This window comes from Chiloscyllium plagiosum, unplaced genomic scaffold (genome assembly GCF_037043375.1).
Source record: "Chiloscyllium plagiosum isolate Xiang-an unplaced genomic scaffold, Cpla_swu_hap1 HiC_scaffold_41, whole genome shotgun sequence".
Lineage (NCBI taxonomy): Eukaryota > Metazoa > Chordata > Chondrichthyes > Orectolobiformes > Hemiscylliidae > Chiloscyllium > Chiloscyllium plagiosum.
Genome location: NW_028270179.1, coordinates 14,862,091 through 14,934,179, shown reverse-complemented (window position 1 = coordinate 14,934,179; position 72,089 = coordinate 14,862,091). Strand labels below are relative to the sequence as shown.

The 72,089-nt window shown below is 45.8% G+C and overlaps 1 protein-coding gene across 1 annotated transcript; it reads left to right on the top strand.

Annotated features, from left to right (window-relative positions):
* The first annotated feature begins 30,846 nt into the window (after positions 1–30,846).
* Positions 30,847–60,677, top strand: LOC148138159 (uncharacterized). Its single transcript, XM_087981836.1, has 5 exons — positions 30,847–31,094; positions 31,857–31,920; positions 32,755–32,828; positions 34,894–35,741; positions 60,391–60,677. Exons 1-5 carry the CDS (start codon positions 30,847–30,849, stop codon positions 60,675–60,677), a joined length of 1,521 nt encoding a protein of 506 aa, XP_087837962.1.
* Positions 60,678–72,089: the final 11,412 nt, after the last annotated feature.

The window sequence follows — 72,089 nt, the reverse complement described above, 5'->3', positions numbered from 1 at the left end:
AAATTGAATGGAAAATGGTTGAAGGGGAGTTGAGGAGAAAACTTTTCACAGGGAGGATTGTGGGGTTTGGAATTATTTGGCTGGGAGGTTACCTAAGCTGGGAAACCTCACAATCCTTGAAAAGCTCTTGCATGAGCCACATGACGTGTCCAAACATTAAAGTGTATGCGCTAAGTATTGGAATGTGTCAAGTATCTATTTTGAGTAACATTTCACGGTGTGGACTCAATGAGCTGAAGTGCCTCACCTACATTTTCTGATTCTATGATGCTATGCTCGAACACACACAAACCACAACCCGCAGATAAAGTCACTGAATAATTATACACCCTTCCTTTGGGGAAGGGATGGGAGATGTGATGTTTCACTCAGAGGGGAGTGAGTCATCACCCTGTTGCATCACACGGAGATTGATCATTTAGTCGCGTCTGACCGCATAGACTGAAATGGAAATTGGGAGCCAGAGTTGCACGAAGCGAGAGACAAAATCGATCTTGCATGAAGGCCAAACACCAAGAAACCATCAGTTGTATCAATTCTATCTACATTGTGCAAATGGGGAGGGACGTTTCCACCAGGGTTGGCTTGCAATAGGACATGAAGTAACCTTTGAATGGGCAGTACACACAGTAAGAATGTTCATAGTCCATCCGCAGGTATCGGTAGAGAGGCGGGCAGACGATCTCCGTGGAGTCATTCAAACACAGAAAATACGACCAAATGTAGACCACTCAGCCTTTCGAGTCTGCTCAACCCCAAATCAATAACACAACATACAACAGAAATTAATGGAAAAACTCGGCATGTCTGTCAGCAGCTGTGGAGAAATATCAGAGTTCAGCTTTCTGGTTGACTGACACTTCCTCAGAACTGGATACTTGAACCATAGTTCTCAGGAAGGATCTCTCCACGCAAAACTTCAATCATGACTTCTATCCATGGAAGCTACTAAATCTGTTGAGCTTTTCCAGAATTTTGTCTTCGAATCTTTAGGGTGCGTAGTTCTTACAGTTTTTTATTCAGTTAGATCATGGTTGTTCCAATTTTATACCCAACTGTGCATTCCTACATATTCCTGGAGCAGCTTTCACCGCGTTGCTCATCAAGAATCTCTCTGAATACGCCTTCAAAAACTTAAAGTGTTTGCATCATTGCCTTTACAAGAAGGAATTCCAAAGTATTGAAACCCTCCAAGAGGAAAGAAATGCTTCTTTGTCTCAGTTTTAATTAGTTACTTTTAAATAACGAAGCTGTTTTTTATTATTATGGACTGTTTATACAAAAAGTGGATAACAATGTAAAAGGGATAATTATGGGTTTACAAACGACTCGAAATTTGATGATGTTGATGATAGTGAGGAGGATGGTCTCAGGCTACATCCGGATATTGATCAGCTGCTAAATTGGACAGGTGCAATTTAATTCTGATAAGTGTGATAAGCATTGTGCGAAGTCTAAAAAAGGAAGGATATGCTCAATGTATCGTCGGTCCATAGGACGTACTGAGAACAATGGGGTCCCAATGTATAAGTTAATGAATCCTTGAAGATACCAGCACATTTAAAAAGGATGGTGAAGAAGACATACGGAATGCTAGCCATCATTATCCTTTGGAGGATTTGAGCAACAAAGTCTCATTACAATTCTTTAAGACATTGGTTCATCCACATATAGAATAATATGTGCAATACTTGTCACTGCACTATCAGAAGGGCATGAGTGCAGAGGAGAGGGTATCGAGGAGATTGATTATGATGTTGCCTGTGATTAAAACTTGCAGTTATGATGAGTGATTGGACAGGTTGTGTTTGCTTTCCTCTGGGCAGGAGATGCTGAGGGGGACTCTGATTGATGTCGAGAAAATCTTGAGTTATAAACAAAACAGGTTGTGAGTATCTTTCCACATTGCAGGCATGTCTAAGACCAGAGCGTAATAGTTTCTTCTGCCGAATAATTAGCCGAGAAGCGAATTGAGTTTTTGTTTCATTCAGAGGACATCGGAAATATGGAACATCCTACCTGAGAAGCTGGTTAAGGCAGGTACTCTATTCCAATCGATGCCAAGGCCGATATTCTATTCGTAGTTTAGTCGCAACCACCGTATCGTGGGACTGGTGTGACATGTAGGACCAAATCAGGTCAAGAACAAGAACAACGTTGTGGATCTGGGCTTCCATGTTGTGACAAAACAGGCCAGTGGTACCCAGAGTAATTTGACTTTCGAGTCAAATGTAACATTGGGCAGGTCAACATGAACCATCGTCCTCTTTGCATGATATCACATGTTTGGTCTGAATAGGTTGGTGATGCCATTTCCTGTGGTGATGTCATTTCTGTGGTGATGTAATTTCCTGTTGCGAAGTCGCTTCCTGTTCTTTTTCTCGAGGGGTGATAGCTGGGGTCTAAACTCAATGTGTTTTTACTCAGACCCCTTGACATCATGGTAGCCCTCAAACACAACAACACACACAAACAGCAGCTAATGAACTTGAAAGACCCTATACAGACAACAAGCAAAACGAATGTAATTTTAAAAATACCTTGCAAGGATTGTTACAAACACTAAATTGAACAAACAGGCAGAAATATAGCGACCAGGAATACATGAACTCCACCTCGTCGGAAAATGACAGGAACCTCTCTCACTCGTATCTTTACATAAGGATGAGGAAGGCACCATTACGACTGGGACAACACATCTGTCGTCGGACAATCCAAATAACGACACGCACGAGAATTCCTAGAAGCATGACAATCCAACTTAAAGTCTACCAACAAACATTCTATCAATAGTGCTTCACCTGAGGCCCACGGAAGATGTTACCTAGTAGGGTGAGGAAACATCTGGAAACGAAACTTCCAGCTCAGCGAGCAAACCTGCATGAAACTCCATTTCCCACTTCACAGCCCAGCTCTGTAGATTATCAATGTCCCTGTGGAAAATGCAACATCCTTCTGCATGGCCCACTTCTCCACCAACTTTAGTGTCATCCGCAAATTTACTAATCCATCCTTTCCTCTTGGACATATGCATCATCACGCGTTGGATGAACATTTCAATTTTTATCACAATCCATCAAGGCCATGCAAGTCCTGGGCATCCTCAACCACCAAACTCTAGCCACCCAACGCCTAGAGGAAGAATGCTTCCTCTTCCGAAATGAGACCCTCCAGCCGCACAGGATCAATGTAGACTTTACCAGTTTCTTAAATTTCCCTCCCCCCAACTTTATCCCAGGTCCAAACTTGCAATGATGCTCCACTCACTTGAACTGTCCTTCTTGTCCATCTTCCTTCCAACCTATGTACTCCACTCTCATTTCCGATGTATTACCCCATTACCACCCCCACGTCCATCTACCTATCGCATTCCGAGTGATCTTCCCTCAACCCCTCCCCACTCCCAACTGTCTTTCAGCCCCCTGAAGCCACCCCACATTCTTGATGAACAACTTATGTTCAAAATGTCGACGTTCAAGCTTATCGGATGCGGCCTGACCGGCTGTACGTTTCGAGCATCACACCTTTGGACTCTGAACTCCAGCATCTGCAGGACTCACTTTCTCGTGCTCCCTCATCCAGGTCAATTACAAAAATGATGCTCCCACGAGGAAGTTGAACAGTTCATCCACTTCACCAACACCTTCCACCCCGACCTCAAATTCACCTGCACAGTCTCAGATTCCTCCCTCCCCTTCCTTGAGCTTTCTATTTCTATCTCAGGCGACCGAATCAACACGGACATCTACTACAAACCGATCGACTCCCACAGCTACCTGGACTACACCTCCTCCCATCCTGCCCCCTGTAAAAACGCCATCCCATTCTCCCAATTCCTTCGACTCCGCCGCATCTGCTCCCAGGAGGACCAGTTCCAAAAACGCACAACCCAGATGGCCTCCTTCTTCAAGGACCGCAATTTCCCCCCCGACGTGGTCGACGATGCCCTCCACCGCATCTCTTCCACTTCCCGCTCCTCCGCCCTTGAACCCCGCCCCTCCAACCGCCACCAGGACAGAACCCCACTGGTCATCACCTACCACCCCACCAATCTCCATGTACAGTGCATCATCCGCCGTCATTTCCGCTACCTCCAAACGGACCCCACCACCAAGGATATATTTCCCTCCCCTCCCCTATCAGCATTCCGTAAAGACCACTCCCTCCGTGACTCTCTCGTCAGATCCACACCCCCCACCAACCCAACCTCCACTCCCGGCACCTTACCCTGCAACCGCAGGAGGTGCAAGACTTGCGCCCACACCTCCCCCCTCACCTCCCTCCAAGGCCCCAAAGGAAACTTCCATATCCGCCACAGATTCACCTGCGCCTCCACACATATCATCTATTGCATCCTCTGCACACGATGTGGCCTCCTCTAAATTGGGGAGACAGGCCGGCTACTTGCGGAGCGTTTCAGAGAACACCTCTGGGACACCCGGACCAACCAACCCAACCACCCTGTAGCTCAACATTTCAATTCCCCCTCCCACTCCACCAAGGATATGCAGGTGTTTGGACTCCTCCATCGTCAGACCACAACAAAACGACGGTTGGAGGAAGAACGTCTCATCTTCCGGCTAGGAACCCTCCAACCACAAGGGATGAACTCGGATTTCACCAGTTTCCTCATTTCCCCTCCCCCCACCCTGTCTCAGTCAAATCCATCAAATTCAGCACCGCCTTCCTAACTTGAGATCTTCTTCCCGACCTCTCCGCCCCCACCCCAGTCTGACCTATCACCCTCAACTTGACCTCTTTCCACCTACCACATTTCCGACGCCCCTCCCCCAACTCCCTCCTCCCTACCTTTTATCTTAGCCTGCTGGACAATCTTTCCCTATTCCCGAAACGTCGATTCTCCTGTTCCCTGGATGCTGTCTGACCTGCTGCGCTTTTCCAGCAACACATTTCCAGCTCTGATCTCCAGCATCTGCAGACCTCACTTTCTCCTACAAAAATGATAAAGTGATTAGATAAAACTCAGTGACAACCAGAGTGCTTTGGATGTGTAGACCATGCAGACACATAGCAGATTAGTGGTCACCACTATGTTAAAGCCTCGACATTTATGTTTTTCCGGCGGAGGTCAGACGCATCGACAGGGCTGGGGGCCCAGGTTTACATGTCGCGAGCGCAGGTCAGTGGAAATCATAGTGTTGTGGGCCTAAGACCACATGCAGAGAAGTGAATGTGAATGTTGACCTCAGTACTGTGAGTCTGGAGTGACATGCAGAGACAGAAAAACCAGTAATAAGAATAGTGCTATGGATCTGGTAACACGTGGAATGGCACCGCAAGTCGGTGGTCTTCATAATGCCATTTGTCTCGATTTTCATGTCGACCAAGAGTTGGGCATCAGTAATCACAGTGCTTTGGTCTGAAGTTACAAGGAGCGATAGAATAGGTCAGTGATAACTGCATTGTTCCTGGCCAGAAGATTCGCTTAAAGATAGAAAACATCTATGATAAACACAGTGCTGTAGGTCTGGAGTGACGTTCAGAGACAGAGAATGTTAGTGATAAGACAATGTTGTATGCCTTGTGTCACATACAGAGACAGGAAAGAAACGTCATAACAAAAATGTTGTGCACATAGAAACACAAGTAAAAATAGAGAGTTCAGTGATAACCACAGTGCTGTGCATCTGACTTCATATGCAGAAAAAGAGCCGTTCAATGTGGATCGCAGTACCTGAAGTCACATGTAGACTAAAAAAAAAGATCAAGAGCAAATACAATGCTGTGGATCTACTATTACATCTGCTCCAGAGCAGGTCAGTTGGAACAACTGGGCTGTGGCTTTGAAGTTACATGCAGAGATAAAACATGTCAGTGGTAACTACACCATTGTTTTATTTCAGATATGCATCAGGGGTCCAAGCAAGTCAATGGAAACCACAGGGCTGTTCTTGGAGTCATATGCCGACACAGTGCAAGTCAGTGGTAGACATGGAAAAGTCGAGAGTGTGTTGCTGGGAAAGCACAACAGGTCAGGCAGCAATCGAGGAGCAGGAGAATAGACGCTTTGGCATAAGCCCTTCATCAGGAATCATACGTCTGGGCGAGCACGTCGAGACGGAGCAAGTCAATGGAACCTACGGTGGTGTTGGCCTGGAATCGTATGCAATACAATTATATGGTAACCGTGATGCTGTCACATATCGCGTCACATATAGAGACAGTGCAATGAATGGTAAACACACAACTCTTTGGACTAGGAGTCACATGTAGAGACAGAACATGTCAGTAATGAACATAGTGCTTTGATCCTGGAGTTGCGTTTAGGTCCGTAACATGTTAGTGGTTATCACATTGCAGCGGGTAGAGTTAACTGAGAGGTCAGAGCAGGTTAATGATAGGCTAAGTGCTGTGTGTCTGGAGTAATCTATCCTGACAGGACAGATTTCTGATCACCACAAGACTGTACACCAGTGGCTCATGTAGAGTGCGAGGAAGTAAATTTGTACTACTGTGCTGTGGGTGTGGAATCACATGTAGAAACAGAACAGGTAATTGAAGAGCGCAATACGTTGGACCTGAAGTCGCCTGGGGTCATAATTCCACACAGGACACTACATCTGATGTCCTGCTCAGACCTGGACGACTGCAGTGCTGCGGTTCTCGTGTCACATGCAGAGACAGAGCAGGTCATTGATAATCACAGTACTGTTATCCAGGAGTTACATGTAGAGACAGAACACGTCATTGTCAAATACAACGCTGTGGGTGTGGAATCAAGTAACCAGAGACAGTCAGGGCTAACCACAGTGTTATTGTTCTCGTGTCACATGCAGAGACAGAGAGTAAAGTGATAACAAACTGTTGTTAACAAGGAGTCACATTGGAGACAGGGAGCAGTTGATTCATGACTACAATGCTGTGAATCTGGAGTCACTGTCGAGTCAGAGTAGGTCAGTGGTAACTACATTACTACGGTGTTGAGCCACATGTAGTGACAGAAGATATCAGTAGTATCTACAGTAAAATAAAGAAACACAGAAACAAAGAATTTAGGCACAGGAGGAGGCCGTTTTGCCCGTCAAGACTGGTCTGCCATTCATCACGTTCAGGACTGATTGTCCAAATCAATTGTCTAATCCTGCTATCTGCACATGTTCCGATTTGTCAAAATTACTTTATTTAGTCGCCCCTTGCGGAAAATCAATATTTTGGTATCAGTCTTTTCCTGTGGTAATGAATCTCATAGGGTCAACAATCTTTGGGTGAAGAACTAACTTCTCATCACCGTACTAAATAGTCAAGCCGAATCGTCTGACTCTGATCCCTGGTTCTGGATATCCCCACGATCAGGAATGTTCTCTTTGCATCTATCGTGTGTACTTGCGTTAATTTTTTTGTAAGGCTTTATGAGATACCCCCTCATTTTGTCTGAAGTCCTAACCTTACTAATCTCCCTTCATACGTCTGTGGACCGTCCTCTGATCAGCCTGCTAAAGCTTCGCTGCACTCCCTCGAGATCATAAGCATCCTTGCACAGAAAGGGAAACCCCTTCTTGTACTCGAAAAATCACAATGAAGGGCAAGAAACCATTCGCATACTTTATGGCATGCTGCATCTGCATGCTAAACTTCAGCGACTGGAGCTCTCAGAGCAACACACTGTTTTGTGTTTGGAAAAAGCATGTCAGTGGTAATTGCAATGCCATATATCTGGCATCGTACGCCGAAACATACCGATTCGATGGTAACCACAATTGAGTTGTTCTGCTTGCACATTTGGGGACAAAGCAGGATAGTTTCGACAACAGGGTTGAGGGAGTGGAATCACAAACAGAGACAGAGCAGATCAGTGCAGTTGGTTTGGAGTCATCTGTAGAGACAACAAAACAGTCGTCACACCTGAATTGCAATGATGGGATTCCAACCAACATCCCCAATCAGGTTTTAGCCTGCGCTCTGTTTCGAAAACCTTCAGTTTTTTTTCTGTACCACCACATCACAAATGTTTCCAAAATACAAGAAGAATTATCAATCCCTTCCTCACCAGGGACACACATGAGCACACTATGGGTGGGAGAAAGGTTCTGTATAAGTGTGCATGACTGTATGTGTCTTGGTGGAGGGTCAGTGAGGGTGTATGTGAATGCGTGTATTTTTGTCAGTGTGTGAGAGTGTGTGTGGAAGAGGATCTGTACGTGTGTGCATGAGTATGTGCGTGTGCGTGTGTGAGAGACAGCAAGTCCGTGTAAGTGTGGGCGAGTGTGAGTGTATGTGTTGAAGAACGTTCTGTGTCACTGAGCATAAGTGTGTATGTGAGCAAGGGAGGAGGTTCTGTTTATTGTGTGTGTTGGAGAGCGTCTGTATCAGTGTATGTGACTGTATGTGTGGGGAGAGGGTCTATGCAAGTGTGTGTGTGTGTCTGTAGAGGCCGGTGTGAGTAAGTGTGTGTGTACATGTGGGTGTGTGTGAATGTGAATGTGTGGGAAAGGGTTTGTGTAAGTGTGTGAGTGAGTGTGTGGGAGGATTTTCTCTGTTTGCGAATTCGTACGTATATCTGAGCGTGTGTGAGTGTGCAGAAGGTTAAAGTGTGTGGGTTTGAATATGTGTGCGTATGTGAGTGTGACTGTGTAGGAGATGAGCTGTGAACTTGTGGTTTACTGTGTGTGCGGGAGGAGGGTCTGTGTAACTCTGTGTGGGAGAGGTTATTTATGATCGCCCTTGTGTACATGTGAGTGTTTGTGTGAAGGAGGGGATTTGTAAGAGTGGTGAGTGCATGGGTGGGAGAATGGTCGATGTTGGTGTGTGTATGTGTGTGGGAGAGGGTCTGTGTCAATGTTTGTGTGCGAGTGTATGAGTGTAGAAGCAGGGCCTGTGTGAGTTTCTGAGAATTTAAGTGCATGTGAATGTGGCAAAGAGTCTGCCTAAGTGTGTGTGGGGCAGTGTGTTTGAGTGTATGTGTGTCTATGTGCGTGTGTGAGAGAGAGAGTCTGTGTGAGTGTGCGTACAAGGGATGAAGGTATATCTGACAAAGTGTGTGTGAGTGTGTGTGGAGGGTCTGTGCAAGAGGGTATATGAGTCTGCTTGTATGAGTGTGTGCATGTGGATATCTGAGCCTGTGAGAGTGTGTGAATGTGGGAGAGGTTTCTGTGCTAGTGTGTGGTTGAGTAAGTGTGTGTTTGTGGAAAGTCTGAGTCAGTCTGCGTGAGTTTGTGAGTGTTTGTGTCAATGTGTGGCAGAGTGTCTATGTGAGTGTGTGTTTGGGAGAGGATCTGTGTAAGTGTGTGACTGTGATTATGAGTGAGTGTTTGTGAGATTGTGTGAGCGTGTGTAAGTGTGTGGGTAAAGTTCGTTTAAGTAAATATGTGTTTGAGTGTATGTGAGCGAAAGTCTGTATAACTGCGCCTTTGTACATTTGAGTGTCTGTTTGTGTGTGGGGGGGGCGAGGACTGTCTGTGTAGGTGTGTGTGTGAGTGTGGGAGGAAGGTCTGTGTAACTGTGTGTGCATGAGTAAGGAAGGTATATGTGAGTATATACATGAGAGTGTGTGTGTATGGGACGAGGTCGTGCAAGTGTATGTGAGTGTGGTTGAGTGTGGGATGAGAGTCTCTGTCAGTCTACGTGAGTGTGTGTGTATTTGTGAGTGCGTGTGAGTGTCAGCGTCTGTGGGAGAGGTTCTGTGGCAGTGTGTGTGAGTCTGAGTATGTGGGAGAAAGGTCTCTGTAAGTACATGTGAGTGCATCAGAGGAGGGTCTGACTACTTGTTTGTGAGTTTGCGTGGCGGGGAGATGGTCTGCCTATGTGTGTGTGAGTGGGTTGCGAGTGTTTGTGTGTGGAAGGGCGACTGTGTAAGTGTGTGTGAATTTGTGTGTGTGCGCGAATCTATGTAAGTGTGTGAGCGGAGGAGGAGTTTCTGCCTTAATGTGTTTGAATCTCTGTGAGTGTGTGTGTGGGAGAGGGGATGTACAGATATGTGAGTGTGACCGTCTGAGTGTGGATGGAGAACCTTTGTCAGAGTGTGTGTGTGTGAGTGTGCATTTGCATGTGTGAGTGTGTGAGAGTGCGTGTGCGGGTTAGGGATTTGATTCGGTGCAAGGTTATGTGACTGTAAGTGTCAGTGTGTGGGTGGATGGTCTGTGCAACTGTGCGTTAAGGTGTGAATGTTTGTGTGGGAGACAATCTGTGTATGTTTGTGTGTGAGTGTGTGTGTGAGAGGCGGATATGTGTAAGTGATTGCGTGGGTGAGCAAGTGCGGGTAGAGGGGCTGGCTAAGTGTGTGTGAGTGCATGCGAAGGAGAGAGCTGTGTTTATCTGTGTTAGTGTAGGTGAAGAATATGTGTGTGAGTGGGCGGGGGTTACTGTGCATGTGCATACAAATGAGTGTGAGTGTGAGTGAATGGGGGAGGGTATTTGTAAGTTTTCTTGTGTATGAATATGTGTGTGAACAACGGGAGAGAGGCTGTCTAATTTGCATGAGTATGCATTTCTGAGAGACCATGTATATATTTGTAAATGTGAGTGTGTGAGTGTGGGTGCAGATTATGTGTAATTGTGAGTGTGTGTATAAGTGTGTGTCTATGAGTGTGGGTGAGTGAGAAAAGTGAAAGTGTATGTAAGTTTGTGTGAGTGAGGGAGGAAGGTCTGTGTAAGTGTGTGAGAGTTTATATGTGGGAGGAGTGTCAGTGTAGTTGTGTGTAAGCGTGTGGGTCAGAGAGAGCCAGTGAAAGCGTATGTGACTCTGTGTGTAAGGGTGGGAGGAAGGTCTGTCAAAGTGCGTGAGTATGCGGGGTGGGAGGAGGGTCAGTGAACATCTATGTGAAAGTGTGAGTGTTAGAGGTGGGTCATTGTAAGTATGTGTGAGTGCGTGAGTGTGTGTTTGTGTACGTGAGTGTGTGTGTGAGAGAGTAACCGTATAAAAGTGTATGAGCAGGGCCGGTGTAAGTTCGTGTTCGTGGACATGCGTATATGTCTGTGTGTGAGTGAGTGCTTGGAGAGGGTTTGTGTACGTGCCCGTGAATGTTTTTTTGCGTCAGGAGTATATGTGTAGGTGAGTGTAAGTGTGTGTGTGCGAGTGGAATGAATTTCTGTGGAAGTGTGTGCGATTGTGTGATTGCAGGAGAATGTCTGTGTAACTGTGTGTGATTGTGTGAATTTGGGAAGAGCTTCTCTGTACAAATGTTTGATTGTGTGAATGTGTGCGCTCCAGAGATGTGTATGTGCAATTTTGTGTGTATGTATCTGAGTATGTGTGAGAGTGTGAGTGGGTAGAAGAGGGCCTGTGTAAGTGTTTGTGACGTTGTGAATTTGGGAGATGTGTTTGTCCAAGTGTGTGCGGCTGCGTGTGTATTGGAGGAGTCTGTGCCAGTATATATGAGTGCGTTTTTTAGTGTGAATTATTGGAAGAAAGTGTACGTTAGTGTGTCTGAGTGTGTGTGTGAGTGGCAGTGTGTGGGAGAGCATATGTGTAAGGTTCTGTGAGTGTGCTTGTGTGAGTTTGTGGAAGGAAGTTCTGTTTAAGTGAGTGTGATTGTGTGTTTGTGAGTGAGCGTGAGTGAGCATATGTGAGTCTGTGTGATTGTGAATGTGCAGGTGGAGGGTCTGTGTAAGTGTCTGTGTATGTGTGAGTTTGTCTGTGTGCGTAGCAAAAGGTCAGTGCAACAATGCATGAGTGCGTGTGGGAGGAGTGTCTGTCCAAGTGTATTTGTGTGGAAGTGTGAGGGAGAGGGTCTGTGTCAACTGTCTGGACTGTGTGTGTAGTGGGAGGAGTGTCTGTGTACGTGGGTGTAAGCGTGATTGGTTGGAAGAGCGTCTGTACATGAACGCGTGTGTGCATGCAGGTGAGGAAGGAGGTTCTGTTTAAGTGTGTGTGATTGAGTGTTTCAGTGCGTTTAGATGAGGCCCGGTATAGGTGGTTTTGTGTGAGTGTGTGAGTATTGGTGGAGAGTGTGTGCAATTGTGAGTGTGCGTGAATGTGTCTGTGTAGGTTTGTGTGCATGTCAATGTGACACAATATGTGTGTGGGGGGCAGGAAGGTCTGTGCATGTATATGTGAGTGCGTGTGAAAGAGTATGTTTCCATGGAGAGTCTGTCTAAGTGTGTGCAAGAGTCTGTGTGTAGTTAGTGCGTGTGAGTGTCAGTGAGTTGAAAAGTGTGTAAGTGTGTGTGAGTGCGTTGTGAGTGTGAATGTGTCAGAGGAGTGTTTGTGTAAGTGTATGTATTTGTGTATCTGTGTATATGAGTGCGACCGAATGTGAATGTAGGAGAGGGTCAGTTTAAGCGTGTGCGTGAGTGTATGTGTACATGTGAATGTTTGTGACTGTGTGTGTGATTGTAAGTGATTTTGAGTGTGTGTATTTGTGCATATGCGAAGGAATGTGTGAGTGCGTGGGAGATGGTCTTTGTAAATGTGTGCATGAGTATATGTTTGGGTGTGGGATTGTGTGAGAGTGTCTGATTATGGGACAATGTTTGTGTAAGGGAGTGTGTGTGTCTGGGAGAGAATGTGTCAGTGTGTTGGAGAGCGTGTATGAGTGTGAGAGTGCGTCTGCGTATGAGTGTGGTAGGAAGGTTTGTCCAAGTGTATGTGAATGCGAGTGTGTGCCTGTGAGTGTGTGAGAGTGTGAGTGTGTGGTTGGAGGGTCTGTGTAAGTACGTGTGAATGTGCGTGTGTGCATGTGACTGTGTCACTGTGAGAGAGGATTGTTTTTGTAAGTATTTCCGTGCGTGCATGTGCTAGAAATTATGGGAAAGGTTCTGTGGAAGTGGGTATGAGTGCGTGAGAGAGGGAGTACCAGCGTCTGTGTAAGTGTATGTGAATGTATGTGAGAGCATCTTTGTAAGACTGCGTGTGTGTGTAAGTGTTGCAGCAAGGTTTGTGCAGGTTTGTGCTTGTGTGTGTGGGAAAGGTCTGTGTAAGTATTGTCAGTTGTGAATGTCAGAGGAAGGTCTCAGCAAGTGTGTGTGCATGCATATGTGACTGTGAGTGTAACTGTGTAGCAGGAGGGTCCGTGTAAATGCGTGTGTGACTGTGTCGGTGTCTTTTTGTGTATGCGCGCACATATATGAGTGTGTGTCAGTGTTTTGTGTGGGAGATGGTTGGTGCGAGCGTGAGTCAATGGGAGAGACATCTGTGTAAGTCTGTGTCTATGTGTCTCAATAGTTTTGAGTATGTGTAAGTCTGAAGGAGAGGGAATGTGGATGTGTGTGTTAGTATGTGTGAGCGTGTGGCGGCAGTGTCTCTATAAGCGTGTATGACAATGTGTGTTTGAGGTGAATGTTAATCTGTGAGTGGGTTTAAGTGTGTGGTCGGTGTTAAGTGCCTGCGTAAAGGTGTGTAAACATCTGAGTGAGGGAGATTCCGTGTAAATGTGCATGAGAGTGTGTGCATATGTAAGTGTGTGTGAATGTTTGTGTGTGAGGTGCTGTGTGCGTGTGAATGCATTGGAGGAGCATATGTGTAAGTGTGTGTGTGTCCGTGTGTGTGAGTGGTTGTGAGTATATGGAGTGCGTGGGAGAGTGACTGCGAAACTGTGTGTCAGTATGTGTGAGTGTGTGGAAGGAGGGTGTACATGTCTGTGACTGTGTGTGTGAGTGTGTATTTGTGCGTGTTTTGAGATGTGCGGGTGAGACTCAGCAATTCTGTTGGTGGTCATGTGAGTGTGTTTGTGTGCATGGGGAAGAGGTTTCTGTGTAAATGTGAGTGCGTAAGTGTGCTGAGTATGTGTGTGCATATGAGAGTGCAAGTGAGTGTGTGTCAAGAAGGAGGTGCTATGTAAATATACATGAGAGTGTGATTGCTTGGGAGGAAGATCTGTGGAAGTGAATGAGTGTGCCTGAATGTGTGCATGTGGGACAACGGCCATTGCAAGTTGATCGGTGTATATGCGAATGTGCGGGTATAGTGGAGAGAAGTTGTGCATGTGTGATTGAGTGTACGAATGTGGAACGAGGGTTTTGTAAGTGTGAGTCTCTGTGTACGTGAGTGTTAGAACACATTCTGTGCATGTGTGTGTGAGGGTGTGTATGGGAGAAGCATTTGTATAAATGTACGTCTCTATGGGAGATGTGTCTCTGTACGAGTGTGCGAGTGTGTGAGTATGGGAGTAGGGACTCAGTAAATGTGTGTTAGTGTTGGGGAGTGGGTCTGTGTAAGTGTGTATGAGAGTGAGGGAGGAGCGTCTGTGCAGGTTTGTGTGCGTTTCTGTCTCTGTGTGTAGAGGGGAGGGTCTGTGTAAGCGTGCCAATGTTTGTGAGTGTGAGCATAGGAGGAGGGTCTGTGTAAGTGTGTATGGTGCCTTCGAGTGTGTATGGGAAAGGTTCTGAATAAGTGTGTGTGAGCGTGCCTGTGTAAATGTTTGGGTGGACGTTCTATGTAATTTTGTGTGACTGTGGGAGCTTGTATGAGTACATGTGAGTGTGTGCGAGTATATTTGTATGTTCTTGTATGCGAGGGTCTGTGTAAGTGAGTGCGCGTGTGGGAGGACAGTCCGTGCAAATGCGTGTGGACGTGTGTGTATGTGTGTGTGTGTCGTGGAGATCGTCTGTGTCAGCGTATGTGAGTGTGCGAGAGAGGGTGTGTAAAATTGCTTATGAGTGCTTGAGCGTGTCTGACTGTAGGGAAGGAATGTCTGTTTAAGTGTGTGTGAGTGTGTGCAAGTGTGTGGGAGAGAGTCTGCGCAAGTGTGATTGTTTGCATGTGCGTGCATACGTGTGACTATGTGGCATATGTTCTGTGTAAGTGCATGTGCGTATATGTGAGCGTGTGTGTGTGTATCTGTGGGAAGAAGGTCTGTATAATTGAGTAAAATTGTGTGTGCAGACGTCCTGTGTAATCGTGATGGTGTGGGGGGGCGGACAATTCTTGTGTAAGTGTAATGTGTGTATATGTGAGTGAGTGTGAATTCGTGGAAAAAGGTCTGTGAGTGTGTGTATTTATCTGTTCGAATGTGCGTGGGTGATCAGAGGCTGTGAATGTCTATGTATATGGTAGTCTGTGTGACTGCGAGTTTGTGGAAGAGAGTCTGTTGAAGTTTGTGTTTGTCTGCGTAAGTGTCTGTGTGTTTGTGTATGCGAGGGTCTTTGTAAGTGAGTGTGAGTGTGGGAGGGCAGTCCGTGCAAATGCGTGTGGACGTGAGTGCGTGTGTGTGTGTGTGTGTGTGTGGAGGTCGTCTGTGTAAGTGTGTGTGAGTGTGTGAGAGAGGGTGTGTGAAAGTGCTTATGAGTGTTTGAGCGTGTCTGCATGTCGGTGAGGAATGCATGTTTAAGTGTGTGTGAGTGTGTGCAAATGTGTGTGGGAAAGAGTCTGCGCAAGTGTGTTTGTTTGTATGTGCGTGTGTACGTGTGAGTGTGTGGCAGAAGTTCTGTGTAAGTGCAAGTGTGTATATGTGAGCGTGTGTGTATCTCTGTGGGAAGAATGTCTGTATAATTGAGTTAAAGTGTATGGGAGGAGGTCCTGTGTAATTGTGAGTGTGCGAGGGGGACAATTCCTGTGTAAGTGTAATATGTGTGTGTCGGTGAGTGTGTCATGTTTTGGAGCAGGGTTTGCTTAATTGTGTCTGAGAGTGTGACTATGTGAGGAGGGTCTGGGTTGATTTGAGTGTCTGTCTTGGAGGAGTCCCTGTGTAATTGTAAGTGTGCGTGCGGAGAGGATTTGTGTCAGTCCTTGAGTACAGGAGAAGAGACTGTGCAAGTGTGAGTGTGTGTGTGTGAGCACATGTGTGTGGATGGAAGGTCTGTGCATATGAATGCTAGTGTGCAAGAATGTCTGGAAGCTTAGTATGTGTAATTCTGTGCATGTATATGTGAGTGTGATTCGGGGTGTGTGTGAGAGAGAGGGTCAGTAGTAGTCTGCGAGTGCATATGCGAGGGTTAGTATTTGTGTGTGGGAGAAGCATCTGTGTAAGTGTCTGTGACTGTGTGTGAGGTTGAGTGAGCATATAGGAGTGCGTGTGAGTGCGAATGTGCGGGAGAGGGTCGGTGAAAGTGTGTCAGTATGTGTCAGTGCGTGTGAATATGAGTATGTGGGAGGAGGATCTGTGTAAGTGTGCATGTGTATATGTGTGTGTGAGGGTGTGTGTGAGTGGGAGGCACATCAATAAAGTGTATATGAGACAATGATTATGTATGAGAGTCTGCGTTTATATGTGAGTGTGAGTAGGTGTTTGTTTTGTGGAGACAGTGTATGTGAGTGAATGTCAGTGTGTTGGAGAGGTTCTGTTCAAGCATGTGTGCTTTATACAGACATGTCTGTGAGTGTGCAAGGTAGGACGATCTTTGTATGTGCGTGGATGTGTCAGTATTTGAAACCTTCCGTTTAAGAACGTGTGGGTGCATCTGTGAGTTTGACATGAGGGTCTGTGTAAGTGTGTGTGAGTGTGAGTGTATGGTAGAGGTTGTGCAAGGGTGTGCAGGGGAGCAAAGTGTGTGTAAATGTGTGTGAGTGCAGGTATGTGTGAGGAGAGTCTGTATAAGTGTGCGTGAATGTGTGAAAGTGCGTGTGAGAAGGACTTTACAGGTGTGTGAGTGTGTGGATGAAGGGGCTGTGCAGGTATGAGTCTGTGTAACTGTGTGTGTGAGCTTGGAGGCAGCTTTGTGTAAGTTTGTATGATATGTAAGTGTGTGAATGTGCGTGTGTCGGAGGAGGGTTTGTGTATGTGTGTGGCAGTGTGTTAGTGTGTCTGTGTGCGAGAGGAGCACGAGAGCTGCGTGAGCGTCAGAGTGGGCAGAGGGTGTGTGTATGTCTGAGTGACTGTGTGTGCATAAGTTCATATTTTAGTGTGAATATGTGGATGAGGCTCTCTGTTAGTGTATCTGAACGTGAATGCGTGCCACGAGGGTCTGTGCAAGTGTGTGTGGCTGTGTGTTTCAGTGTATTTGAGCATTTGTAAGTGTCTGTGTGCTTGGGAGACAGTCAGCGGAAGTGTGTATTGGTGTGACAGTGTGAGAGGACGGTCTTTGTAAGTGTGTGTAACTGTGTGTGTAAGTATGTGTGAATGATTTTACGTAGATTTGAGCATGTAGGAGAGGGTCTGTTGAAGTGTGTGCCAGTGTGTGAGTGTGAATGCATGGGAAGAGGGGCTGTGCAAACGGGTGTTACAGTGTATGAGTGTGTATATATGAGTGTGTTTGAGTGCGTGCATGCGAAGGTCTGCGTAATTCTACGTTTATACGTCTACATGTGTGTGTGTGGTTGGAGGTTCTGTGTACATGTTTGAGTGCCTGTGTGAATGTCTGGGAAAGGTTCTCTTCAAGTGTGCGTGAGATTAAATATCAGCGGAAGATCTGCATAAATGTGTGAATATGTGAGTAGGGGAACAGTGTCTGTGTTAGTTTGTGTATGGACCGGCTGGAGAACATTCTGTGTAAATGTGAGTGAGTGTGTATGTCTTTGTGTGTGAACATATGTGTATGTGTATGTGGGGGGCCGGAGTGGGTTCATGCAAGTATGATTGTGCGTGGATTGTGTGAGTTTGTGATTGTGGGCGGATGGTCTATGTAAGTGTGCGAAAGTGTGTGTAAGTGTGTGTGAGAGACACGTTATGTGCAAGAGTGTGTGAGAATGTACGTGTGTGAGTGTGTATGAGGGAGGGATGTCAGTGTAAGTGTGCTTAAGCATGTGTGTGAGAGGGTGGAGGATCTGTGTAATTAAGTGTGCATGTGTATATGCGAGTGTGTGTGGGAGAGGTTCTGTGTAACTCTGTGTAACTGTGTGGCAGTGTTGACTGTGACTGCGTGTCTGAGGGAGGAGTGTCTGTCTCAGTGTGAGTGCTCGTGATTGTTTCTATGGGAGAGTGTCTATGGAAGTGTATGAGTCTGGGATACAAGTCTGTGTAATTCTGATCGTGCATGTGTGTGTGGGAAAGTGTCTGCATAACTGTATGTTAGCATGGGGAAGCAGGCAAGGACTGTCTGCGTAATTTTGAGTGTGTGCACATGTGAGAGGACTGTCTGTTTAAGTTTGAGCGTTTGCATATGTGGGACGGTCCGTGCAAGCATTGGAGTGGATGGAAGATCTGTTCAAGTTTGAGTCTGTGGATCGGAGAGGGTCGATTCAAGTATGTGTGAGTTTGTGTGAGTGTGGGTGTGTGGGAGGATGGTCTGGGTAGGTGTGAAGGCGCGTGAGTGTATGCGTGTGAAAGAAGGTCCATATAAGTATGTGTAAGTCAATGTATGCTTGAGGAGGAGTTGTGTCAATATCTGCAATTGTGTGAGTGCGGGAAAGGACATGTCTAAATGTGCCTGAGTGTGTGAGTATGGGAGAACGTCTGCGTAAGTGCATGAGTGTGAGAGTGTGGGAGAGGGTTTGTTTAATTGTGTAGAGTGTGGGAGTGTGGGGAAATGACTGTGTTAGCATGAGTGTGAGAGTGTCGGAGTGGGTCTGTGTAAGTGTGTATGAGTGTGGAAGTGTTGGAGAATGTCCGTGTAAGCGTGAGTGTGTGAGTGTGGGAGAGATTCTGTCTTAGTGCATGATGGTGACAGTCTGGGAATGGTTGTGTGAGCGCCTATGTGTGTGCGAGTTTGTCTGACAGGATCTGTGTTATTGTGTGTGAGTGACATTGTTTGTTGGAGGAGTGTGTGTGCATATGTGCGTGTGTATATGTGAGTGTCTGTGTGGGAAAGAGTCTGTGTAAATGTCTCTGAGTGAGTGAGTGTGTGGATGAGGGTCTGCATAAGTGTGTGCGAGTATGTATCCGTGAGTGTTGGAGGATGGTTTGTGTAAGTATGCACAAGTGTTTGAGTGTTGGTGTGTGTCTGTCAGTTTGTGTTGTTGTATGGGAGAGTGTGTTATTATATTTGAGTTTATGTTTAGAAGGTGTTTTTGGGTAAGTGTGCATGTGTATATGTGAGTGTGTGTGCGAGCGTGTATTAGTGTATGCAAGTGTGTGCGTGCATGTGGGAGAGGTTGTCTGTGAAAGTGCGTATGTGAGTGAGTGCGCATGTGTGGGAATAGGGTTTATACCAGTGTGTGTGTGAGTGTGGATAGAAGGGCTTTTCATTCATTCGTGGGTCTTGGGTGTCAGGGTGGTGATTGAAATGGAGAGGAACTTCCCAAGTGTGGTGTTCCCTAATACCTGCAACCCTTGTACTTCTAGTTGAAGGTGATAGTGCTTTTTAAATGCGCTGTTTCGGCAATTTTGAGGAATTTGTTGTGTTAGTGCGAGTGTTTGTGTGTGTGTTTGAGTGCGTAGATGGAGTTTCTATGTGAGTGTGCATGAGTGGATGTTTGAGTGTGTGAGTATCTGCTTGTGCGTGTCCATGTGTGAGGATGTGCTTGCGTGTGTGAGCGCAAGAGTGAATGTGTGTGTGTCTTTGACACTGTGAGTGTAAGTTTGTGAGTGTGTGTGTGAGGACGTGTGTCTTTGTGTGAGGATAGGAGTGAGTATGCCGAAGAAGGGTCTGTGTAAGTGTGTGTGAGGGTTTGGGAGGAGTGTCTGTCTTAGTGTGTGATGATGAGAGTATGGGAAGGGTACTGTAAGCGCCTGTGCGTGTGTGAGTTTGTCGGAGAGGAGCTGTGTTATTGTGTGAAAGCGTCACTGTGTGTGCATATGTATGTGTGCATATGTGAGTGTCTGTGTGGGAGAGAGTCTGTGTAAGCGTGTGATTGGGTGAGTGTGCGTGATTGGGTGAGTGTGTGTATTTATGTGTGACTGTGGGAGGGCGTCCATGTGAGTGTGTGTGCGACTGTGTGAGTGTGAGTGTATGTATGTGTGCGTGTTTGATTGTTGTAAGAGCGTGTGTGGAGTCTATTTCGTGCTTGTGGGGTTACCTGTAGTGTGACAAGCAACAAAGATCATGGTTGAGGCCATCCTGGCAGTCGGGGAACTGAGATACAGCGTCTGCTGAGTCACATGCGTGATTATTACCCACGGGAGACTGATTCTATCTAAAGAACAGCAGGGTGCTGTGTGTATGAGGGGTGTGTGTGGTGTTTGTGTGAGTACGTGTGGGAAGTGTGTGTATGTGTGTGTCTGTGCGTGTGTGTGTGTCTGTGTTTTCGTGTTTGCGTGAGTGAGGGGTAGCGTGTGTGTGAGTGTGTGTCTGGGTGTGTGTCTGTGTGTGAGGGTGTATGTGTGTGGGGGGTACGTGTCTCGCGGTGCAAGTATCTATGTGTGTGAGGGGTGTGTTTGTGTGTGTAACGTGAGGTATATGTGTACGTGTATGCGTGTGTGTGGGAGTTTGCTTGTGGATGTGTGGGGTTGTGTGGGTAAGGTGTGTGTGTTTGTGTATCCGGGTGAGTGGGTGTCTGTGTGTGTCGCTGGTGTGTGTGAGAGGGTGTGCAGGAGTGTGGGTTTTGTGTGTGTCTCTCGGTGTGTGTCGATGTGTATGTGGTTGAGAGTGAGTGTGTCTTTGTGTTTTGTGGGTCTGTGTGTCTGCGTGTGTGCATCATGTGTGTCCGTTTGTATGTGGTTATAGGGTGTGTGTGTGTCTTGGTGTTTGTGTGTCTGTGTGTCTGCGTGTGTGTGTTACCGTGTGTGTGTGTCTGTACGTGTGTATGTCTGTGCCTGTGTGTGTGTGTGAATATATATTAGTTCATACATATGTGATGATTAACCACAGCAGACTCTTTGAGTCCATATAAACAACAGCAGTGTGCCAGCCTGCTCATTGTAGCTCTGAGCAGCAAGCCTGATGATGTGGACATCTCCAATATTGATTGTTTGTGTCTTGGTGCTGGCGCAGCCCAACACTGCTGACAGGGAACTGCGAAGCGGCATTTATTTGGGAGGTCAGTGCAAGTCGAAGGGAACACTCTGGATGTGGGTGTAGGGGAGAAAACAAGGTTGCCATTCTGCCCGTTCAGCCTGTGCTGCCTTTTATTTGCGTCAGGGCTGCTTTGGCTTGTTTCTGCGGCATCTCAGTCGGTTCTGTTAAGGTGAAAAAGTGTAGCGCAATCAAAAGCTTCCTTCCTGCTCTTTGCTGAGTCACCGTGTGTTCGGTTTCTTAAACAGGATGATATACAACTAGAGGGCTCAGGGCATTGGTAAAGGATGCAGAAATGCAGAGTGAGGAACGAAAACCGCTCTCACTGAGGGGTTTGGGGAGCGAGCGACCTGTCAATGGGGAGCTGGGGAGTGCTAACAGAAGCCTCCAGGACGAAATAATATGGAAAGGAATGACAAGGAAACAACGAAATGGCGCTGGGTGAACTGCCCACTTGCACAGCTGGCATGTACAAGCTTGGCCGAACTGCCTCCTTCTGTGTTGCGGGTGATTCTGTGTCATTGTAATAAAATCTCCATTCAGACATCCTTCACTCCCTCCTCACTCTCCTCCCCCCACCCACTGAGAGGCTGCTGTGAACATTACCTTTCTAAGATAATAAGGTGTAGGGAATACAAATAGGCTGTATGGTCCATCTACTCTGTTCCGCAGTTGAAGAAGATCGTTGCTGAACTGATCATCCGCAATTCCATTCTCAGGACTCTCCGCAACACCTATGATCCCTTCCCTGATTACAGATCTCCCTATCTCAGACCTTTCAACACACTGAAAGACGGTAAGCGTGAGGCACTGGACATTTGGGGAGATCAAATGTAATGTAGACGTGTACAGGGACCTGAACAGCATTGATGTACAAAGGGATCTTGGGATTCAAGTCAATGACTCCCTATAAGTAGATATGCCAGTACATAAGGTCACAAAGAAGGAATATGGCAGGATCGCCATTATTGGTCTGGTAATTGAGCACAAGAGGTACAATATCATGCTGTACCTTTATAAGAGTATGTTTGAACAACACCTGGAAGGTTGCATTCAATGCGGATCACCACAATTACTTGAAAGATGTGAAAGCAATGGAGAGTATGCTCAAGAGGTTTAGCCGAATGTTGCCTGGATTAGAGGACATGAACTATAAAGGATAGGGCAGAAAAATGCAGTTAAATATCACACAGCCACAGGTGAGAGTCCAACAGTTTTATTTGGAAGTACTTAAATGAAATACGAGTCATTCTGAATCCAATGATACTCCCCCACATGTAAACTGACGAAGGAGTAGCGTATCGAAAGCAAGGCTGCGAAATAAACCGTTTGGATTATAACCTGGTGTTGTACACTTTTTAACTTTGTCCACCCCAGTCCAACACTGGCACCTCTAAATCATTATCAAGTGTTTCCCCTCGAGCGGCGGAGGCTGAGGGCAGACTTGGTCAATGTCTATAAAACCATGAGATGCATGGGTAGAATGTTTTTTCCCGGAGTTGAAATGTCTGATACTAGAGGCTATGCACTTAAGTTGAGAGGGGGCGAGTACAATAAAAACTTCATCCTCAAATCTCCTTGAAACTGTCCCCTTCAACTCTGTCTCTCTCGCACTCGTTTTTTCCTCTCTCTATCTCCGTCTTTCTCTGTCTTTCTATCTCCATTTGTCTCTTCATTTCTATCTCTACCCCTGTCTCTGTCTCTACTAAACTTTATGATCTCTCTTTCCCTCCATCACTATCCTTAGCTCTGTCTCTGCGTATCTGCATTTTCTCTGTCTCTTTCTGTCTATCTCAATCCCTATCATTCTGCTGTCACTATCTCTGTCTCTGCTTCTCGATCTGCCTGCCTCTCTCCTCCTATCTCTCCATCCCTCTCTCTCTTTTTCTCGCTGTCTATTTCTCGGTCTCTATCTCTCTCCCTTTAAGCCTTTTCTAGAAACAAAATACTGTTTATGTAATGCCTGATGCCCGGTGCCGGAGTTTCTTTCACATGGTCCCATAAGGCACCATGGCAGATTTCTTGACATCCCAGCTCCAACATGAGTTGGTATGTTCTCTCAGAATTTTGCTTCCAATTGTTTGACCTACTCGGAGAACTGTGCACCGCTCTGATCTACAAATTAAAATGATCCCGGCTTGTGGGTCATACAGGAAAAGCTAAGGTCCCAGACTGAAAACCAGCTTGTTAGGCCAGAGGCGCCAAATTGTTTTGTTTCTGTCATCATTGAGGCTTATCCGTGGATGTATTCAGAAGAGGTTCCAAATATACAATTAATACGAAGAACATGGACATTTCAAAAAAGTCAAATAGCTTTCTTACAGCACAAGTATTGTTGGGAAGATGCAATTTCATAGTTTAGATAGAAAGTTTCATCCTTTGAGAATTCGCAATAGCAGATGGATTATCACATCTCACTTAATAGTCACCCCGTCTCCACACTAAATCTTCTTATTCAGCCGATTGAAGAGTTGGTTTCCAATTGGCATAACGGTACATCGCCACTTTATGTGTCAGTGCTGATATCCTTTAACAAGCTCCAAAATTCTGCTCTCGGTATCCCTCACTTTTACCGTACCTAAAACACAGTGCACAATTCTGCTCTCAATATTTATCCATTACACCACATATAAAGAACCGTGCACAATTCTGTTCTCCATATCTCTCAGGTACACCATACAGAAAACACCATGAACAATTATGCTCTCATTGTCCCTCGCTTACACCACATTTAATGTACAGTACACAAATCTTCTTTCAACATTTCTCAGTTGTACCACATAAAATGCGCAGTGAAGAATTCTGCTCTCAATGTCACTCAACTGCAGCAAATGTAAACAACAGTTCACAATTCTGCGATCTGTATTTCTCAGTGACACCACACTAAATCATTATGCACAATTCTGCTCTCGATATCACTCAATTGCACCACACATTAGCACAGTGCACAGTTGTGTTCTCCGTATCGGTTAGAACAGACTTTGAGCACTTTGGATAGCTCTTCTTTCCCTGTCCCTGTGTGAAACTACACTCCACTCTGGGTTGCACCTACTTACAGCACTGACTGTTGATAATGATGAAAGGCATTTTCTGTTTCACAGGTTTCTTCAGCGATTGTATGAGTTTGGGTGCAACTTGTAAACAAAGGCCGTGTGACAACAGTGAGACTACTCTCAATGGGATATGTGCCGGTAACAAGTACTGCTGTTGGAAAAGCTGATGAAGGGAAAACCAAATGTGTCAGAGGGCGCGGGATGACTGAGGTTCAACTGATGCTATCTGCCCATTCTGAAATTCTGTTTCAGCTCAATCACGTAGACACGATAATATTATGACCCACTGTTTTCTGAAACAAGGAAATAAAATTCACTGCATTGATCACTGGTTTTGTCTGTCTCTCATTGCTCACTACGATCAGGGTGTGCTCACATTGACCAGGATTTCGGGAGCGTGGGTGGAGGGTGGTGGAAGGGGAATGACCGAGAATGGGGATGCATATTGATTTTTTGTAGCTCGTACTTAGTTACAATCACAGTCCCATCGCTACATGACAAAATGCCATGTTCACACATTGCTTAGCATGGCCAACTCCAGCTGGAATCACAGGCTGGAGAAAATCATCACGATGTCTGGATGTTCCAATCCTGTCAGAGATCAGTGTTTAGGCATCTGTGCACTGTTGGACAATCAATGCTTAGGCAGTCGGGACTGTCAGAGGGACAGTGCTGCGGAAGAGGGCTCTATTGGAGGGTCAGTACAGACGCAGACGGTTCTGTCAGACACTCAGTGTTAAGGAAGTAATCTCACTTAGAGGCTCAATGCTGGTGAAGGAGGCTCTGTCGGATGGCCAGTGCTGCGCATTACGGCACTGTCGGTGTGTTAGTGCTGAGGATGTGGGCTCAGTCAGAGGTCAGTGGTGAGGCAGAGTGTGCTGTTGGAGGGTCAGTGCTTAGATAGTGTGTCTTATTGTAAGGTTAGTACTGCAGGAGAGTGCACTGTCGGAGAGTTAGTGCTATGGGAGCACAGCGCTGTCGGAGGGACAGTGCTGAGAAAGTGGGCATTGATGGAGGGACACTTCTGAGGGAGCAGCAAGTATTGGATGGGCAGCGCTGCGGGAGGCTTAGCGCTGAGGTAGTGTCTCACTGTAGAGAGTCAACGCTAATACAGTGGGCACTATTGGATGGTCAGTGTTGGTAGAGTGGTCACTGTGGTCACTGCTTGAGGGTCAGCACTGACGGAGATCCGCACTGCCGAGGGTCAGCGCTGACTGGGTGCTGCACTGTCGGAGGGTCCGTGCCGAAGGAGTGGGCACTGTCAGGACTTCAGTGCTGAGGGAGTGCAGCACTGTTGGGGGGTCAGTGCTGAGGGAGAGCCGCATGTTCAGAGGTCAGTGTTATGTGTGTGTCGCACTGACGGAGGGTCAGTGTTGAGAGGCTGATTCAATATTGGACACTCAGTGTGAAGGGAGTGCCACACTGTTAGAAACGCAGTGCTGTGGAATCTCCGCACTGTCGGAGGGTCAGTGCAGAGGGAATGCCACACTGTCGGAGGGTAAGTGCTGAAAGAGCATGAACATTCAGAAGGTCAGTTTGGAGGGATTTCGCACTGTCAGACGGTCAGTGCGGAGGGAGTGCCATCCTCTCAGAGGGTCAGTACTGAGGGAACTGGTAATGGCGGAGTGACACACTGAAGGAAGTTCAGAGCAGAGCGAATACCACACTGTCGAAAAGTCAGTACTGCCGCTCTGTCAGATGTTCAGTGCGGCATTGTCAAATGTTGTGTTTTGCCACATGGTCTGATACTCAATGCTGAGGGTTCTCTGCACTGTCGGAGTATCACTGTTCAGGGAGTAGAGACTTTGAGAGGGTTCATGCTGAGGGAGTGTGTCATTCTCAAAGCGACAGCCCGAAGGGGATGCCACCCTGTTGACCATCTGTGCTAAGGGAGCGCCGCAAGGTCTGAAGGTCAGTGCTGAGGGAGCGCCGTACTGTTGGATGGTCAGTTCTGAGTGGGTGTGGCACTTTTAAATGGTCAGCCTGAGGGAATGCCTCTCTGATGGAGGGTAATTGCTGAGGGAGTGCCGCATTGTGGGAAAATCAGTGTTGAAGGAGTGCTGCACAGTCTGAAGATCAGTGCCGAGGGAGGTCCACACTGTCAGTGTAGCAGCGGTGATGGAATCAGCATTGTCGGAGGGTGAGCACTGAGGGAGTATCCTACAGTTGAAGCGTCAGTGCTGAGGGACTGCGGTTCTGTCGGAGGTTCAGTGCTGATGGAGCATCAAGTTGTTGGAGGGTCAGTGCTGTGGAACTGTGGCACTCACAGAGGGTCAGTGCTGATGGCGTACTACAATGCCAGAAGAAGAGAGCTGAGCGGCCACTGCACTGATGGTGGGTTAGAGCAGAGAGTGTGGCGCACTGTCAGTGGCTAAGTGCATAGGAAGTGCCGCACTGTCAGTGGATCAGTCCTGAATGATTGCCGCACTGTTCGAGGGTCAGTGCTGAGAGAGTGTTACACTGTCGAAATCGCAGTAGCAAGCAAGCTCTTCATTTTCTGACTGCCAGGGTTGAGGGACAGTGGCACTGTCCTAGGGTCAGTGCTGAGGAAGGCGGGAACTGTTGGTGGGTCAGTGCAGTGCGCTTTCCACACTGTCGGAGCGTCATTGCTGAGGAAGAGCAGCACTGTTGTATGGTCAGTATTGTGTAGGTGGGCACACTTGAGCAGTCATAGGTATGTGTGTGGGCTCTTTCGGCCGTTTAGCACAGGGGAAGTGAGAACTTTCAGACCGTCAGTACTGAGGAAGTGCCGCACTCTCGGAAGTCAGTGGTGAGGGGATGTCTCACTGTTGGATGGTCATTGTTGAGGAAATGTCTCACTGTCAGAGGGTAAGGACTCAGTGAGTTCCACAATGCCGAAGAGACAGTGCTGAGGGAACTCTATACTATTGGAATGTTAGTGCTGAAGGATCTCCACATCGTCAGAGATTCACTGCTGTGCGAGCACCGCACCATTGTATGGTCAGTGCTGGGGAAGGACAGGACAGTGCTGTGAGAGTGCAGCACTGTGATAGGATCATTGCTGAGGGAGTGGGCAATGTTGTAGGAACGGTGCTGATCGTCATTGCTGATGAGGTCCCGCACTATAAGAGGAAGTGCTGATGGAGCTCTGCATTGCCAGACGATCAGTGCTGAGGCAGAGTCCCACTATCAGACGGTCAGTGCTGAGGCAGAGTCCCACTATCAGCTGGTCAGTGCTGAGGGTGCGCTGCTCTGTCGCCGGTTCAATGTTGTGGGAGTGGGCACTGTTGGAAGACCAGTGCTGAGGAAATGCTGCACTGTTGGTTGGTCAGCGCTCAGGGAGCCTCGCGCTGTCAGAGGATCAGTGCTGAGGAAGCGCAGCACCTTTACTTGGTCAGGGCCTAGTATGTGCCGCGCTGTCGGAAGATCAATGCAGAGGGAGTGCTGCATTGTTGGTGGGTCAGTGCTGAGGCAGCGCCGCGCTGTCAGAAGATCAGTCCTGAGGAAGCGCAACACCATTGGCGTGTCAGTGGTGAAGGAGCTCTTAACTGATGGAGTGTCAGTGCTGATAAAATGCTACACTGTCGGAGGGTCAGCAATGATGGAGCTCCGCATCATTGTCGCAGGGTCAGTGACAAGAAAATGGGGCACTATTGGAGGGTCAGTGCTCAGGGAACACCGCGTTGTCAGTGAGTCAGAGCAGAGGCAGTGTCCCACTGTCAGTGGGGCAGTGGTGATGAAAGGGGAACTGTTAGATTGTCACTGTTGAGATAGCGGCGCCCTGTTGGATGGAAAGTGCTGAGGGATGGTGCACCATTGTCGCGTTAGCGTTATGGGCGCACCACACTGTTGGAAGTTCAGATACAAGGGAACTTCGCACTGTTGGATGGTCAGTGCTGAGGGTGTTTTGCACTGTCGGAGGGTCAGTGCTGAGAGAGCTCCCACTATCAGAGGGTCAGTGCTGATCGAGTTGCGCATGGTCGGATAGTCAGTGCTGAGGGAGCACAACAGTGTCGGGCATCAATGCTGTGGGAGCGCGCACTTGGGAGGATCAATCCTGATAGAGCCCTGCACTGTTGGAAGGTCAGTGCTGAGTAAAACGTAAGGCTTTCCAAGGCTGAGTGCTGAGGGTTTGCTGCACTGACACAGGGTCAGGCTGAGGGACCTCGGCTATGTTAGAGGGCCAGCGCTGAGGGTGTGTCGCACTGTTGGATGATCAGTCCTGAAGATGTGTGCCACTGTCAGCGAGTCAGTGAATGGCTAGCACGGCTCTGTCATTGATTTAGTTTTGAGGTTGCACTGCTCTGTTGGCGGGAGTGTCCCATTGTTGTAGGGTCAGTGCTATGGGAGTGCCATACTGTCGAAGACCTCCGCACAGTTGGAGTGTCAGTGCTGCGGCAATTTGAGATTTAGGGAGCACTGAGAGAGTGGGCAGTATCAGTGGGCTGAGGATGTCCGCACTTTCAGAGTGACAGCGTTGAGGGTAGGTCAAACCATTGCAGGGTCAGGAATGAGCAATTGCCACATGGTTTCTGGTTCGGTGCTGTGTCAGTGGGCACTGTTGGAAGGTCACTGCTGAGGGAATGCCCAACTATCTGAGGATCAGTGCTGAAGAATTGCGGCACTGTTGGAATGTCAGACCTGAGGTAGTGGGTACATTAGGACGGTCAGTGTTGAGGCAGCGCCGCACTGGAGGAGGACCACGCTGTACGAGTTTGACACTGTCAGAGGGTCAGTGCTGAGAAAGTGTCCCATGGTTAGTGGGACAGTGCTGAAGGAACTCCGCGTTGCCGGAGGCCCAGTTCTCACAGGGCTCACAGTCGGACGGTCAGTGCTGAGGGCGTGTCGCACTGTTGAAGTGTCAGTGCTGAGGCAGCTCTACACTGTCATAGGACCAGTGTGGAGCGAGTGCCGCACTGTGGGAGGTTCAGCACTGAGGAAGTGCCGCAATTGTGGAGTGTCAGAGTTGAGGGAATGCTGCACCGTTCGAGTGTCAGCGATGAGGAAGTGTCACACTGTCGGAATGTCTGAGCTGAAGGAGTGCCACACTGTCAGAGGGTCAGTGCTGAGGGAGATTTGCATTGTCGGATGGAGTGCTGAGGAAGTGCCGTACTGGTAGACGGTCAGTGCTGAGGGAGAAGGCACTGTCATGGAGGACCACGCTGAAATAGTTTGACACTGTCAGAGGGTCAGTGCTGAGAAAGTGTCCCACGGTTGGTGGGATAGTGCTGCAGGAACTCTGCGTTGTCCGAGGCCCAGTGCTTACAGGGCTCACAGTCGGACGGTAACTGCTGAGGGCGTGCCACAATGTTGAAGGGTCAGTGCTGAGGCAGCTCTGCACTGTCATAGGGTCAGTACTGAGCGGGTGGCGCACTGTGAGAGGTTCAGCACTGTGGAAGTGCTGCACTGTTGGAGTGTCAGAGCTGAGGGAGTGCTACACTGTTCGAGTCCCAGCGCTGAGAAAATGTCACACTGTCGGACTGTCTGATCTGAGGGAGTGACACACTGTCAGAGGGTCAATGCTGAGCGAGATTTGCACTGTCAGATGGAGAGCTGAGGAAGTCCCGTACTGCAAGGCGGTCAGTGCTCATAGAGCGCTGCCCTGTGGGAGGGTGAGTGCTAAAGGAGTGGGCAATGCCGGAAGGTCAGCAGTGAGTGATTGGGCACAGTCAGCAACTCAGTGCTGAGGTAGTGGAAATATCGGCAGGTCAGCTTTGAGGGGACATTGCACTGTTGGAGGGCCAGCGCTGAAGGAGAATTGCGCTCTCAGAAGGTCAGTGCTGAGGGAGCGTTGCACTGTTGGAGGGTCAGTGCTGAGTGAACGCTGCAGTGTCGGTGTGTCAGTACTGAGGGAGTGCAGCACTGCCAGAGGGTCAGTTCTCTGGGAGTGCTGCACAGTTCGAAGATCAAGGTTGAAGGTGTGTCACACTGTGAGAGAGTCATTGCTGACTGAAATCCTCACTGTTGGAGTTTCAGTACTGAGGGTCGGAAGGTGAGTGCTGAGCGACTCGGCACTGTCAGAAGTTCAGTGATGAGGCAGTGGGCATTGTTGGAGGGTCGGTGCTGAGTGAATAGGCACTGTCAGATGGTCAGCATTGAGGGTGATGGTACTATCAGATGGTCAGTGCTGTGAGAGGTCCACACTATTGGAGTGACCGTGCTCTGGGAGGTGGGTGAAACAATTTAGTTTTTTACCACAGAGGGCTGATGATGCTGGGTTATTCAAAATATTGAAGACTGACAAAGAGAGAGTGATTCTTAAACAGTGAGGGAATTGGGGGTTAATGGGGTAAGACAGGGAAGGTGCAGCAATGGTTAGTCAGATCAGGTGTGGTCCCATTAAATGTCACAACAGAATGTGATGTCCTGAAAGGCTTACTTCTGCTCCTGTGGTGGGAAATATTCTCTGGATCTCTGTCTACCAGGAATGTGTGTAGCAATTTCACTCAGTGGTTAGCACTGCTGACTCGCAGAGCCAGGCATACGGGTGACTGTCAGATTCGAACTTGCAGATTCTCCTTGTGTCAGCATGGGTTTCCTCCGGCTGCTGCTGTTTCCTCACACAGTTCAAAGATGTGCAGGCTCAGGTGGACTGGCCATGGGAAGTTTCTCCGCAATGTGACAAGGATGTGCAGGCTGGGTGGATTAACTCTGCAAAAATACAGGCCAGAATGCTGCTTAGTATCCTGTGGACTCGATCGGCCAAATGGCCAAAAGTCATAGGAGCAGAAGTTAGGCCATTCAGCCCATCGAGGTCCGATCTACCATTCACTAAGGGTCTGCCCTCGGATCTTCTTCTCTCCTACCAATGAAACATCTTCCCAACATTCACTCAGTCCACGCTATTCAGTATTCTGCTTCTCCACCATAGAGATTCTGCACAGAAACTTTGGAATAGTAATTTCTCTGACGCACTGTGGGATTGGGGTAAATGATTAGCAGTTTGACTCAGTGAAGAAGGTGGTGAAATTTCGACAGAGTCTCTGAAATGCGACGCAGTGAGGTGGAGCAAGCTCAGGTTTTATCGAAGGGTGAGTACACATGTTAATGATTTAAAATGATCACAGATTCAGCCTGCTGAGTTCCTTCCAAGGAAGGAGGGCACTCTAAACATCTTGTTGTAGGGCTGTTCGATTCAGAATACGTCAGCTCCAGGGAATTAGGACGGACTATGTCCAGAATCGCTTCTCACAATATCTCGGCACTGAACAGCACCACCCAAGACGAACCCTCAAACACGGGCCGTGCACTTCGGAGAAAAGAAGGTGAAGCAGGGGATATAATCCTGACGTATGAGCAAGGAAAATGTTTCATAGGAAAATCTACTGGAAAAAAATCAGTGAGAGCAGAATCCAGAATCAGAAGTGCAAATCGGTGTGAAGGCTGTCGACAAAGAAACCAGACAGCAACAGTGAAAAAGTGAGAGAAAGACAGACATTAAAGAGAGGAATGAGAGAATGAGAGAATTGTAGAGAGCCAGACAGCGAAACAAAGAGCACGACAGACAGAGACAGAAAGACAGAACGTTTGAGAGAGTAAGAAACTACGGGAAGGATGACAGGCACAGAAAGTTAAAGATACAAGGAATGCAGAGAGAGTGAGAAGCGGTAAGTGAAAGGGAGCGACTCAGATTGTTACATAGTAAGTGAGACTGAATTGAGAGAAAGTGATTGAGTCAGTGTGAGTAACTGTGAGAAGCAAGAGTGAAATAGATGAGAGAATGAGAAATACATATAGAACTAAACATAGATGTAGACGGAGTGAAAGCAAGAGTGACAGAGAGACTGTGAAAGACAAAGATTCAGCGATATATGAGAGAAAAGAGAAATTATGAGAGAAATGAGCGAGTGAAAGTCAGAAAGACAGGGACATACAAACAGAGCAAGATAGAATGACAGAGTGAGAAAGATGAGAAGGTGTGAGACAGCAAGACAGAGGTACAGGCACAGTAAGAAAGAAAAAGAGAGTGACAGCCAGAGGCAGTGAGCAATAAAAGAGGGAGTCAGAAGGTGAGAGAAAGACAGAGAGTGAAAGACATAAGAATGACATAGTGAGAGTGAAATATAAACACGATTGACAGTATGAGGACAAGACAGAAACAAAATGAGAGACAGAGAGAGACGTTGGGAGCCTTTGCCGATATTGACAATCCGATTGTTCCTACTATCATTCTGTTACCAGGTTGGAAGGCCCCGGCTCTCGCTTGCCACTTGACATGGGACTGTTAGAGACCATTCCCATAGAAGTAGGTTTGTAAACAGTGTCATATTCGCTCTGCCCTCTCCAGGCTCAGAGGAGCTGACCACAGGATGAAGGGAGTATTCCTATTCCTCCTGCGTGAACTCCTGGATCTATTTCTGTCTCGGGCCGGTCTTTAGCCACGGAGGAAATTCATCGATTCAGGTGAGTCGGTACCGCGTGGGGGCATGTGGGTGGGAGGTTATCGAAAGTCTGGCTCTCGGATTGAAAGGAGACTGCTGGCTTTAGCTGATTTAACACAGCCCCACTGGCCCCAGGCACCCTCCATTCCCTGTCAGTCCGCTCTCTGATACTGCCTTTTCCTAGCTTGGCACTGAGGCTTTGTGGACCAGAGAAACAAACAAATAGACACACAGCCAAAGAGAAACACACACACAAAACCAGAAACATATCACCTTAGAGCAGGAGTCGGCCGATTCCGTACCTCAATATGCTGCAAGGTGATCATCTCACTCAACGTCAATTTCCCACTTGCAACCCACACCCTTGATGCTTTTAAAACTACAAAATAAAAACTCTTTCTCCTGCGCATCAGCACAAGTCACTGTGACACTCTAGCATCCACCCACATATGCTGGCATATCCTACCGTTCAGGCACAGCCTGTGTGAATAGATAGCAATCATTGAATTTGATATCCGCGTTGGAGCTGTACAACAGAGCAAGTCGGAGACACAGGTTTGTCAGGCGCTCTGTGGAGCAGGTTTCGAGGTTTATTTTCTGGGCGTAGTGGTAGACTCCAAATGCCTCACATCCACACTCTGTCCAAACCTAGAAAAAAGATGCAGCGTCAAAAACTTTTCATGGGTGTTTGTTTGCAGAGACGAAAGTCTCACGTGTGCGATCCCCATGACCGTATTGGCTCCCACGTCCGGCTGTTCAGGTTTCACCATCAGTAATTCTGACGTGGTGTGCGAGTGGGTTGAGAAGAATCCTGGTTAATCCTCGGCCTCGCTGGTTTCGTTCGCAGAGACTAGAGCCACAAGTGAAGTGTTGAGAGGCCTGTGCCGAGAGCAGACCTGCCGAGGGGACGAGCTGAAGATCAGAGCCAACTGCTACCGAGGCACCCATTGTTGCAGGGCGAAGGAGTTGGTGATGTTGGATCTGCTGATGACCTAAAAGCTCCATCTTCCATGTGTGAAAGTTCAATGGCCTGGATATGGTGGGATCGTGGAGATGGCACTCCCAGCTCCCAAGCATTCCATTTTTACACAGCTTAGCTTGGTACTCAAGACTCCTACAGCCTTATTACCCTGCCATCTGTCATACTGGCAATAAATATTGAGGATAGTGCCTGTCAATCGTTCTCTTCCTGTTTCTCGGTGTCTTATTGATCCATTCTGAATGCTCAAAGGTGGGGAAGGATTGGATATGAGCACACAAGCTGAAAGAGAGATACAAACGCCACACACACACACACGCACACACACGCACACGTTCACCCTATACATAGACACACATCCACATTCATGCAACGACACACCCTAACACATCCACCCACAGCTACACACACCCACCCATACATACACACACACGCGCTAACACAAACTCGCACAAACACACACCAGTACCCACATACACACGCATATCCACTCTCACACACGCACACACCAACACAATCACGCAATCACAAACACAAACTCACACACGCACCCACATATGCTCACACCGACACCGACATACATGCCCCCTCAAACATCGACACCCGCACAGACTCACACACACTCTCACACACTTTCCAACACGCCCACATGCACACAGACACAAACACACACACCCACGCACATGCACAAACACACCCCACAGACACTCATACACACACGCCCACACACACCAACGCACATGCACTCAAAAGTATACACAGACACATTCACACACACATCCACCTACCCAGATGCACCCACACACAAACACCCACAAGCGCATGCACACATACACAAACACACACCTACAGACACACAACTGTACACCCACACACATCCCTCACACTCAATACAAAATTCACACAAATACAAATTCACACATCCCCCCACGCCCAATGACACACACCCACACACATCCACGCACTCACCTACACACAACTACACACATACCCATATTCACATCCACTCATCCACAGCCATTCACGGACACACCCACACACACAAACACACACCGCACCCCCGCACACTCCACACATACAGAACACACAGTCATTGTCATACACCTATTAAACCCACACCATCCGACACTCACACATACAACCCAACAAACGCACATCAACCCACACGCAACCACACACACACACACACACACACACACACACACACACACACACACACACACACACACACACACACACACACACACACACACACACACACACACACACACACACACACACACACACACACACACTGTTGTATCCTTGGTGTAGAATTGATGGAAATCATCCCCCAAATGCTACATGTTGGAAGGAGATACAAGGGGACTAAGGATAGATCATTTTTGCGACTCGATTGAAAATGATCGTGTAAATCATCTTTTGAAAATACTTAACACTCTGATTGATAGTTTTCCGTCTGGAAAGGATTTTTTTTTTACAAATCCTGGGACTACGATTTGCTGATGGTACGACGACACTGCTCAACCATGTTTCACTTACATGTCAGTAGACGTTAGACAGGCTGAATGGACATCGCCGCGCCAAGCATTATTGTAGCAGACTCTTCACTCAGAGATGTATCCGGTAAAAGAAAAATATGATGTATTTTGTTGGAAACAAAAGTTTCCAGCGGCATCAAGGTTGCAAGAATGAAAAGCATTGTTTCCCTCACCTTACACTGTGCTCCTCGGATGAGCCCTTTATGTGAGATTTCAGATGATTCTATAATGTGGAAGGTGGGAGACATGGCACACGTCTCCGCTGGCTACATCTGCGGGAAATGCACCCAACTCTAGCTCCTTGAAAACCGTGTTAGGGAATTGGAGCTGGAGCTGGATGAACTACGGATCATTCAGGAGGCTGAGGTCGTAATTGAGAGGAGTTACCGGGAGTTGGTCAGTCCCAAGGCTCAGGACAATTATAGATGGGTTACAGTTAGTGGGAGGAAAGGGGACAGACAGACAGTGCAGAGATCCCCTGTGGACATTCCCCTCAGCAATAAGTATACCATTTTGGATACTGCTGGGGGGGATGATCTACTAGAGGAAAGTCATAGTAGTCAGTTCTCTGGCACTGAGCGTGACACTGTGGCAAAGAATGTAAGGGGGAAGAATAGAAAAGTATTCGTTGTAGGGGACTCGATAGTTAAAAGAATCGACAGGAGATTTTGTGGTCAGGATCGGGATTCCCGGAAGGTATGCTGCCTCCCTGGTGCTAGGGTCCGGGACGTCACCGATTGGGTGTATAAGGTTCTAAAAAGTGAGACCGAACAGCCAGAAATCGTGTTACATAGTGGCACTAATGATAGAACCAGAAAAAGGATTGAGGATATAAAAAGTGATTTCAGGGTGTTAGGATGGAAGCTGCAAAGCAAGACGAACAGAGTAGTGTTCTCTAATTTGCTACCAGTGCCACGAGATAACAAGGCGAGGAACAGGGAGCGGGCGCAGCCTAACACGTGGCTGCGTAGCTGGTGTATTAGGGAGGGCTTCAGATATGTAGACAATTGGGATGCCTTCTGGGGAAGGTGGGACCTGTACAAGAAGGACGGTTTGCATCTGAACTGGAAGGGGACCAATGTCCTGGGTGGAAGGTTTAATCGAGTAGTCGAGAGGTTTTATACAACTATGGCAGGGGGGTGGGAACCTGAGCTGTATACCGGAGGTGAGAGTTGATGCAGATGAGGCAATAGCAAGAGGTAAACCAGCTAGTGGGAAGGAGTTTCCTGGAAAGGAACCAAGGAATCAGTTATAAGTGTGTTTGTTTTAACGCAAGGAATATCAGGAATAAAAGTGACGAACTAAGAGCATGGATCAGTACCTGGTGCTATAATGCTGTGGCCATAACACAGACGTGGGTTTCTCAGGGGCAGGAATGGTTGCTGGAAGTTCAAGGATTTAGAGCATTTAAAAAGAATAGGGAGGGGGAAAAAAGAGGAGGGGATGTAGCACTACTAATCAGAGAGGGTATCACAGCTATGGAAGCTTCCATTGTCGAGGAAGATCTGCCTACCGAGTGAGTATGGGTGGCAATTAGGAAGAACAAGGCAGCAGTCACCTCGTTAGGGGTTTACTACAGGCCCCCCAATAGCAACAGGGAGATGGAAGAAAGCATAGGTCGGGAGATTTTGGAAACGTGTGGACGTAATACGGTTGTTGTAATGGGTCTCTTTAACTTTCCCAATATTGATTGGAACCTCCTTCGAGCAGAAGATTTGAATGGTGCAGTTTTTGTAAGGTGTGTTGAGGAGGGTTTCCTAACTCCGTACGTTGACAGGCAAACGAGGGGAGTGGCCATTCTATAATTGGTGCTCGGAAAAGAGCCGGGGCAGGTATCAGATCTTGTGGTAGGAGAGAATTTTGCTGATAGTGACCACAACTGCCTCACATTCTACATAGCTATGGAGAATGAGAGGATTAGGCAAAATGGGAGGATATTTAATTGGGGAAGAGGAAACCATGAGTTAGCGATTAGACATGAGTTAGGAAGCATGGATTGGGAGCAATTGTTCCATGGTAAAGACACTATAGACATGTGCAGACTATTTAAGGAACAGCTGTAGCGAGTGATGAATAAATATGTCCCTCTGAGACAGGCACGAAGGAGTAAGATAAAAGAATCTTGGATGACGAGAGCGGTGGAGCGTCTCGTCACAATGAAGGAGGAAGGAGGTAGCTTACATAAGTTGGAGGAAGCTGGGGTCAAGCTCAGCTCTCGAGGATTACAGGCAGGCGAGGAATGAGCTCAAAAATGGTCTGAGGAGAGCCAGGAGGGGGCACGAGAAAGGCTTGGCAGAACGGATTACGGAGAACACAAAGGCATTTTACACTTATGTGAGGAATAAGAGAATGGTCAAAGAAAGAATAGGGCAGATCAGGGATAGCATAGGGAACTTGTGTGTGGAGTCCAAGGAGGTAGGGGAGCCCTAAATTAGTTTTTTGTTTCTGTCTTTACGAAAGAAACGAACTTTGTTGTGAATGAAACGTTTGAAGAGCAGGTGTTCATGCTGGAATGGATATAGATAGAGGAAGCTGATGTGCTGAAAATTTGGTCAAACATTAAGACTGACAAGTCGCCAGGCCCGGACCAGATTTGTCCTCGGCTGCTTTGGGAAACGAGAAATGCAATTGCTACTCCACTTGCGAAGATCTTTGCATCCTCGCTCTCCACTGGAGTCGTACCTGAGGATTGGAGAGAGGCAAATGTAATTCCTCTCTTCAAGAAAGGAAATAGGGAAATCCCCGGCAATTACAGACCAGTAAGTCTCACGTCTGTCGTCTGCAAGGTGTTACAAAGGATTCTGAGGGATAGGATTTATGACCATCTGGAAGAGCATGGCTTGATTCCCATCCTGATATTGATTGGGAAAGCTATAGCTCAAGTTCGTTAGATGGGTCAGTGTTTGTTCAATGTGTGCAGGAGAGTTTCCTGACACAATATGTAGACAGGCCAACAAGAGGTGAGGCCATACTGGATTTGGTTCTGGGTAACGAACCAGGCCAGGTGTTAGAATTAGAGGTAGGTGAGCACTTTGGGGATAGTGACCATAATTCGGTGATTTTTACACTCGTGATGGAGAGGGATAAGTGTGTACTACAGGGCAAGAATTATAGCTGGGGTAAGGGAAATTATGATGCGGTGAGGCATGACTTAGGATGTGTGGCTTGGAAAAGTAGACTCCAAGGCAAGAGTGTAAATGATATGTGGAACTTGTTCAAGGGGCAACTATTGAGTGTCCTTGATAATTATGTACCTGTCAGGCAGGTAGGAAAGGGTCGTGCGAGGGAGCCGTGGTTTAATAAGGAATTGGAATCCCTTGTTAAATGGAAGAGGGCGGCCTATCTCAAGATGAGACGTGAAGGTTCAATTGGGGCGATTGAGAGTTATAGGGTAGCCAGGAAGGACCTGAAGAGAGAGCTAAAAGCAGCAAGGAGGGGACACGAAAGGTCCTTAGTAGATAGGATTAGGGAAAACCCTAAGGCTTTCTATAGGTATGTTAGGAATAAAAGAATGACTAGGGTAGGAATAGGTCCAGTCAAGGATAGTAGGGGGAAGTTGCGTGTGGAGGCGGAAGAGATTGGGGAGACACTGAATGAATACTTTTCTTCAGTATTCACTCAGGAACAGGGCATTGTTGTCGATGAGAATACTGAGGCACAAATAAGTAGAATGGATGGCTTTGAGGTATGTAGAGAAGAGGTGTTGGAAATCCTGGAAAAGGTGAAAATAGATAAGTCCCCTGGGCCTGATGGCATTTATCCTAGGATTCTCTGGGAAGCAAGGGAGGAGATTGCAGAGCCATTGGCCTTGATTTTTATGTCCTCTTTGTCTACAGGAGTAGTCCCAGAAGACTGGAGGATAGCAAATGTGGTTCCCTTGTTCAAAAAGGGGAGTAGGGATAGCCCTAGTAACTATAGGCCGGTGAGTCTCACTTCTGTTGTGGGCAAAGTCTTAGAGAGAATTGTAAGGGATAGGATTTATGCACATCTAGATAGGAATAATGTGATCAAGGATAGTCAGCATGGTTTTGTGAAGGGCAAGTCGTGCCTCACAAACCTTATTGAATTCTTTGAAAAGGTGACGAAGGAGGTTGATGAGGGGAAAGCGGTAGATGTGGTATATATGGATTTTAGTAAGGCGTTCGATAAGGTTCCCCATGGTAGGCTACTGCAGAAAATACGGAGATATGGCATTGAGGGTGAGTTGGAGGTTTGGATTAGGAATTGGCTGGATGGAAGAAGACAGAGGGTAGTAGTTGATGGCAAAGTTTCTTCATGGAGTGCCGTCACTAGCGGTGTTCCGCAAGGATCTGTTTTGGGACCATTGCTGTTTGTCATTTTTATAAATGACCTGGAAGAGGGGTTAGAAGGTTGGGTGAGCAAGTTTGCGGATGACACGAAAGTCGGAGGAGTTGTTGACAGTGAGGAAGCATGTGGCAGGTTACAGCAGGATATAGAGAAGCTGCAGAGCTGGGCAGAAAGGTGGCAGATGGAATTCAATGTAGCTAAGTGCGAGGTGATTCACTTTGGGAAGAATCACAAAAAGATGGGGTACTGGGCTAATGGTCGGATACTTGGTAGTGTGGATGAGCAGAGGGATCTTGGTGTCCATGTACACAGATCTCTGAAAGTTGCCACCCAGGTAAATAGTGCGGTGAGGAAGGCATATGGCGTACTGGCTTTTATTGGTAGAGGAATTGAGTTCCGGAGTCCCGAGGTCATGATGCAGTTGTATAAGACTCTGGTACGGCCGCATCTGGAATATTGTGTGCAGTTTTGGTCGCCATACTATAGGAAGGATGTGGAGGCATTGGAACGGGTGCAGAGGAGGTTTACCAGGATGTTGCCTGGTATGAAAGGAAAATCGTATGAGGAAAGACTGAGGCACTTGGGGCTGTTTTCACTAGAGAAAAGAAGGTTTAGGGGTGACTTGATTGAGGTGTACAAGATGATTAGGGGGTTAGATAGGGTCGACAGTATGAACCTTTTCCCGCGTATTGAGTCGGGTATTACAAGGGGGCATAGCTTTAAATTAAGGGGGGGTAGATATAGGACTGATGTTAGGGGTAGGTTCTTCACTCAGCGAGTCGTTAGTTCATGGAATGCCCTGCCAGTAACAGTGGTGGACTCTCCCTCTTTATGGGCATTTAAGAGGGCATTGGATAGGTATATGGAGGATAGTGGGTTAGTGTAGTTTAGGTGGGCTTGGATCGGCGCAACATCGAGGGCCCAAGGGCCTGTACTGCGCTGTATTCTTCTATGTTCTATGTTCTATGTTCTATGATTAAATACAGTCAACACGGCTTTGTGAGTGGCAGTCATGCCTCACAAAGCTTATCGAGTTCTTTGAGGATGTGACTAGAAAAGTTGATGAGGGTCGACCTGTGGATGTGGTGTATACGGACTTTAGCAAGGCATTTGATAAAGTTTCCCGTGGTAACCTCATTCAGAAGGTAAGGAGGAATGGGATACAGGGGAACGTAGCTGTCTCGTTACAGAATTGGTAGTAGAACTAAAATATTCTGCCTGGAAGTCAGTGGTGAGTGGTGTTCCACAGGGCTCTGTCCTTGGGCCTCTACTGTTTGTAATTTTTATTAATGACGTGGATGAGGGGATTGAAGAATGGGTCAGCAAGTTTACAGACGACACAAAGTTTGGAGGTGTCATTGACAGTATAGAAGGCTGTTGTAGGCAGCAGCGAGACATTTAAAGGATGCAGAGATGGGCTGAGAGTTGGCAGATGGCGTTCAACCGGGATAAATGCGAGGTGATGCATTTAGGAAGGTCGATTTTGAAAGCTGAGTTCAGGATTAAGGATAGGATTCTTGGCAGTGTGGAGGAACAGAGGCATCTTGGTGTACAGGTACATAGATCCCTTAAAATGGGCACCCAAGTGGACTGGGTTGTTAAGAAAGCATGTGGTGTTTTGGCTTTCATTAACAGGGGGATTGAGTTTTAGAGTCGTGTGCTGTATAAAACCTTGGTTAGACCGCACTTGGAATACTGAGTCCAGTCCTGGTCGCCCTATTATAGAAAAGATGTGGATGCTTTGGAGAGGGTTCAGAGGAGGTTTACCAGAATGCTGCCTGGACTGGAGAGTTTATCTTATGAAGATAGGTTGACTGAGCTCGGACTTTTTTCATTGGAGAAAAGGAGGAGGGGGGGACCGAATTGAGGTATAGAAGATAATGAGAGGCATAGATAGAGTCGATAGTTTATCTTTAAAAGTTGCCACTCAGGTGGATAGAGCTTGTAAGAAGGCCTATGGTGAATTAGCGTTCATTAGCAGAGGGATTGAATTCAAGAGTCGTGAAGTGATGGTGCAGCTGTACAAGACCTCGGTTAGGCCACATTTGGAGAACTGTGTGCGGTTCTGGTCGCCTCACTTTAGGAAGATGTGGAAGTTTTGGAGATGGTGCAGAGAAGAATTACCAGGATGTTGCCTGGAATGGAGAATAGGTCATACGAGGATAGGTTGAGTGCTAGGCCTTTTCTCATTGGAACGGCGAAGGATGAGGGTTGACTTGATAAAGGTTTATAAGATGATCAGAGGAATAGATAGAATAGACAGTCAGAAACTTTTTTCCCCGGGTACAACAGAGTGTTACAAGGGGACATAAATTTAAGGTGAAGGTTGGAAGTATCGGGGATGTCAGGGGTAGGTTCTTTACCCAGAGAGTGGTGGGGGCATGGAATGCGCTGCCTTTGGGAGTGGCAGAGTCAGAATCATTGGCGACCTTTAAGCGGCAATTGGATAGGTACATGGATGGGTGCTTAAGCTAGGACAAATGTTCGGCACACCATAGTGTGCCGAAGTGCCTGTTCTATGCTGTATTGTTCTATGTTCTACGTTCTATGTTCTATAGCCAGAGACTATTTCGCAGGGCAAGAAATGGCTAACAGGAGGGGTCATAGTTTTAAGTTGTTTGGAGAAAGGTTTCGAGGGGATGTCAGAGGCGAGTTCTTTACACAGAGAGTTGTGAGAGCATGGAGTGCGTTGCCAGCAGCAGATGTGGAAGCAAGGTCATTGGGGACATTTAAGAGACTGCTGGACATGCATATGGTCACAGAAATTTGAGGGTGCACACATGAGGATCAATGTGTCGGCACAACATCGTGGGCTGAAGGGCCTGTTCTGTGATGTACTGTTCCAAGTTCTATGTTCTATGTTCTATGTTCTATGTTCTATAATGTATTGTCCCACAGGGCCTCTGCGGATTGGGCTCCAACCGTGGTCATATGAATGGAACAGTCCACTTTGTTGCTTTCATCGACCGAAATCAGAATCATTCTGCATTGCTGCGAAGCTTTCAGCTCACCATGTGACAAAATTTAACAGCTACCCACCCAATTTAATTTTTGTTACGGATTGGCCCACGCCTAGCGATGCAGTCACAGATCTCTCACTGTCACCTTGGCACCAGTAGTTACCCCGTGTAGTAAAATGAGCACTTACTACAATTCGGATGTTTGTGTGAGCTCTCCGTGTACAAATTGTTTGCCATGAGCAGTCAAAGTGATTTATATATAGTTCTGTTGCTCAGAATTCTGGGATGCCCTTGGCCTGCCTTAGATAACAGGTTTTCTGTTCTCCTTCCCTTTTCACGGTTGTCTCTCTTTTTCTCTCTGACGTTTTCTCTCATCATCCAGTTTTCGTCATTTTTCTCACCCTCTCAATCTCGATACTGTTCCTCTCTGTTTCCGATCATTCCCGTTCTCCATCACATTTCTCAATTTCCTCTATCCCCACTTCTCACCAAATATATAATATCTCTCCTTCTGTATTCACTGTATTCCTTGATTTCTCCAGTTTTCTCTCATCTTCCTTCGCCTCCATCTCCAATTTGCTCTCTTGTTTCCACTCTGTACTCATTGTGGGCTTTGTGTGTGAGCGTACACGTATGTCTGTGTGAGAAAATGTATGTCCATGTATGTTTTTACTTGCCATGCGGACACCTAACGTTTCACAACAAGTAATAGATTGAACCTTGGGAGTGCAACTTCAGATAGATATGATAGTCAGGGCTGAGTTTGGAATTCCTGCATCGCATCATAAATTATTGCAGTTGGGAGGTCATGTTATGGTTGAGCAAGCCATTGTCTCGGCCACGTTTGGAAGATAGTGTGCAATTTCGTCCTGCTTATTATCGGAGGAATGTTGTGAATCTTAAAGGGTTCAGAAAAGATTTACAAGGATGTTACTCGGATTGCAGTGTTTGAGGTAAAGCGCGAGGTTAAAACGGCTCGGGCTATTTTTCCTAGACAGTCAGGAGCTGAGGGATGAACTTAAAAACTTTTGTTAATTCATCAGAGACACGGATAGGGTGAATAGACATGCCTTTTGTCCAGAATGGGGAGTCCAAACAAGTGGGCATTTATTTAACGTGAGAGTAATAACATTTAACAGGGACTTTTTTCACATGGAGTTGGTGCATGTTTGGAATGTGCTGCCAGCGGAAGATCTGTACCGAAGGGTTTGCTTCCATGCTGTACATCTCTATGACTCTGTGATTCTTTGAACCTATGATATTGATCACAGTATCTTATCAAGAGCGAATGAACCGTGAATATCCACCGCTGATGCATTGTTCCCGTAAACAGACAATTAGTGATTGGTGCATACTCAGCACCAACTCACCTTTTTGAACTTCACTGGAGGGTGTCATACAGATTCGAGACTGACAGCAGGACAATTTCACTTCGGGGGTAAATATTTAACAAACCGGCAATGACTGTTACACGAGTACTCTGTGCTGAAAACTGGCAGGGAACCGTGGTGTCATACAATTCCCAAGCAATGGCCATCTTAATAAGACACTGAAGAATCACTACCTTTTGATAGCCAATGGCGTTACCATCCCTGATTCCGCCCTTCCCTCTCAACCCATCTATCCACATCCTGGGGTTACCATTGAGAGCAAATCGCCTTATTGCCTCATGTCATTCAATGGGATTACCATCAACGAATTATCGAATTCCCTGACAATTAACATGCTGATGATTACCATTGAAAGTGAAGCGAATCATTGTCCTTTGAAGTTCAATGATGTCACTGTCACAGAATGCTGCCCACCCGACAACATCTTGGGGTTTTCCATTGAGAGTTAAACTAACCATAGCCCCTTGATATTCAATGGCATTACCAACATTGAATTCCCTCCAGATTCAAACCTGGGAGAATACCATTGACCAGAAATTGAACTGGAGTCACCAAATCAGTAGAGTCACTATAAGGGAATCTTGCAGCGACTAACTCACCTCCCGAATCACTTCCTAATGCCGTTCTACCATCGATAAGGCACAAGTTCGGAAAGTAATGAAATACTCTCTAAAGATCTGAATGAGTGCAACTCCAACAAAACTCCAGAGAGTCAACATAATCACAGGTATGTCAGTTCGACTGGCTGACACCACATTCAACCCTCCTCTCATTTATCTCGCCATAATTCAGGCACTCTACCTGTTTTCCTGATGAAGAACTTTTGCCCGAAACGTCGATTTTAAGACCATAAGACATAGGAGCGGAAGTAATGCCATTCGGCCCATCGAGGCCACTCCGCCATTCAATCATGTATGATGGGCATTTCAACTCCACTTACCCGCATTCTCCACGTAACCTTTAATTCCTTGTGACATCAAGAATTTATCAATTTCTGCCTTGAAGACATTTAGCGTCCCAGCCTCCACTGCGCTCTGTGGCAATGAATTCCACAGGCCCACCACTCTCTGGCTGAATAAATGTCTCCGCATTTCTGTTCTGAATTTACCCCCTCTAATTCTAAGGCTGTGTCCACGGGTCCTAGTCTCCTCGCCTAATGGAAACAATTTCCTAGCGTCCACCCTCTCCAAGCCATGTATTATCTTGTAAGTTTCTATTAGATCTTCCCTTAATCTTCTAAACTCCAATAAATACAATCCCAGGATCCTCAGCCGTTCCTCGTATGTTAGACGTACCTTTCCAGGGATCATCCGTGTGAGTCTCTGCTGGACACGCTCCAGTGCCAGTATGTCCTTCCTGAGGTGTGGGGACCAAAACTGGACGCAGTACTCCAAATGGGGCCTAACCAGAGCTTTATAAAGTCTCAGTATAACATCAGTGTTTTTATATTCCAACCCTCTTGAGATAATTAACAACATTGCATTCGCTTTCTTAATCACGGACTCAACTTGCATGTTTACCTTTAGAGAATCCTCAACTAGCACTCCCAGATTCCTCTGTACTTTGGCTTTACGAATTTTCTCACCGTTTAGAAAGTAATCCATGCTTCTATTCTTTTTTCCAAAGTGCAAGAACTCGCATTTGCTCACATTGAATTCCATCAGCCATTTCCTGGACCACTCCTCCAAACTGTCTAGATCCTTCTGCAGTCTCCCCACTTCCTCAGTGCTACCTGCCTGTCCACCTAACTTTGTATCATCGGCAAACTTCGCTCGAATGCCCCCAGTCCCTTCATCCAGATCATTTTCCTGCTCATCGGATGCTGCCTGAACTGCTGTGCTTTTCCAGCACGACTCTTCTCCAGAATATGGTTTCCAGCATCTGCAATAATTGTTTTGACCACATTCAACAAGCATTCGTCAAACCGAAAAGTGCAATTGCTAGATAACTCTGCAGGTCTGGCACCAGGTGCGAGACGAAAACAGAACGAATGTTTCGGGAACTCATCGACAGGTACCCCCTTCCTCCGCTTGAAAGGCACAGTAGCAGTAATGCGTATCAATTACAAAAAGGATTACATTCTCTCAAGATCTTCAGGCAGCACAAATGACGACTTCCATCTCGAAGGACAAAGCAACAAATGTATGGGAACATGACACCATGTCTGTTCCCCTCCACGCCACTCGCTGTCCTGACATGGAAATGTGTCGCCGTTCCTTCATAACTGCTGAGTCAAAAGTTTGGAATTCCCTCCGTACTGGCACAATACATGGAACATAGCATTGCACGAAGGAACTAAGGCTACCTGCTTAAGGGTAAATTAGGAATGGTGCTAAATGCTAGATCCAGAAGTGAATAAAATAAAAGAATCATTTACAGAAGGGTAACTGTTTAGAGAATAACAGCCACTCAAAGATCTGCAAGGCAGCATTTGTGTGGAGGCGGAGAAAATGAGGGAGACACTAAACGAGTATTTTGCATCAATATTTGCTGTGGAAAAGGATATGGGAGATATAGAATAAAGGTAAATGGAAGGTGACATCTTGAAAAATGTATTTTCCAGACGACGAATTGCTGGATGCCTTGAAACGCATAAAAGTCGATAAATCCTCAACACCATGTCAGGTGTAATCTGGAACTCTGCGTGGAGTAGGGAAGTGATTGTGGGCCTCTTGGTGATATATTGATAGCATTGATCGTCACAGGTGAAGTGCCGAAAAGCTGAAGTTTGGCGAACTCGGTTCCACTCTTTACGAAAGTTGGTAAGGATAAGCCAAGAAACTGTAGATCAGTGAGCCTGACGTCGAAGGTGAGGAAGTTGCTTGAGGGAATCATGACGGAGAGCATGCATAAGTATTTGGAAAGGCAAGGAGTCATAGTCAACACAACTTGGAGCATGGGGATCCATGTCAAACAAACCTAATCGTGTCTTTTGAAAAAGTAACAAGGAGGATTGATGAGGCGAGAGCATTAGATGTGATCTCTAAGTACTTCAGTCAGACGTTCGACACGGTTCCACATGGGAGATTGATTAGCAAGGTTACATCTCTTGGAATAAATGAATAAATAATTGGCTCAAAGGTAGAAAGCAAAGAGTGTTAGGGGATTTGTGTTTTTCAAACTGGAGGTCTGTCACTAGTGGTGTACTACAGGAATCGGTGCTGGGTCCACTACTCTTCCTCCATTACGTAAATGTTTTGGATGTAAGCATCAGAGGCATCGTTAGTAAATTTGCAGATGAAACCAAAATTGGAGATGTAAAGGACAGCGAAGAAGGTTACCTCAGATTAAAAAGGGATCTAATTCAAATGGGCCAACGGGCTGAGAATTGGCAGATGGAATTTTACGAAGATAAATGCGAGGTACTCCATTTCGGGAAAGCACAACTTAGCAGGATTTATATACTTAATGGTAAGGTCCTAGAGAGTGTTACTGAGTAAAGAGACATTGGACTGCAGGATCAAAGCACCTTTAAACTGGAGTCGCAGGTAGATAGGATGATGAAGAAGCGGTTTGGTACGCTTTCCTTTATTGGTCAGAGTATTGAATACAGGAGTTGGGAGGTCATGTTGCCGCATTAAAGGACATTGGTTAGGCCTCGTTTGGAATATTGCGGTCAATTCTGCTCTCCATCCTATGGTGAGGAATTTGTAGAACTTGAAAGGGTTCAGAAAGACGTATGAAGATGCTGCCAGGGTTGGAGTTTTCTGAACTATGGGGAGGAGTTGAATGGGCTGGAGAAGTTTCCCCTGAAGAGTCGGAGGCGTATAGAAGTTTAGAAAATCATGATGGGTATAGATATGGTAAATATCTATTTACCAGGGATGGGGGAGTCTAGAACTGGAGGGTAGAGGGAAAGGTTGAAAGTGGAAAAGGGTAAAAGAAACTAAGGCACAACATTTTCAAGCAGAGGGCATATCTATATATCGAATGAGCTGCCAGAGGAAGTGGTGGTGGCTCGTACAGTTGGAACATTTAAAGGGCACGTGGATAGATATATGAATAGAAAAGGTTTCGATTGATATGGGCCGGGTGATGGCAGGTGGGATTAGATTGGATTGGGATTTCTGATCGGCATGGAAGTGGTGGACCGAAGCATCCGTTTCCATGCTGTACATCACGATGACTCTCTGACTATTTCAGCATCTAAAGCATTTTGATGCATCAGGGAAACAGAAAGAGAGAGAGGGGGATTTTCAGAGAGTGCAAGAGGTAAAAATGTAAAACAGAGAGAAAGCCAACTCATGTATCTTCAGGAAAGAGAAAGAGAGATACACTGACAAAAAACAGATATGAAAAGGATGTGGAACGGGGAGGAAAGAGAGAGGGAGAGAGATTCACGGAGAGGTCTGTGAGCAGACGTACGGATAGGCATGGAGGGAGATCGCGATAGTTAAGGAGAGAAAGAGAGATGCAAACAGATGGTGAATGCGAGAATAGGGAGGTCAGGAGAAATGAGAAAACAGACTACAAGGAAATGAAGGGTGGAGCTTTCTTACCGTGACGTGGGGCAGCAATAAATTGCCGATGTGACACTGTTGAAGCAGTGGAAGAAATAAATGCACAGCAAGATCAAACAATCAACATCCTGTAGTGATGTGCAAGATCTGTTGCATTGATGTCATTCTGTGTGTAAATAGTAAATGCCAGCTGAAAGAAATACGGAACATCAGCAAAGGAGCAGGATGGACTCCGGTTGATGCAAATTGAAGATCCATGGTCAAGGTTGCCTCGTTTGGTTTCTTCTGAGAACCTTTGTCGAGTTCTAACAGCCAGACTCCATAAGTGATATCTATTGGAACATATCCTTCCAGTAACCCCTTGCTCCATCCAATAGCACAACCCAAAGTGGAGGTTTGAAGCTAATTTTGAAATGTATAAATTAATCGAAATCTGCTTGAACACACATACGTTGGGTTCTGCCAAATTCAATGAAAGGACATGGAAGGGAATTATCTTTCAGTTCTCGATGATCAACGCACTAGAGTCCTTGATCTCAGAGTCTAGGTGTTGGTCAGTGAGTGACTGATGGCTCTTGATGGGGTCCCACATTTTTGACTGGGCACAGAAAAGCACAAAGTGAAACGCGTAGAGCTTTGTGTATCTTTGTCGTCAGAGCTTCATAGCTGAGAGTAAGCAACATTGGCCTTTCTCTCCTGCGGCCTCAAAGAAGCTTCTCCTTTCTGGCTGGGAGGGAAGTTAAAAGGGAAATGCATAGTCATATTACCTTTAAGCTCAGCCTTTGGACTGGAGACTGCTTCCTCTCCTGCCGCGAATCAAGCTCAGAGATTGATCCATTTCAAAATGGCGTGGGATTGTGGACGGAGAGACTGCCATTTGTTTATCGATTACACAGTGTTCGTCTATCAGCTCGATTCGGTGGGACTCATCTCAATTTCAGTAGAATTTAAAAACGGGCCTCATGGCTCAGAGATTAACAAAATGGGAAATTGTTGGAGAAACTCAGCAGTTCTGGCAGCACATGTATCTGGTCGGCATGGACAGGTTGGACCGAAGGGTCTGTTTCCATGCTTTACATCTCGATGACTCTGCGACTCTATGTATATATAAAGGTCCCGCATATGAGTGGTTTCATTCCGGTACTCTCGTTTCCTTCCACAGTAAAAGATGCGCAAGTTCGGTGAATTGGCCATGCTAAATTGCTTATCTATTGTAGAGTCATGTAGGTTACGTGCATTAGTCATGGGAAATGTACTTCGTAGGCTAATGGATTGTTTTGGGATGGAATACTGGTCAGAGATTTGGTGTGGGTACAGTGGGTCTAATTGTTTCCACATTGTAGGGTTCCCATGAAAACAGAGTTAATGCTTCAGAGACACATTCAAAAAAGGTCTACTCCTACACCACGGACGTTCAGAGCAACAATGTGTGCCACGTGCATGATGAATTGCACAGATGCATCAAATCTCCTTGACGATCGCTTCACAAGGCCAAGGTCAGATGAATTGCATGGATCTTTCAGGTGAAGACCTCAGGGGATTACGCATCAGGAATATACTGTGCCGTGTTTTAAGATATTGTGATTAAATTGAACTCCACTGGCGCCACATGGCTGCCCAGATCGGAGATTCCAGATCTGTCCAGAATCTGCTGCATTTGGCACAATGACTGTACCCAATAACAGAACTGTATCCTCAGTGTGGCGGTAATATTTCATTTTCACCAGGACTGTGTGGTCTTCAGTTCTAACAATGGTGGTGTGGAGAGATGTGTGCGCGGCAGGAAGATTTGTCAGAAGGAAGGCAAGGACATATTTCCCTTTCTGCTGGTTCTATCGTCACGAACTGCAGGCAGAATATGGCTTGAAAACCTCGATCAATTCGACTAGTCATTGGAGAACCCGAGACATTCACGGTGAAAGCGGTTCAAATTCGAAAGCCAGAATAGAATCGATTGTTGAATCTTCTCCAACAGTTTATTCCTGTTGTTTTACGTTGTGGAGGAAAAGGATAACACAGTTGGAATGGCAAGATATGAAAGATTCTTCCTGTGTTTTTGTGACCTCCTCTCTCACCGATTGTATGAACGAAAGAATCGGGTTTGGACAACGGATTTTGCAACGAGTTTTATTGATACGATTTGAAAAGCAATAAGTCAGGGTCATTGGATCCACACAATGGAACACAGTCGGTTTACAGAAGTAACAATTTGCATCAGTTGGTGCCTCAGAAGGGTCTCACTTCAGATTTATTTACTGTATATCCATTTTCTCTTGCACCAGTATAGCCTAATTTCACAAATCCCACTGCCAGTTCTTGTGGAAGACAAGGGGATCGCTTACAAGTTCCTCTCTGGAGTGCACAAGAGTTGAAGAAACCTGTAAAACAGAAAGACATACTTACCTTCCGCGTGTCATCAAACCAGGAAACATGGCGAGTATAACTGTATCCAGTACTGCCAGTGTGATCCAATCAAGGAGATGGACCCCAGAACTGTGCACAGTACTGCCAATGTGGGCTTATCAAGGGATGTAAAGACGAGAACAGTGCCCAGTTCTCTCAGTGATGTCGTATCAAGGGAGATAGAGACGAGAACTGTCTGCACCTTCCCAATGGGTCTTGGTGAGTTAGTATACGGCGGAGTGGCGTGGACGTCTTGGGTCGAAGGGCCTATTTCCAAACAGTAGGGGTTCTGTAAAACGAATGTTTTCACTGAGACATATTGAGACAGGGACTGTGCACTGTGCTCCCACTGTCGTCGAACTGAGGGATGTGGCGTCGAGAACTATGTACAGTGTGGTCTTACCGAGGGAGATTGAGACATTATCTATGTTCAGTGAACAAAGTATAGTCTAACTAAGGGATATGGCGTGAAGGACAGTGCACAGTGTTTCCAGTTTGGACTAAGTAAGGGAAGTAAGGGAAGTACGCATTGCTGCTACTGTGACTAAACGAAGGGACATCCAGTCCATCTTTGTGCACAGTGCTCTCAGTGTCGTGTCACTGACGGATAAGGAGCCTATAACGGTTTAAAGTGTTATGCATTTATATTACCAAGGGAAATCACAGGTATTGCTATGCACACTTTTCGAACTAGTGTCACATTGAATGATACAGGGATCAGAACTGTCCTCGGTGATTTCATTATGAGTTAACCAACGGAAATGTCGATCAGCTCTGTGCACAGTCTTTTCTTTCCGCGGGAAAGAAAAAAAACACAGAAGGACATATACGAGTACGTTACCAGAAATAAACTTGTAACATGATTGATTTCAAGGAATATTTGAGGTAATTGATTGCATTTATACGGAGCGTATTCCACAGCTGAATAAAATCCGAAAAATAATGACATACTGTCTGATCTCTTGGATTCATCATCATTAGATGAGTTTGAGTTTCACAATTAGAGTGGCATGAATATCAAGAAATGGTGTCGATAATGAAGGATGTTCCAGAGATCGGGGGCGGGGCGTCTCAAAGAGACATTTGAAAACGTTTCTCTGTTCAACGTGCAAACATTGATGTTAAGGACATCTCATTGTTGGATAGTTTTTGTGAGTAAACAATTAAATCGAACAGTTCTTCGAAAATTATCCAAAATGAGACCGTAACTTCATTTCAGAGCAGGGAGGAATGAGAAACTGGGCTGATTGAAAGAAGACAAAAAAAGTCAACTTCCAATACAAATCAGCAAACACTTGAGAGGTGATGGTGCTACAATTCGTTTACATAGAAATGTACCAACCGGGAAAGGAGAACCATGGTCTCGATTCTCCATCTGCAGTGATGGGTTCTACAAGCACCAGGGCGATGAGAAACAAAAGCAGTGATTTCGTCTTTCTCTATAGACTTTCATAGTCATTGTGAGGTGACTGGAACACCGAGGCACTTTATTACAGATGAGTAACTACACTGTAGTTAATAATCACAGTTCAAAATTGAAGATTGGATCCACGCTGTGCTCATTATAATGACATTTCACGAATACCAAATGTAGCTGGAATCAAAGATTAGGCTTTTCTGTCAACAGTTACTTCTCAGTGAACAGAGAAACCTAACTGTTTACTAATTGACGTGGTGAAGGTTCACAGCAAACGTTCACATTGGATATGTACGTATTGTTTATTTTATTTAAGGGAAATATTTGGCCGATCATTCCACTGCTGGCTCTTTCAATTCTCACCCAAAGAACTAACAGTGACATTTTGCGACGAATGGCTAAAGTTCTTCTGCATTTAAATACATTAATCGCTTCACACCTTTGAACAATATTGCTCAAACAAATATAGCAGCACCGCGTGATGATGCACTAGTAAGAAATGTCATGTTACATTGAACACAAACAAAATGAAGTGGATCAAGCCACAATTCTGCCTGAGATCTGACTCATTCTTGTACGAAGCTCAGCTACGAGTGTGATATTATTAAAGAACAGAATGGGATCTCACGTTTAGTCCCTGCTTCAAGTTACTGCTGCTCTTGGTGAGTGAACTGTCCCATTAACTGTTTCAACGTAGGGCTAAACTCAATGAGTCTGAGGTCAGTATAAACCACAGTGTGTTCTGCCCATTAATAATGACCTTCTGTTCTCCAGCAGGTCACTGTGTCTGTGTGCAGAAGAGGAATGAATGAGGCCTTTTCTCTTTGGGTGCCTGGCACTGGTGTTGGTACTGACTTGAATTGCTGCTGGTGTTGTGCCTTGCTTGATCTTGTGGGGCATGAGTTTAGCTCACCGGTAGGAACTTCCTGGGAAAAAGAAGACGCCATCCAGGTCCTGACACCTGTGCAAATGCAGCACCATCGTGGTTGATGTACTTTCATATGCTCCGATGTTCTCTCTCCCTTCCATACCATAGGATCCTAAGACGTGGGAGCAGAATTTATGCCAAAAATCACGTTGAGTCGCTACTGCATTCAATCATGGCTGATATGTTTACACCTCCTTGCACCTGCTTTCTTTAAGCCCCCTTAATACTCAAGTAACCATATATCTCAGTGTTACATATACTATTATGACACACCTTGAACACTTCCGTTACTTAAAACAAACACCCAGAAAACTCAGCTCGGCTCGTATTTTTTTTTAAACTATGAGTGGCAGAGAACTCCCAAATTCCACTGTTTAATGAGAATAATAATAATTTATTGTTTATCTCTAAAAGTGAATATTAAACAACAACTGTACACAACTCTAAGCCCCACTCTTAATTGCTTATTATTTGCCTCTAACTCTGTACCATTATACTGATTCAATAAAACACTGATTAAAATATGTCAACTTAATTGGAATCCATACAGCAAGTGTCGTCTTTAGTGCCTTTCTTCCTTCAGCTGACATATCCCTGGGCTGTCTTAATGCGAATATGTTTCATATAGAAAGGTACCTTTGATAGGGTGTGTTTCAAATGGCAGTTGCTCTGTCTGACTGTCAACCTGGCTGCTTTTTTATATGTTCAACACCAGATCGTATCTTGGTTCGTTATTGACAAAACAATTAATTCAAACATGATTGGGTTTTAGTAGACAATAGACAATAGGTGCAGGAGAAGGCGATTCTGCCCTTCGAGCCTGCACCACCATTCCATATGATCATAGCTGATCATCTTTAACCAGTATCCTGTTCCTGCCTTATCTCCACAACCCTTGATGCCACTATCCTTGAGAGCTCTATCCAAATCTTTCTTAAATTAATCCAGAGTCTGGGCCTCCACTGCCCTCTGGGGCAGAACATTCCACACAGCCACCACTCTCTGGGTGAAGACGTTTCTCCTCAACTCTGTCCAAAATGGTCGACCCCGTACTTTTAAGCTGTGTCGTCTGGTTCTGCACTCACCCATCAGCGGGAATCATGTTTCCTGCCTCCAGAGTGTCTAATCATTTAATAATCTTATATGTCTCAATCATATCCCCTCTCAGTCTTCTAAACTCAAGGGTATACAAGCCCAGTCTCTCGAGTCTTTCAGCGTAAGGTAGTCCCAACATTTCAGGAATTGACCTCGTGAACCTACGCTGCACTCCCTCAATATCCAGAATGTCTTTCCTCAAATTTGAAGAGCAGAACTGCACACAAATTTCAAGGTGTGGTCGCACCAAGGTCCTGTACAACTGCAGAATAACCTCTTTGCTTCTATACTCAATCCCTCTTCGTATGAAGTCCAGCATGCTATTAGTCTTCTTCACTACCTGCTGTACCTGCATGCTTACCTTCATTGACTGGTGTTCAAGAACACCCAGATCTCTTTGTACTGCTCCTTTACATAAATTTATTCTATTTAGGTAGTAATCTGCCTTCCTGTTTTTGCCACCAAAGTGATAACGATACATTTATCTACATTAAACTGTATCTGCCATGCATCTGACCACTCACCTAACCTGTCCAGGTCGCCCTGCAATCTCCTAACATCCTCCTTACATTTCACCCTGCGACCCACCTTAGTATCATCAGCAAATTTGCTGATGTTATTACTAATACCATCTTTTATATAATTAATATATATTGTAAAAACCTGCAGTTCCAGCACTGATCCCTGCGGGACCTACTGGTCTCTGCCTGCCATTCCGAAATGGAGCTGTTTATCACTACTCTTCGTTTCCTGTCAGCCAACCAACTTTCAATCCAAGTTAGTACTTTGCCCCCAACACCACGCGCCCTAATGTTGCTCACTAACATCCTTTGTGGGACTTTAACAAAAGCTTTCTGAAAGTCCAGGTGCACTACATCTACAGGATCTCCCTCGACCATCTTCAGAGTTACATCCTCAAAAAAATCAAGAAGATTAGTGAAGCATGATTTCCCCTTCATAAATCCATGCTGACTCTGACCTATCCTGTTACTACAATCCAGATGTTTCGTAATTCCATACTTTATAATGGACTCCAGCATCTTTCCCAGCACAGAAGTCTGACGAACTGGTCTTTAATTTCCTGCTTTCTTTCTCCCACCTTTGTGCAATACTGAGGTCCAAACCTACTTTGAGCAGACCAGCTTTTATTGCTGCTTGTATTGCAAAATGTTGTTTATGGTAATAGGATGACTAGATTTCAGGAGTTTGCTGGTCATATATCATCCAGGTTATTTTCATTGTCACCCATTCTCTTTCTCCGATATTCCTGACAGATAAAGTCAAGATGACCAACGTTGACATTGTGAAATGTTTATCAAAAAGCTGCATGTCATTTTTAAGTTGCAACGTAAGCGACTCAGAGGCAAAAGCAACATTCTTATTTTTCCCTCAGAATAGAAGTGAACACAGCTGACGAAAAGTAATTCGTCTCAAAGCACTACTCTCTGCCTATCCAGCAGGAATGCTTTCATGACTCTAACACTTGCTGTTTCAATTACTAAATAATTAATATCGGTTCAATTTTTATCTGAATTGTTTGTGATTTCCGTTTGAGTTGCAGTTATTTCACATCAAACAGACATTTTAATATCACTATGCTAAAAGACTCATTTAATACATTTTGAAATCATTTTTTACACAACTTACGCAGAGTAAACACAAAATGATATTCAACCATTCTGAAGTAGGGTCGCATTGCTTTAAAACGGTCTAGCTGTTTTATCTCCTCGCTAAAGTGCCGGACGTGTTGATTTTGTCCACTCTTTCATATTTTTGTAATTTCACTGAAGATGTCGTTGTACGAATCAAAATTCGCGAGAGACTGCAGTTTGAGTGAATGCGATATTCCAAGTATAAGAAATATCCAATATCAAACAAGTGAGGCGGAACATCGATTGACTGAGTGTGCATTGTTTCCTAAAGACGCCTTTAATCATGTGAAATTTGTCCTGTCAATTATTGTCATTGATACGCTCTCTCTTCTCTTGTGCCCACACCTTGCAATATTCTTATGCAGAACTCGACTGAATTGTCAAGACATGTGGATATACCTTACTGAAGTTTATGATTCAACGAGACGGGATTGATGGTTTCATGTAGACGTTCTCGATATCAATGGCTGCAATGGAATCCTTTATTTTTCATTGGATTCATTAACATCAGGTTGTCTGAAGCCTCTGAATGCATTGTGTGCCGTGTTTGCTGAACTAGGCGGTCTTCATTCAGTAAGTAATTGGGAAAACAGAAAACAATATCCACAGCAAAGGTGCTCTGATAAGTCGAAGAAATGTGAATGGAGAAATGAATCATGTTTCATTTTCTCAGAAAGAAGGATGCTTTCTGATGGAGAAAGACGTTAAAGTACCACATTGTTGGTTAAACCATTTCTCGACAGAATTCATTTTGTAGACCTCTATCAAACATATGTTCGAATTAATGCACACGAAGATTTTGCCATAGTTTTCAACTCTGCTCTGAAGTTGCTCTGTGTCACTGCATAAACGCAAGGATTTAGAAAGCAAACAAAGTACGTCAAGATACCTCCCACTTCAGTGGCGATCAATTCAGAGTTTGTGAACTTGCCTCTCTACGAAACGGTGCGTGTTATTTTGTTAAGAGCTAAACTCAAGGAATTTGTCAACCAGAGAAAGAGAAAGGTTACTGATATTGAGCATAATGCAATGATGCATTTTCTACAATTCTCCATTTCTGAGGCGCTTTGCTTCCCACTCTAGGAGCTCCGGAGTTCAGTGCAGCTTCGATTCGCCAGTACTGCACGTTGGACGGTTAATGAATTAAGCAAGGCAATCAGAGCAAAAGGAATCCAAATGACACAGGCACTGTGAAACCAGACATAATCTACACCTTCAGAAGAGGGAAAAACTGCTGCCCGTGACCGGTAAGCCCACTGAACATAGTTTATAGTTTTCTAAAGTTCATAAGCAATCAAAACTGGCACTTTTTGCAGTACAGTGACAACCGTGATAGTTATGACAAGAGGGACTGCAGTTTTCTTTGTGCAATATTTTATTTTGAAATGTCTGGCAGCAGATCAGACAAACCAGTCAAATGTGAAAGCAACAATGCACCAAACAGATAATTTGGGAATGACCATGAACACGTATGTAGTGACAATTCAAACAGGAGTATGGGACAGTAATGACAAAGGAAATTATTAACTGAAGATGCGATGGAGTATTGTATTGTTGATCAGGACCAGTATATCTGTTATTGCAATGGTCAACATGTAAACAGTGATACACTTGGAAAGACCTCATTTTCTTTGTGAGAATCCAAATTGTGGCCATGTTCTCCATGTGAAGAAAACAACAGTGAATAGCCCAACAATGCCTGATTTACGCAAATTCGCTATTATTAAAACTTAGCAGGACGGAAATTGGTATGTTGACTCAAAATCCGAATATGCAGAAGGAGAGATGGCAGGGTTTAACACTGAGAGAGTATATTGACTCATCAGGCTGTCTTTGGGACGTTGGCAGTGCCCGTTCCCCCGGAGTGAGAAACATTGGGTCATGTCCTGCCTACTTCAGACGTTTCTAAAAATATCTTTGAACAAGTTGAAGAGGAAAAAACGGTTAAACATATCAACTCAACAGGAATAGATACTGCTGCAAGTGGAAGATTATAAAACTCTTTCACGAGCAGAATTGCAGGCTTCCCCATTTTGTGTGAGAGTGAATGATGACTGGAGACAGTGTAGTACTCTGAGTAGCCACAGCCGTGGCAATGAAAGGGAATCTACTTATACATGCATCATTTCTCCGGGGAGCCAGTCAATTGCATGAATCACAGTTATTAAAAAATAAAGTGAGGAAAGATTTGTTTTGGCTGGACCAGTAGATCGAAAGAAATAGTAATTTGAAATGCAAAAAATAAGTATGGTTTCTTACGACCGAAGCAGCAATGGGAATCTTTTTCAATTGTATTACACTGTCAATATTTGTGGCTTGCTTCTGGTGCCCCAAATCCAAGTGCATTATAACCCTCTAGCTATCTAAGGTGTTCCTTTCCTGCATCTTGAGAACCTCCCACTGTGGTGGTTGTTCTTGCTCCGAACTCCGAATCTTCCCATGTCCCTACATTCACTCGGCCATGTCGGTCTCAGTGTTTCAAGAAAGCTGGCGATATTACTGTTCTCTGGGCTATATCGCCTTCTCCTGTGCATCAGGAACGCTTTATGCATCTTCGTCAATTGTTTTCTGTTTTGTCCATGGCGACTAACTAACAACTGAGTGTTTGAGATATAGGGCGACTCACCACCTCTGATAGTTGCTCAGGGCCTAAAAGTGTACAATCAGTCTTATGGGTAAGTGAATATATTCTGATATTTTGATTTGCATTTTTATACTCACTGTCTCCCCATCGCAGTTATCACTTTGCCTATTCATTGCCGCTTCCCAAACAAAATGCGGAGAATGAACAGTTGGTCCAGCTCGCTGTGCAATGCTGTAGATGTTTTATTCTGTGATATTTCTGCTTTCAGAATCTGAACCATCCTCCGTGAATCTCAGAGTATTCAACAGAAACGTTCATGAATGCATGAAGTGAATTCTTTGCAAGATCTCTCCACACTAAAGTTGATATCAGCTCACAACCTCTCTGGTCGCATAAGTTCTAGGGAGAAACAAATCGATGGTCATGTTATTTGACTCACAGAAACATCCTACTGAGGAAGGTTTCAGTTGCTGTCGTCACCGAGAAAAGATATATATTAACTCACATAGCAAACACCACTAACGTCTTTTGTCATTAAATTCGTTGATTGCTCAATTTTTTCCCTATCTGTAAGCAATATTTTCTTTCAAAGCTGTCTTTTATTGCACAAGACGGCATCTTATTATCATAATAAGATGTCGTCTTGTGCAATAAAAAGCATTGTTGAGAGAAAATATTGCTTACAGATGGGGATCAAATCTGCAAGTACGAAATGTTTGTGAACTAATCACATTTCTTCAAATATTACCAAGGCACTTAATACTTCTACAAATGCAAAACTACAAAAAAAGGGCATGGAGACTCTGTTTATTTACCAGACTTATTCGTCCATCAGCTTTTTCTCAGCCATTCTTCCAGTGCTGCTGTGTTTGCATCACTTCTGCATCTTCCTGTCCCGCCAGAAGCCCTCAAAATATTTTACAACCTGGACCGTCAATTTTTCCAGTTCTTTTTAGCAGATGACGCGTGGATAATGTAGGAGTAATGCAGCTGGACCAACCGCTTCATTTGGAAGAAAAGTGAATGTATTTGCAAGATTATCACATGGCAGACAAACTAAGCAGAATAGAATGGGGAATGCCGGATCGGACCTGAAAACCCAACAGATTATCCCAACTTAATGAAGCTAGTCCAAATAGCTGCAACAATCCCGTTGAACACGCCTTTACAAAAAAAGAGAAAGAAGAATCAAAGACAGGTGTCTTTTTCAGGAGTGATGTCAGACAGAGGGAGGATCAGCATGGATCTACCTCTTTGGGTCCAACAGCTTCATAACTGTCCGCTTGAAAAAAATAAACGGGAGACCAACTCAATTGGGAAAAGTGGCCACTTCTCTTTCATTGGGCAAGTGTAATTCTTCAACTTGAATGCCTTTTGTCTGAGGCAGTTTCGGTTAGCTATAAACAAATTGGCCCTAAAGCACTTTAAACCTCGACACCCGAGAAACTGTGTATTTACCACCTCTCTGAGAAAAAAACAAGGGAAACATAACCTTGTTAAGGAATGGCATCATCACACATGTCTTAGCTCACTGAATTCTGATATTCCGGGTGACCGACGTGCCAATTCTTTCAGGCAAGAATTCTCTCCCTGTTCCACGAAGTATTTCACCCACTTCCAACACTCTAACTGCACCTGGACTGCTCCCTCTGACCTTTAATCAGTAGTCAACCTCTTCATTGCAATCTTTGAACTTCACATTCGTCGCCTCAGGTTGCCTGTTCCCCGTTCTCCATTCTAGACTATCTCCATCTGAACTGACTGCATTCTGTGCTCTCAGATCCAACCCTACTATTTTCGTAGCATTGTCACTAGGCGTGGTGCGGTTACTGTCTGGCCTACTGAACAAACATTACAGAAGCTCGACGTTAGCTTTTGGATAGTGTCTGCCTTCTCCAATTGGACAGTGACTCCACCATGGAACATCAGACCATAGCGTCTACAACGGTCAGTAAACATATTTCATCCTGTGATCTCCTGTCCACTGCTTCCATGCTCTTAGTCTCCAACTCCGTTAAAGCCCGCTTCTGCCTCCTTCCTAAAATTCACAAACTTTTCTGCACATCTGTGTTTTCTGTCCATTCTTGCTCTGCAGAGCACGTCTGTTCCAAAATCGATCCAATGTTTTTCTCCTCTTCTTCTGTTCATTCTGACGTACATCCGCCAGTCCTCTGTCGCTTTCCTGCAGTTTCACAACTTCCAGTTCTCGGGCTCTTCCCAGCTTCTCTTCACAATGGGACATGCAATGCCTAATCATCACCACCACATGAGGGTGGTGTGAAGGCGTACCACACTTTATTGAACGAAATGCCCCATCCACCACGGCACCCTTCTGTCTGTACCACCTTGGCCTCACCCTGACGAGCTGTTTTTTAGGTCGCCTTACCTTCTTCAGATCGGCAAGGTCTGGAAGGCATGTGTTCAGGCATGGTTCCAGGGGCAGCCTTCCTCTTTGTGAGGTACATGTGACATTCACCATTGCGGTCCGACTACGGTCCAACACAGAAATCTATCTGTGAGGTATCAACGACATTATCAGTACTGCTTCTCTCTCTCATTGTGAATTGTAAATGTTTACCTATTTTGCTTCTAATTTCTACCCTTTCTTACCTCCAGGTAGTCCACCTCTGACCTGGTCGCTTCCTTTCGTCGAAAACTCTATTTTAATTTATGACGACAGATTGTTCACTAATAACCAGTATGAGCCCACTGACATGCACAGTTACTGTAACTGTCTTTCCTCACTCACTGCATACTATAAATACGCTATTCCATTCTCCAATTCATCCATCTCTGTTGCAACATTTCTGATGATGTCACCTTCGACAAGAAGGCCTTACGGAGTGTGCATATTTATCGCCAACCTAGAATTCCTCAGCACTGCAACTGGGGTCCGGATCTGACTTTCTCTCACTTCAACCTTATTACCTTTCTGCTTGCCCGGCAGGATTGATAGAGTTTGCCTTGTCCTCACTCACCAGCATCAACATCAAGAGGAGATTTCACTGCCGTTTGCGCCACGTCAGCGGGTTTTCACCACTAGTTACATGTTCACCTCCGGTCCCTTGTTAGCCTTCCGCAAGGAAGATCGACTCTGTGATTGTCATTTTGTCATTTTTTAAAAAGATAGCTCGTGAAGGCAGAGGTGCCGCTGAGACTAGGAAAAGCCTAGTTTAACATTAGTAGGGGAAAGGTCGGTTTTCCCAGTTCAGGTTACTTCTCGTTTGGTTCAGCTGTGGCAGTCACACGAATCTTTCGCTCATTTTTACAAACAAGTACCATTAAATTGTCCAAAGGGTTTGGTTCTGAACATGATTTCTTGAACAGGGCAGAGTGAGAATGAAAGGGGTTAAGCGAACAAACTATAAACTGCTGTAGAGCTGTTCAAAGAAACCTTGCTCTCTCACGTGTTCTGTTCTCCAGTCCCCACACAGACATCGAATTCAATGATTTTCATCTATCTTTTGTGTGACGTTTTGTTAGGACGCATGTGGGTGCGTGTGTGCGTGTGTGTGTATGTGTTTGTGTGTGGATGTGTGTGAGTGGATGTGTTTGTATGTGCTTGTGTCTGGATGTGGGTGTGTGAGTGCTTGTGTGTGTGGTGTTTCCGTTGATAAGTGCGAGTGTGTGTGGTTGTGTGTGTATGTGTGTATGTGGAAAATCTGTTTTGTGTGTGCGGATGCATCGATATGCAATGCATGCATGCGTAAGCCCGAGCATGTGTTTGCCTGTGACGGTGTGTGAGGGCGCATGCATGCGTATGTATGTGTGTTGTGTGTGCGTGTGTGTGTGTGTGCGTGTGTGTGTGTGTGTGTGTGTGTGTGTGTGTGTGTGTGTGTGTATGTTCGTGTGTGTGTGTTTGTTTTCCGCTCTCTCTGTCCCTTTTTTAATTTCGCCAGTTTCAGGCTGAGAGACAGTTCAGGTTCGATCGGCCGATTGGCCTAATCCAACTGCCAGTTTCGATGCTTCATGAGAATTGCCATATCAAAGAAATAGCAATGAACTGAAAGATTTCCAGGAGTCCAAAGACGAAGAAGAATATTTGCTTCATGTTCTGGTCAGGTCCTCCGAGACTGGACAGGACAAAGGGGAAAATGAATCAGACACCAATAGCAATCCCAGGCCCACTGGTATGATCTCCAAAAGCCCCACAGCAAGGGTCAAATGAGAAGTTGAAGCGTCCATCCGGGTACCAGGTAGAGAGCAGTAATAAACGGACTGATATAGAGCAAAGAATCCAATGTCTCTCACCCAGGCTCTCTCATTCTGACTTGCATCATTTGCCCATTCTATCACTTTACGTATCGCCTACTCTCTCGTCTTTCACTTACCTTTCTCTGACCTTCTGTGTCTCTCTTTAATTGGTCATTCACTATGCCTTTCTCTCTGTCTGTCACTATTTGTCTGTTGGAGAGAGTGAGGTCTACAGATGATGAACATCAGAATTTAGTGTGCATTTCTGAAAAAGCACTGCAGGTAAGACAGCCTCCGGGGAACAGAGAAATCGACATTTCGGCTCGGAGCACTCAGGAATGAGACTGTGAGCCTCATGGATGCAGAGATAAATGGGAGGGAGTCGGAGCTGAGGAGAAGGTAGCTGAAAGTGCAATAGTTAGATGGAGTTGGGGTAAAGAAGGCGGTGCGGATGGGTGTGAAAGAAGATTGACATGTGGGACAGGTCACGAGGGCTTTGCTGAAATGGACGTTTGGAACTGGGGTAAGGTTGGGGCAGGGAAAATGAGGAAACAGGTGAAATCCAGATTGATGCCCTCGGTTTGATTGGTCCTGAGGCAGAATATAAGGCGTTCTTTTTCCAGGCGTCGGGTGGTGAGGGAGTGGCGATGGAGGAGGCTCAGGACCCGCATATCCTCGGCAGAGTGGGACGGGGCGTTAAAATGTTCGGCCACAGGTTGGTGCGGTTCATTGGTGCGGGTCTCCCAGAGATGTTCTCTAAAGCACTCTGCGAGAAGGCGCCCAGTATTTCCAATGTAGAGGAGACTGCATCGTGAGCACGGGATACACTAAATGACGTGTGGAACTGCAGGTAAAACTTTGATGGATGTGCAAGGCTCTTCTGGGGCCTTGGATGGAGCGAAGGAGGGTGGTGTGGTAGGAGGGTTTGCAATTCCTGCGGTGGCAGGGGAATGTGCCAGGAGTGGAGTTTAGCTTATTAGGAAGCATGGACCTGACAATTTAGTCGCAGAGGGAACGGTCTTTGCAGAACGCAGATAGTGGTATGGAGGGAAATATATCCCTGGTGGTGGGGTCCATTTGTATTTGGCGGAAATGGCGGTGGATGATGCCAGTTATGTGCACGTTAGTGAACTGAAAGTGAATACCGGGGTTGTTCTGTCCTTGTTGCGGTTTAGGGATGGGCATCGAGAGCATAGGTACGGTTGGTTGATGAGATGCTGTGGAGGGCATCATCAAACACAGAGGAGATGAAATATGAGCCTTCAAGGAATGAGGTCATCTGTTGTGTTCTGTGGTGGAACGGGTCCTTCTAGGAGCAGATGCGGCAGAGGTGGAGGAATTGGAAATACCGAATAGCATTTTTGAAGGAGGTAGAGTGGGATGAGGTGTAATTCACGAATCTGTGGTTGCCGTTGTGTCTGTAAAAACTGTCAGTGTTCAGTGCGCCCTCACGGATGGGTCTAGGAATGGGAAGCAGATGTCAGAGGTAGTCCAGGTGAATTTGAGGTCGGGGTAGAATGTGTTGATGAAGTTGATGAACTGTTCGACCTCCTCACGGTAGCACGAGATCGCGCCAATGCCGTCGTCAATGTCGCAGAAAAAGAGGTGGGGAGTGTTGCCGGTGTACCTCCGGAAGATGGGCTGTTCTATGCAGCTGACGAAGAGATAGGCATAGCTGGGGCCCATGCTGGTGCACAGGGCTACCCCTTTCGTCTGGAGGAAATGGGAGATTGGAAGGTGAAATTGTTGAGTGTGAGGACCAATTCAGCCAAACGAATGAGTGTGTCAGTGAAAGTATTCTGGCTGTGGCGTCTGGAGAGGAAGAAACGGAATGCTTGGAGGCCCTAGTCATGGCGTTTCGTGGGACATCAGTCCATGGTGAAGATGAGGTGTTAGGGGCCGGGGGCAGGGAAGTCTTGGAGGAGATAGAGGGCATGTGTTATGTCCCTTACATCTTTTTGTTTCTTTCCCTGTTTCTCTTTGTCGTTCCCAAATTTTCTCTCCATCTCTCTTTCTCTGCTACTCACATAATGTGTCTTGAACTCATCTTCAGTCTACCTGTCTCTGTGTGAAACTCTGTATCTCTTACTCTATATGCCACTCTATCTCTCTGACTCGGTCTTCTGTTCGGTTTCTCTCACTTTGTTTCTGTTTGCCTTGGATCGCCATCCATCCGAATTCATTGCAGACTCTAATCTCACTGATTTTGAACTTTGATTCCAGATTCTCCATCGCTGGTAGTTTCTCCAACAGTTTTTCATCCCGCCTGTAAATCTTCATGACTCAGACACTTGAATAGAACACCCTACTTAACCTTGTTTGCTTGAAGACTTAGAGATCATGTCTGAAGTCTCTTCCTGCACAGTGATATTCAGCATGAGGTGCTGCAATAAGCGCTTCTGCACAAGATCATTTCCAATACGCAGGAACTGAGTTGTTCCGAACTGAATACGTTTGAAACAAGATGAGCGAGCCCTCCTTTCTCGCATTAAGGAACTCGAAATACTGACTCTGCGATCGTGCTTCAGAATAGTACAATGTCAAGTGAGATGTGGTGCAAACATGGAATGACTCTCCTCACGATACCTGCATATTGTTAATTCACTGCTGTCCCACTTTGACAAAGGGCTGATTGTGTAACCTCTCTGGACTTTAGTTGATTCCGTATGAAGATAGAGGAGGAAGAACATCACTGGTTTGAATGTGTTCCACGAATTTGAGAGCCTTCCTTATTTCATTAATATTTGATACAATCTGAGCATGCTCCATCTTACTACCTTCGCACTTCGAAATCTGCATCTGAATTTCAGTGGATCAAACTGCTGATCATTATCCCCATTCCTACACAGGGCCCCAGAAAGATGTCTAGACAAAGATTTGGGAAATGCATGTGCTCCTTGTGGCGAACGATCTCAAAGTGGCTGTGAACACGGAAGCAGAAGTAGGCCATTCGGCCGATCAAATTGCTCAGCCATTCAATGTGTCGTGGTTCATCTGATCATCCTTGCCACCAGATTCTGCTTTTACCCGTTAACCCACAATTCACTTCCTGATTAAAAATCTGTCTCTGCATCTCAGCCTTGAATATACTGACTGGCCTCGACTCGACTCCTCCTTATGGTAAACAATTCCACAGATTCACGCACCTGGGACACAGCGCCTCCAACAGTCTTGTACTCCTTTAACACTGTCCCCCCAACATCCCCCGATAGTGCTCACTACTTCAACACCGAGACTCCGAAAGTCCAGTACTCCGTCAGCACTTACCGTCCGACAGTGTGCCACTCATTCAGCCCTTGCTGTGGTTCTGTTCGCCGAGCTGGAAGTTTTTTGTTGCATGAGAAGATTTGTAGCTCGGGTGCTCGTTGCTGTGGTTCTGTTCACCGAGCTGGAGGTTTTTGTTGCAGTGAGAAGATTTGTAGCTCGGGTGCTCGTTGCTGTGGTTCTGTTCACCGAGCTGGAAGTTTTTGTTGCAGTGAGAAGATTTGTAGCTCGGGTGCTCGTTGCTGTGGTTCTGTTCGCCGAGCTGGAGGTTTTTGTTGCAGTGAGAAGATTTGTAGCTCGGGTGCTCGTTGCTGTAGTTCTGTTCGCCGAGCTGGAAGTTTTTGTTGCATTCGCCGAACTGGAAGTTTTTGTTGCATTCGCCGAACTGGAAGTTTTTGTTGCATTCGCCGAGCTGGAAGTTTTTGTTCCACAGTCTTACCACAAATTCAATTCAGCCCTTACCCTGTGACAGGGCCCACTCCTTCAGCAATGACCCTCCGACTGTGGAGCTCCCTCAGCGTTAATCCTCTGACATGACTGCACTCCTTCAGCACTGAACTTCCGATAGTTCAGAGCTCCCTCAGCACTGACCCTCCACAGTGCAGAGCTCCCTCAGCACTGACCGTCTGATAGTGTGTTAATCTCTCGGAACTGACCTTTTTCCAATGTGGCACTGTTGTAACACTGCCTTTGCGACAATGGAACTCCATCAGCGTTGACACTCCAGCAATGCAACAGTCCCTAAACATAAACCCTCTGGAAGAGCCCACTTGCTCAACAACGAGCTTCTAACAATGCCCACAATCTCAGCGCTGACTATGCAATAGTGCTTGCTTCCTCAACACTAAGTATCTGACAGGTCAGCGCTGACCCTCTGACAGAGTCCACTTCGTTCACACCAACTATGTGACAGTCCTTTCTCCCTGGCACTCTGACAGTACCCTCTTCCTTAGTACTGAATGCTCAACGGTGCGAAGATTTGCTGACACACCGCCCCTCTCGAGATCGTGATGAGCGTGTCCTTCATGTTGGGGCTGGTTAGACGAAGCAATGCTGTTGCTTGAATCTGTAAGTTTGGCACTGAGCAATAACACGGTTATTGTAACGGAAAACGAGAAGCAGGATATCAACGAGGGCATTTCTACTTACTGATTGCCCCTCCACACCACCACCGCCCAGCCCTACCCCAAACGCTCCCCGTAACGGTGAGAACATCCTGATTCCAGTGAGAAATACGAGTCAGACAAGATGCAGTGATCAATGCATAGAGCTTTATTCTAATCTTTTCGGAAGCAGTGGGTAATAATCCGAACGATTCGATGGAATTGAGCAGAACCCAATCTTAGATGTGGCAGCGAGCATCAGTCGGATGTCAGTCATGCCTCTCTCTGCTCACACTCTGTGTTCTCATCCTCAGTTTTTCAAACAGCAGAACATGCTGGGGACGCATAACCCTTTCAGTGTAGTCTCACTTCCGCTACAGTAGGTATGCTTACACGTTGCTCCTGAACGTTGACATCCGTTGTAGAAACCTGGAAAATAGAAAACATTACTTTTATGATTCATTATTATAAACAGTCAGTGCTCAAAATAGGCCAAAGCAAGGATACATCGAAGAGAACAGTGCAGTGTAATCTAATAGAGGAATATTGAAAGCGGAATTATCCAGCGTGCTCCACGTGTGCACCAACGGAAGGATGTAGCGAAGGGAACTCTGAAGTAACCTCTGACAGAGGATCATGGAGATCCAGGTCTGTACACAGAGATCCAAGTGTGATCTAGCCGAGCGATACGGAGACCAGAAATGTGCATCGTGCTTAATTTTTGCTGGAAGTGAGGGATATGGTGAGCAGAACTGCGTGCTCAATTCCCGAAGTAGTCGAAGTGTGTGGTGTGCAGATCAGAATTCTGTGCAATGCTCTAAATCTTTTCGACTGAAGGAAATGGAAACTGGAATTGTGCTCAATTGTCAGAATATTGTATACTATGATAAGATCTCCGTTCATTCATTTAACTCCAAATAGTGCACGCTCTATCTACTTAACCACGGCTTTGACGATGGTTCCTCCATGCTCGGGCCAAGTAGTCGATCCTTTATGTACTGCTTCTAAAGCCAATCTGTATTTACGTGGTTAAATAGAGTTAAACAATGTAGCCATGTCCAGCTGTGGTTTGACCAGTGCATTGCACGATTTCAGCAAAACCACACGAATTATACACGACATCCCCTTTGAAATAAACTCACATTCCAGTTGCGGTCCCTCGTAAACATTACACTTCAATATTATATTTTCGAAATTCATGGAGGGATCCCCGCTTATCATCCGGTACCAGAATGTTCTGCATTCTTTCTCCACTTTATAAAATTGACCAACTCTATTTTTTCTGTCAAAATGCATTCACATAGCTTCCCTATGTCCCTCTGTAGTCGCTTTACATGATCCAAACGATTTGTCTTCCAGACTATCATAATGTCATCGCAAACTTGGTTTTGGTGCATTCGCCTCCCTCGTTCAAGTGATTAATTTAGACTTGCAGCCCAAGCACTGATCCCTGTGTCAGTCCCCGAGTTCTCATGTGCCACCATGAAATTATCTCCTTGTCTCCACTCTCTGCTTTTTATTATTCAGCCATATCTTTGATTAGTTCTAAGGTACTATCTCCAACATCTCTTTCTGTAATCTTATTAAACATCTTAAAGTGTATCCAATGATTTCTGCAAACATTATTTTCAAAAAAACAAGTTAAGGAATAAGTCAGCAGCATTACAAGCTTATTTTAAGGGTCTCGGGAGCGATACATTAACAGGAGATGCACCGTTATGCGAAACGGAAACGAAGTTTACAGTTCAAATGAAATCTTTAGTGTGGAGACAATGGCAACTCTTTGCTGAGAGGTGGTAAACTTTTCGATTATTGCTGCAGTTAAATGGATGAAACTTTCTAATCGCTGGAAATACATCTACGTGACAATACTTCTGCTGTGTAAGACAGTTGTTTGCTGTCTTTGCGTTAAAATATTATGTTGCTGTATTTTCTTGAACCCACACTGGCAACCACTGATGAACCTATTCATTCACAGGCTTCGATGGTAGTACAAAGAAAATAATGTAACCCTTATGACCCATCAAGCCAGGTTTCAGTGTGGGACCTTACATTTTCTGGATGACCAGAAGCTGGGATCATTTCAATTTGGAAAATAGAAATTTGAACATTACTCTGAGTGAAGTAAGACTGTGCGCAGCATAATGTTGGGAGGACCGTGCAGCTTCTAATTGAGGAGATTATGGCAAAAAAAAATGTCCTGTGGTGCGTCATAGGACCATGTGACCAAAATGTTCATGGGGCATGTAACCAGCTCATGGGACTGGTGACCATGATTTGTCTCAAAATTATTTTGTTTGCAGCAATGTTTTAAAGGAGGAGCGACAGAGAGAGATGGAGACAGCCGCATGCTAGTGAGACACTGAGCGGAAAGATAGAGAGAAAAGCAGATAGAGACAGAGAGGGAGACAGAGTGCAACAGAGAAAGAAAGAGTAAGACGTGAAAGGCAAATGTCGAGATAGAGATACAGATGGAACTGGGGACAGGGATAGACTAAATAGAGAGAGAGGGTAGAGATGTGCATACACAGAGAAAGAGAGAGAAAGAGAGAAGGCGATAGTGAAGAAAGGAGAGAAGCAGAGCGAGAGAGAAAGACAGAGACATATATTGACAAAAAGTGATGGACACGAGGGGATTCTGAAATTTGAGATCAGCATAGTTGATGGCTTATTGGCAAATTGGTTAATACCCTACTAGGAACATCAGGCCTGAATTTGAGGAGCTTGGGCTAGGGCTATGAAGGCAATTGCAAACATGTGTGCACTTTACTCAACCGGTCTTCAGTTGGTAGTATGTCGATGGCAATACAAGGACATAAAGGGAGCTCTTTGGTGGGATAACGTTTCGGAATAACAGAGACCTTATTGAAACGCAAAATTCAAAGGGGCACTTGGCAGGAGAAATGTGGAGAAGGTTTTTTCCCCTCGTGGGACAGTCCAGGACCAGACAGCATCATCTCATAATTATAGGACAATGGTTAAAATCCACTTGAAAAGCTGAGGAGGATTTTTGTCTTTCTAACTGGAATTAACGCATGGAACTAGTACGGAGAGCCGTGGAGGTTTGGTCATTCAGTAATTCAAGACTCTGAGGGAGACTTATAATCAGGAAGGAATTCAAGGGTCACGGGTAAATGACCCTAGAATAGAGCAGAGCATGATCGGATCCAGCACTTAAATGGCTGAGCGCAAACATGGGACTGAAAAGCTTAATTCAGCCTCTATACCCTATATCCTGTGACCTTGTAAAGTTACAGTTTACAGTTGTCTTCCAGTGGGAACGAATGAGGTTTGAACAGAGGTAACATGAAGATTTAAAGGCAGCGTCAGTCCGCCCCGCGCTATTTTGCTGCTCCTTCTCATTTCTTTTAAATTAAACACTTCCTGGAGGTTTTGACTGAACCTGCCTCCAGAGCCAATGTCCCTGATTCTCTTAGCCAAAAGTTTTAATCTCCTTGCCACCATACCGCGTGTGGCCTCCCTCTCTTTAAATCCCGCTTAAGAATACTGAGCTTACAATGATCCACGAATGGAGAGCTCGGAAGGTTTTGATAGTGATGGGCTTTTAGACCTTTCCAGTAACGATATGAGACGCTGCATAAAAAACTGAAAGCAGTCCTGCACCAAACAACTGGCAGAACAGGCTTAACGGGCAGAATGGCCTCCTCTGCATCGTCCCTGTCCATACAACCAGAGTGGATTTTGCGATTTGAACTGACCTGCCAAAAAAAGCCTTCTTCACAATTCCCTGTCAGCAGTGTTGGGCTGTGCTAGCGCGAAGCCAACAAGAATCCATATCAGAGATGTCCACATAATCAGACTTGCTGCTCCAAGCTACAATGAGCAGGGTGGCCCACTGCTGATGTTTATATGGACTCAAGAGAGTCTGCTGGGGTTAATCATCACACATGTATGTTTGGATATGCAAAAAAAAACACAAACACAAACACACGAAGACATGCATGCGTGCGTGCGCGCGCGCATACACACACACACACGGACACAAACAAACACACAGATACTGACAGGCACACACACACACGTGCGTACACATTCTTTCAAGCTCACACACAGGAACACATGCACACATACACACCGAACGATACACACACAAAGACACACACAAGCACCTCCACCCACACATTCACACACAAGTTCACACACACACCTATACACGCACACACATTCACAGGCAATCACATGCACCAACACAGAGAATCAGTCTCACATACGCACATAAGTATCCACACACACATGCACGTACACATACATACAAACACATCCATTCACATACACCCAAACACAGCCACACACTCACACCCACAATAACATACAACGCCACACACACAGCCAACAACACCCACACATGCACGCACACACACAAGTGCACACACCACCACACACACACGCACCCACATCCTGAGATCCACACATAAACATACATACATACCCCAAAACACACAGATACACACACATGCAGACCTATGCATATTGATACCCACTCACAACTACACACATACGCATCCACACCCACACACTTACATACATATGCACACACACTTTCACACACGAAAGCCCCCTCACTCACCCACACACACGTATGCAACCACTTACACACACAGACACTCCCATCAACGCATCAATTCCCCAGTCCACACACACATACATTATGCATGTACATGCACACTCTCTCACACACAATCGCACACACACAAAGACACAAACACGATTAACACATAAACACACGAACGCAATAACATCAACACACACACCTACACCCACCCATACCCACACACACCAACACCCAGGCCTACACCTGCACACCTACATATACCAACACACACTCGCCCACAGCCTCACACACGCATAGACAAGCCCCCACACAGATACAAACGCATACCCACAGACACACATCCACACACACAGACATCCACATGCCCTCCCACCCATGTACACACACGCACGTGTGCCCGCACGCACGCACAAACACATACACACACACACATCCACACACACACACACACACATGTTGGGCACATCAAAATGGTAGATGAATCACTGATACTACCTAGGATTGGAGACAAACGGTAAATTGGCTCTGACGACATATTTCTTTTCATTCAGCACGTTTATGCAAATATATTCTCTCTCTGTCTCTCTCTGTCTTTCGCTCGCTCGTTCGCTCTCTCTCTCTCTCATTTTCTCCCTCCCCTCTTCTCCTACTCACACACACTCACACTGACTCGCACAGACTGACTTACACACAGGCTCACTCATAAACTCAAACTGACACAAACACAAACTCTCACAGTCAGACATACAGTCTCTCCCACTTGTTCACAGACACATATATTCTCTCCCTCGCAGTTACACACACAGATTCATAATCTCCCTCATGCATCCACATATTCTTTATCTATCATTCTCTCACATACATATACAGACGCACACAGTCTCTTGTGGACTGCCACACGTGCACGCATATTTTCACACTCAAACGAATCATTTCTCCCTCTTGCACCAAAATACATTCTTTCTGTTTCACTCTCTTACATATACACACAGACTCGCAAACTCCTACACTTACACTCACTACTTCAGACATGCAGGGAAACATTCTCTTACACACACGGAGATTGCCTTTCTCACAAAAACATTCTCTCTCGCACTCATATACATGCTATCGCTCCCCACAAAGTACACACTGACATCTAAAACATCTTATATACACTAGCTCATACATGCATTCGCTTA

Bases quoted from the DNA above. Each gene is read 5' to 3' on its own strand.
- LOC148138159 (XM_087981836.1), top strand. From the start codon at position 30,847: ATGTCCAGAATCGCTTCTCACAATATCTCGGCACTGAACAGCACCACC. The intron at 31,095-31,856 runs GTGAGAGAAAGA...TTCTGTTACCAG, and splicing joins CAGACAGCAACAGTGAAAAA to GTTGGAAGGCCCCGGCTCTC. The intron at 31,921-32,754 runs GTAGGTTTGTAA...GTTTGTTTGCAG, and splicing joins TAGAGACCATTCCCATAGAA to AGACGAAAGTCTCACGTGTG.